Source organism: Protomyctophum bolini (assembly GCF_963924005.1).
Source record: "Protomyctophum bolini genome assembly, chromosome: 4".
NCBI classification, from domain to species: Eukaryota; Metazoa; Chordata; class Actinopteri; order Myctophiformes; family Myctophidae; genus Protomyctophum; species Protomyctophum bolini.
The window spans coordinates 31,061,220-31,133,308 of record NC_137865.1 but is presented as its reverse complement, the minus strand read 5'-3'; the positions used below and the strand labels follow the sequence as shown (position 1 = coordinate 31,133,308).

The 72,089-nt window shown below is 44.7% G+C and overlaps 1 protein-coding gene across 1 annotated transcript; it reads left to right on the top strand.

The window, feature by feature from the left end:
• Positions 1-31,985: 31,985 nt before the first annotated feature.
• Positions 31,986-64,302, top strand: grm3 (glutamate receptor, metabotropic 3; the record flags this gene model as incomplete). Its single annotated transcript, XM_080761248.1, has 12 exons — positions 31,986-32,165; positions 33,058-33,201; positions 36,149-36,418; positions 39,678-39,991; positions 40,231-40,541; positions 55,859-56,101; positions 57,377-57,569; positions 58,307-58,616; positions 60,120-60,313; positions 61,224-61,356; positions 63,692-63,869; positions 64,226-64,302. The coding sequence occupies exons 1-12, from the start codon at positions 32,001-32,003 to the stop codon at positions 64,300-64,302; spliced, it is 2,532 nt and encodes an 843-aa protein (XP_080617374.1). The 5' UTR covers positions 31,986-32,000.
• Positions 64,303-72,089: the final 7,787 nt, after the last annotated feature.

Sequence of the window (72,089 nt, the reverse complement as noted above, 5' to 3'; positions counted from 1 at the left end):
ATGATCTCTGATCACACACAAAAACACACAGCACACAAAAAACACAACACACAAAAAACACACACCCTTTAAACCTCCCACTAAAACCTACACTTTTGGCTATTGGGATGTTGGAATAATATAATGGGCATGGTTGAATCCCCAACACATCTTACACCCAGTGCAAAATGGCACAAAGCGTTCCCATATGTCATTAATTCTTAATGCAATTGTAATTGTCAGCCCTACAGCACCCGTGTTGTTTATGTACCAAATGTGTAGTACTTAAGTCTATCTGTCTGCCCATGGGTGTGTTTCAGTCTTAAAGCTGAGATGTGGGGAGTCAGAAAAGTCAAGCACGCACTGCTTGCAATCATAATCCATCAGAATTTACAGGCAATCATGTTCAATATGATAGATGACTGAGAGCATTGAGGTTCAATATGATAGATGACTGAGAGCATTGAGGTTCAATATGATAGATGACTGAGAGCATTGAGGTTCAATATGATAGATGACTGAGAGCATTGAGGTTCAATATGATAGATGACTGAGAGCATTGAGGTTCAATATGATAGATGACTGAGAGCATTGAGGTTCAATATGATAGATGACTGAGAGCATTGAGGTTCAATATGATAGATGACTGAGAGCATTGAGGTTCAAAAGATAATTCATGATCTGGGCCAGATGATCCATAAACTGCATCGTAGCGTCACCATGCTTGGAGGAACCAAAAACGTGAGTCGTTTTGTCAGGAATCGAAAGCTGTAAACATTTTAAAGCACTTGATTTAGCTTTAAAATGATTTAGGCATACAGTCCGACGTACCAACAGTCCGACACTTAAGACTCATCTGTGGCTCCGACATGCGTGCCGGTTAAGACACACGCGTGCCGGTTAAGACACATGCGTGCCGGTTAAGACACATGCGTGGCCAGTTAAGACTCCGTGTGAAGTTAGGGTTAGGTTAGGGTTTGGGGTAGCCTCGGTACCCAGGCTTTTATTTTCCTTCACATTCGGCTCAAAAGTGAAAGCCTGGGGAAACGAGACACATTTCCTGGTTCATGAGTCGGAGTGAACTGCAGCGCAGAGCGGCGTCGCTCCAAATATAGTCACGTCAGTTTTCTCTGCTGTTTTCTACCAGGGAGGGGCGGAGGGTTGCAGGGCCGGGCGCTCAGATCAGTGAACCACTATTATACAGCGCTTGTTCAATGCACCACCTGCCCCTCTATACCAGAAAGCACGCTGGCTGGGCCAGGTTAGGGTTTGGCGTGTAGGGTGTCAGAGTATTGCGTGTCGGATTGTTAGTACGTCGGACCAAAGATATGTACCCCTGAGCACGACCTAGAGAGAGTATAGGCTTGTCAGCACAGGATTTCTCTGCGCTGTTCTAACCCATAATGTTGTATCTCCGATATGGCCGAAACTATACCGTCAGAGCCATCTGTTGCCCTAAAAATAGTGAGACTGTATTTAAAAGACGCTGAAATTCTCGCTTTGATCCATGGAAATCATTCCACTTCCGTCATCACACTCTCTGGAAGGTGACTGACAATCTAACCTTGCAGGGAAATGCACCCATGGTGCGTGCGTGTGTGTGTGTGTGTGTGTGTGTGTGTGTGTGTGTGTGTGTGTGTGTGTGTGTGCGCGTGCGTGCACGCGTGTGTTGGACTATTAAGCAGACGAACATGGCACAGGCCAGTACCTGTCCTGTGAAGTGTGTTTGTCCAGCAATCTGTCGGCCATGCCTCTGTAACCAGGATAATTGGAAATTAACCCGCTGTTAGCAGCAATAAACAGTCCATTACCAACCATATTATGGTACACACACAGTCACACACGCATGCATGCACGCACAGACACACACACACACACACACACACACACACACACACACACACACACACACACACATGCACGCACACACGCACACACACGAGTAAAAATCCTATACCTTCATCACAACTTGTGACGGTTCTTGTGCACATGCATGAATACAAGATATCTTGAATCTTGAACTTCTTTCTAATGGATCACTCGCCGCAAAATCAATTGGACTATTTTCAATCAAATCAAAATTACATTATGGAGACATAACAAAAAAATCATACAATTTGAAATTATGTCATTACACAGTGTTCTAGCAAAGTGACATGTGTCAAAGTCCTTTTTGCTGCCCGTCTGTCTTTCCGCATTGTGATTTCCCGGGGTGACCCAAACCAAAAGGATGCTGCGCGGCCAGTAACTAGCCCTGTTGTTGGGGCCAACACTGGGCACACTTCTAAGCACACTCACTCCCCTGTGTGAAGCTCCATCCATCACCACGTCGAGACAGGACAGAAGACCGTGGGGAAATGAAGCTTGGCTAATTCTATTAGCGCCAGGACACAAGCAATCTGTTGGGAATCAAAGAGAATTAAGGCCTTCGGTTTTGGGGGAGGAAACATAATCCCAGAAGGACCCCGCTTCCTGCCCCATGAACGGAGCAGCCAGCGCACTACAGGAGGGGGAAATGTTAGGCTACTGCAGTGTGCTATAGCTCTCCAAAAAGACAACAACCACAACACACAGAGGATTATAAACCCCATGGACAGGCTGATATTAAGGGGTGTGACTGGTCCTTATATAACATCCAACACCTCAGTCCCAGCAGTATAGCCATGGGTATATAGCCAACCCCCTCGCACCTTTTTATGCATCCTCTCCAAGCCCCCCCCCCCCCCCCCTCTCTCTCTCAATGCCTCTTCCTTTTTAGCCTTTTCCGCTGTGCTGTGGCTTGGTCTTTTGGGAAAGGCAAGGCCACAAAGCTCTCTCGCTGAGGGACCCTTATGGGACAAAGCTGGCTTTCTGGGCTGTCTGCATACAGGCATGCATGCCACGGGGACAATGAGGCCTTTATTAAGGAGGCCAGCATCTCCGAGCTGGAACGGCATGAGGGATGAAAGATGAGGGAGATGAGAGCGGCCGTGACTGACACTCACTGGGCGCTGCTGTGTTGTATAGGGGTGGGACGAGTAAATCACACTATGGTGCATGGCCCTCGATAACGATGATGTCACGATACATTAGTTCTGCGATAATCAATATATCGCAAGAGATTTCATCTAAGACACATTGCGATATCTCTAGCTGAAGAAGAAAATCACACCCGTGTGAAGTGAGTGGGGCAACTCCGTGTGAGGGTCCCCGGGGGGTCCCCGGAGCATCCAGACCCCCAAGACCGTGCCCAGGGGGCCGGTTTCTGGCAAGCCGGCCCGTTTGACCATGTCCGAAATAGTTAAGAAATGACAGAGTTACCGTGTGGGGGTCCCCAGGGGGTCCCTCTACTGTACTGTACTGTACTGTACTGTCACACCCGGAAATCCGAAATCATCATATATACAGTTAATGTGCGTGCCTGCCTGCCTGACTGCGTGCCTGAGTGTGTGCACATAGCTGTCCATGGAGTGCTATACATTTTTGTATAGGACTATATGTGTGCTTGTGATAGTGTGTTCAGCCCCATACATGTGCATGGCTGCAAGCCACTGCATGCTTGTATAAAGTACATGTGTGTGATCTGCTTTTTGAAGTCATTTAAAATGTGTTCTCAACTGCAATTTACAGATACATACCCCACCACCATATGGTAGCCGTGTGGGAAAGACAATATCAGGCAGTCAGCCTGCAATCACACATCTGCATATCAAACATGCAGCATGCAGATTGCAGAATGGTGCTGCAGCAACTGCTGCAACCGGGAAAACAGCTCTGAGGCTGAGCGATATACTTGGGTTTATACTTGGGTTGCACACCGGTGTTGCACGCAAGCAGATCTATAGACTCATAACTCGACCCTCAGGCTGTGCCTGGTGAGCTTTTAGATCTGTCATATTCAGTATGTTATTAAGAATAAATCACCTTCCAGTCATTGCGTCACTACTATACTGTGCACTCGACTAACTTTGCCTCGGCTTCATGAAAGCTCTTCTCCGTGCGTGTGTGTGTGTGTGTGTGTGTGTGTGTGTGTGTGTGTGTGTGTGTGTGTGTGTGTGTGTGTGTGTGTGTGTGTGTGTGTGTGTGTGTGTGCGTGTGTGTGTGTGTGTGTGTGTGTGTGTGTGTGTGTGAATAGGGACAGGACCCTCTGTGGCTCAGTCATGCGTGAAGAGGATTTTCTGTTCAATAGCGCACTTGCATACTTGCATTCTAATGAGCCCATGTATAATCATATGCTCACACACACACACACACACACACACACACACACACACACACACGCACACACACACACACACACACACACACACACACACATTTCCTCACAGTTAAGTGTTGTTTCCTCTCGTGGATGGAGAAAACACATGAGATCATAATGTTTGGAGAGGGGGGAAAACTACCCTGGCATTGTCCCCCATTTATTAACAAACATTTCATTTTTTTGTCTCCACCAGGCCGAAGGCATGTGGAGAGAGAGTATGTTTAGCACTCCGTCCGTCCATGTGTGTGTGTGTGTGTGTGTGTGTGTGTGTGTGTGTGTGTGTGCGTGCGTGCGTGCGTGTCCATCGGTCAGTTTGTAGACAGCTAATCTCTGGCACCGTTGTCTTGATCGCACCTACACTCTGCACAGTGCACACACTGAACCTCTCCCTCAAAATTTCACATTGGCCTGTTATAGCGCCACCAGGAGGCTGCTTTTTGCAAAACACATTTTTTGACAGTACAATATACAGATTTTGTCCAAACTTCACGCAAATTGGTACACATGCAGTCTCTCTATAGCCATTACACAAAATGGGTCTTTCAGATTAATGAGACTCCATCCTGATTGGCTAAGATTGGCTTCCAAAGTTCGCAGGACTGCTCCATTTCCAACAAAATTCCGCAAATCATGAACACATTGTGTGTTGCACGCACATTCCCACTAGGCCAAGGAAGAAATGCCAATTGAAAATGTTCAACTCAGCCTCATGGTGGCACTATAACTGGCCCATTTCTGTTTTTACCTATGCACCGATCTGTGTAAAACCTTGTATGCACACTCCCTAGAGACAAAGGAAAAACCTTTGCTTGGAATTTTTCATATCTACTCTTTATAGCGCCAACATATGAAAAACACATTTTTAATATTACTCCTTCAGCTTTTATCCAACTTTCACGCAAATCGGTACACATGATCTCTATATAGTCATGTGATCACGACGGGTTTGTTTCATTTCTCATATTCCATCCTGATTGGCTAAGATTGGCTTCCAAAGTTTTCAGGAGTGGCCCGTTTTGAACAAAATGCCGCAAATCATCAACGCAATGTCCGATTGCGGCATGCATATTCCCACTAGGCTGAGGAAGAAATGCCGCTTGACATTTTTCAAATCAGCCTGATGGTGGCTATAATTGCACCGATCTGCGTAAAACTTTGTTTGTACACTCCCTACAGGCCAAGGAAAAACGTCTGGCCTGCATTTTTAAATTTTGCCTTTTCGAGCACCACCAGGAGGCCCATTTATGTGCAACACTTTTTTATGTTAGTTCAACAATGCGTTGCCAGCTTGTATACATCTGCTATTTTTTCTATTCATTGCACATCATACTTGTCCAATAGAGGGTATGCGCATGCTTAAAGTGAATGGCACATCGAGTGGCAAAGCAACATGCAAAGTGAGTTTAACATTGTTTAACGTTGTTTAATACAATCAGATAGGACTTTTCTGTTTGGATATATGGGCTATCAAGGCCAGAAAGTAGTTTTTTGCCACTCGGTACCTGCATAACTTCCGGGTTTGATGATGATGTCACACGCATACTCTCTATACGTAACCATTTGTACTTGTTTGGTTAGATTTAAATAATAAATTGGATATTTGTGTATACTGTATAATGTATACTTGGCTAATTTGGATATTTGTGCATTTGTATTTGTACTTACTTGTCCAGCTGCTGATATTTGGGAAACTTTACTTTGGTCCCTAACCCAATGTAAAGTTCATCAATGGGTTACCCAAATAGTAGCTGAGCTAATTAATTATCCATGTTAAATGGTTATATGTGCTGATGGGGTCAGAAAGTAGGCTACAGTATATTATATCACACATACAGTAGTATTAGTAGCCTCATGCAATATAGTAGCCTATTAATTAACATAATGTATCCGTGGCAGCTGCAGATTTATAGACATACCGGTATGTAACTGTAGCAGAGTGACTCTTTGGTCTATAGTCGTTAAGATGTTGGACTTCCACGCGGGAGACCCGAGTTTGAATGGTTTCCCATGGGAGAGGAGGTCAAAAGGGGGTGAGTGTGGCAGAGTGGCTCAGAGCCTCAGCCTGATGGCCTAAAAAGTATATTGCTCATTTTTATGCATAAGTAGAGCAATTAAACGGGTCCATTTGGTTTCATTTTATGCTCGCAGGAGTTAAATTATTGTTAAACGTCTGCATTACTTATTTTACAAGAAGTCTACAGAATTTGAGAATGTAGAAGAATTGTTATTTTTGCTCGTGGTTATCTCTCCTAATGGTACTGTTGTGAATTATCTGCATGCTGTCAGAATGGCAGCCTCTGGTGGACATTCCCCATTCCCTGCACCCATAATGAGACACCTGTTTGCCATCACCCCACTCAACTCACTAGCCAATCACAGTTTAGGTGTGCCATATATAAGCAGCAACTCACCCCACACTCCACACTCAGTCTCCAGCCTACACACATGTAGGCAACATGCCTCACTGAGTGCCCTACAACACCTCACTTCTATGCAGCCGTGAGTTCTTGACCAATAACAGGTGATGTATATGGAACTGCAATTCACATTAAATATAGCTTAAATAACTGTTCTAAGTTGTCTCTCAGTTGAGCAAACATGTCAGGACACCTTTATAGCAATATAGGATTCTTAGAATAGCCAGTGGCCACTAACTAGTGACCCACAAACAAATGGTTGGGGGTTGTTTGTTTGCTGATAGCAGCTGCACCTATACTGTGTTCCTGTTGACCACCATATAAGGGGACAATCTTGGGACAGTGGGGGGTTTGGGAACCTGAGAGACCACCTTTCCTTTGATGGGAAAGTTGTATTTAGTCTACTGAAATGTCTATCTGTGAGTTAGGCCCAGACAAGCCGTGAGGCTGGCTGGGAACATGCATGGAGCTCCTGCTCCATGGCTGTGAATGCTGTATATTCTACACTCTCTACAATAAAATGGACTTCGAAACTTTCATCTGCTTGCACCGTCGTCAGTCTCTCTTAAGTTGTTAGATAGGAAATATTCATCACAGGGAATTGTGGAAAAAAAACAAAAAAATATGTTGTTTTGGGTCTGAGAGACTAAACCTCATCAAATGGTGGTCCGTGGCTCAAAAGCAGAATGAATAATGGGTCCTGGTATCAAAATGGTTGGAAAACTACTGGTCTAGTGGTTACAGTAAGATGTTGGACTTTCACACGGGAGACCCGAGTTTGAATCCCGGGCGTTACATAACTGTTTAAACAACAGAAATATACACTTCGATATGTGTGTCCATTTCTACTTGCCTCATGGTTGACCGTGACCTACTGTATAGATTTCCATTTACACTTCTGAGCTGTCTTCACTGAACACAGATAGTGTACGCCAACACACACTGACTGCTTTAACTGTACTTCATTGCATGACTGTGCCGCTCACCAAAAATGAATATAGCCTATTTTCAAGTGGAAACTGGAAACACATTCCATCTTGAAAATCTGTTATTTTTTGGCAAGTGACATGGTCTTCCCACAAAGTAGGCCTATATAGGCTGTGTGTTTGCAAGTTCTGAATACTGATATTTACCTGCAGCTATTGTGTATCAACAGGATGAAGCGTGGACAGAATATTTTGAGTGCACAATTTTGTTTTTCTTCTGTGCCATATAGAAGATAACACATTTAAGCATATCTTAAACAGAAAGTCAACAGTGGAGGTTGGAATGTGTTGCTGTTCCCAGTTCCCACTGTACCTGCATCATGTTGAATCGGGTTGTGAATTAATTATCTTGTTGATTTTTAACCAAACTAGATGCACACAGACATCATGGGTGCATGGCTGTCTTTCACACTCCTCAAGCCCTTTCTTGCATTGCCTCCTCACCCCCTCCATCTATCTCACTCCCTCCCTGCATGTTCTCTCTCTCTCTCTCTCTCTCTCTCTCTCTCTCTCTCTCTCTCTCTCTCTCTCTCTCTCTCTGTCCTTTATTTGTGTGGCCACTGAGTAAAGTCTAGTTGTTGCTCTGGTAAACAACGACAATGTACCAAGGGGTGAATGGCTAAGTTTTCTTTTTATCCAATAAAAATGTCTCCTTTCCACATCGATTGTTGTTGCTAGGATACTGAAGCATCCTTTGGTAAGGGCTCCACGTCTGTTTTGCCCCATCTCTCTCTCTCTCTCTCTCTCTCTCTCTCTCTCTCTCTCTCTCTCTCTCTCTCTCTCTCTCTCTCTCTCTCTCTCAGCAGTGGCGCCCATCCTCCCAGTGCGACTCCTCGGAGGGATCCGGAGTAGAAGACAAACTCAAACTCGTCGCAAGTCTGTTCCAACAACCAAAAGATTTGTGCGCCACCGCTTTCTGTCAAGACGCCAAGGTAGGTTATTATTACATACTACTGATAAGGGGGGATGTTGAAAGCTGATAACGGATAGACAACAGGCTGCCGCGAAATCTGACAGTTCGATCGGGACCGTTCGGACGCACGTTTCCCCGTGGTGGTGGCAAATAAATCCCCTTTGAACTTTGGAAAGGGAACCTTTTGTTCGGTGCGGTAAAAAACAAAAAAACAAACCAAAACATCTGCGGGTGAGGACGCGCCTTGTGATATGGAAACCGTGATAGCCCCTATCATCTCATGTTGGCAGGTGTATCACATAGGCATACGTATACAAGGTGAAACAAAGAGCATCTGCAGTTGCGTTTTTACGCAGCCTGGAGAGAGAAGTTATGCAGGCTCGCGTGTCCCACTGAAGCCTCTTGGAGGTGATGATTATGATGATGATGGGCGTGTGTGCATGGCTCGTCTCTGGTAATGGCATACAGGTGGATCTGATCGCCGTTAATGCTTTATCTGTAAAATGTAGCCCACTACGAATGTTCCCTTTGCGATATAGGCTAATTTATATTCCACACTTTATGCTAATGGAGCTATAAGGCAATAAAGAAAATGAGAGATCCACCTATTATCGTACAGCAGATGCTGTGGGGTATAGTGTGATAGGCTACATTAAGCGGTGACTGTATTCATCTCGAGGTGGTGCATGTACACGTAGGCCTACCTGTCAGTCTGGTAATGTTCTTTCAGCGGTCTAAACTTGGAACTCTTTCAGTATAGGCCTATAGGCAATTTAGGCAAATAGGCTATAATCATACACGTACTCTTTTTGCCACTTGTGTAGCCTATAGCCATAGGGCGGCTATCTCCATAAAAACTGCTGTTCATTAATTGCTTCTGAAAATAGAATATGCCACCGTGACCACACAAAGGAAATATTGTTGAAGGTATTGACAATATTAATGATAATATAGGCTATATGCCAAACAATATATAATAATACATATTTTATTATTATTATTTATATTATTACCATTATTATTATTATTATTACCCTTATTATTATTATTATTATGTTGTAAATATATAATCTAAATAGCTATATATATAAGCTCAGTTGTTGAGCGAGGACTTTTTTTAACATGGTGGATATAATGAAGAAACATGTTTAGGCCTATACTAAAGAAAAACTTTGAGTGAAACATTGATTAGAGGAATATAGTTGTGTGACCGGAAGGTTGCCCGTTCTATTACCCTGGCCCATGCAGGACAACACATCTGGGTGGGGAAGTGAGTGACTCACCAGTCGCTCAATACCCACTGTCGAGGTTGAGCAAGGCACTCATCGACCAGCTGTGAACTGTGTGTGTGTGTGTGTGTGTGTGTGTGTGTGTGTGTGTGTGTGTGTGTGTGTGTGTGTGTGTGTGTGTGTGTGTTATACACAATATATTGGGGAGAGAGACTGAGAAAGCACATTGAAGCCATTAATTAATGTGTGAGAGCATTTGTCCTCAATACTAGAACAACTTAAAAAGTGTAAGCAAAAAGCGCAAACTGCGTTCACATTAATTGTAGTGCAGGTATGACTGTGAAAGTTTTTTTCATATCGGGCCAGGTGTACAATGTGTTTTCTGATGGAATTACTTACTGTTTTCCCCCATTGCCTGCATTAGTCATTTGTTGTTTGCGTGAGTGTGTGTGCGTGTGTGTATGTGTGTGATACTATATAATTAATTCCCACTGTCTTGGAACAGTATTCTAATTTGGGTATGATATGTTTTGTTGCCGCTTGCCTCTGGCAGCTATCTGAGATTTGGTTTGATTGACACATGTAACTACTGTGACTGTGCGTGTCTGTTTGCACATAATGTATGCATGTGTGATTTGTGTTTGTGTGTGCAAACTGTGCATGCACCTGCTGTCATGCGTGCAGGTGAATACAATTGCACGTGCATACGCATGTGTACGAGACGAGAGAGAGGGCTGTAATGTGTGTGGGTGGCCTTGTTACCGGGAAGACATTGCTGACATTGTGTGTGTGTGTGTGTGTGTGTGTGTGTGTGTGTGTGTGTGTGTGTGTGTGTGTGTGTGTGTGTGTGCATGCGTGTAGGACGGATATGGCCTTGTAATAAATGTATGTCTATGCATAAAGGAATCCATCCATATATGGGTGAGTGTGTGACCATGGCTCTGTGTGTCCATGGCTGTGTGCGGCCGTGCGCGCGTGCGTGCGAATGGCCTTGTATTATCCATGCAGCACTCCTCTCTGTGGACTGCATGCGGTACAGACTCATTACCAGTATAGTTCCCGTGTACACTGCATACAGGGATGAGATTCTATAACATTTGACTGTGAGCCATGCATGCAGCGGAGGAGTGAGGGAATGGGTGAGTGTGTGTGTGCGTGCGTGTGTGTGTGGGTGTATATAGTTAGTATACAGTACAGGTGCTATTTTGTTGTGTGTAGATCATTGCGAGTGCACAGAAATGTTATGCTTTAAGGACCCTGAGCCTGATTCGTCTGAAGATTTCTGTCTCTGCCTCTACGTTGCTATACTGTTAGTCTGTTGGTCCGCTTGTTTGTCTTCCTGGATAACTCTCTCTGCCTTTGCCTCGCCCCAAAACATTCCTGTGAATCTGAAGTATACCCACATTTCTTACAATATATATATATACATATATGACCATTCCTTGAAATATTTTTTGAGGGGCGCTAGCCCCTCCTATGCCCAGCTTTGTGTGTGTTTGTGTGTACCCCATATATATAGCGATGATTTGATTGACCGAGCACCCCATAGCGATGATTTGATAGGCTGAACAATGTACGTATATTGCGTATACGTACATATATTGAATTTTCTGTCCTCACTTTTCTGAGGACAGAAAAGTAAGTACGCTAATTGTGATTGGCCGGAATATGATGATAAGAACGCCCCTCACTTCACACAGGTGTGATGTCTTTACGGTATTATGGTAAGTCAGTCAATGTGCAAGATAATGCAGAATGCAGTAATGCCACACAGCTTGTGCCTTTGCCTCATGTGGCAAGCCTGTGTACAGTTGTAGTTCACACGTCTATATTTTGGCTTTAGCGAAGGGAGAGTAAGACAAAGCTTCTAATTTGATAGGGCATCTGTCATTAACATCCTGGTGTTCAAACCAGATTTATTTTATTTAAAATATATATATAATCATTGTTTTTTGGTCTGTATAAAATTGAATATATGGTTTCAAATGTATGAATATTGACACCATGGGAACAACAACACACCCTAAGCCTTCCTCTCCTTTAAGAACGAAGTTCTAGCCATGTTGAAGCTTATAAAGTTATAATCCCCCCTCCTACGTCCACCACCACACTGGACACACCGTGGCTCTGCACTGCAAGGGTTCCTAGCACTGTTCTGCTCTGTCAAAGATACAGGCAAGACTCTGGAATTCCCTGCTGCTATCCTACGGCGCTGCATGCACGCTGTTTGACTGCAACAACATGGACACATCACATCCCACACACCCTGTACAGCAAAATCCACAATGCTCACCATTTATCTCTCGGGGAGTAAAAGCCCTCTGAGGCCTCATACACACGTACTAAACTCCATCAAACAAATGTTTGGTCGTTTTTTTTCTCCACATTTTTGTTTGATGGGGCGGAGGGGCAGAACACCTTCAAACAGAAGCGTGTACATACAATCTTAGGCCTCATACACACGTATAAAACACCTTCAAACAGAAGCGTGTACATACAATCTTAGGCCTCATACACACGTATAAAACACCATCAAACAAATGTTTGGTCGTTTTTTTTAATGGCCGCCACAATGTTTTTTTCCAATGGGAGTCACATGGTTTGACCAAACATTTTTGTTTAATGGGGGAAAGGGGCAGAACACCATCAAACACAAATGTTTGGTCAAACCATGTTACTCCCATTGGAAAAACATTATGGCGAACAAAAATTAGTTTGATGGTGTTTGATACGTGTGTATGATGCCTTCAGGGTGTAAAAATACTGTGTAAGCTAGAAAGGCGCACTCAGTGGAGCATGTCTCAGCCATGCAGGCCAGATCACCAGCTACCCATGTCTGTGTAACTGTAAGCAGTGGCATAGGTGCTGCAGGGGGGGTCATTTAGGTCTGAATGTCCCCACACTATCGGGGGATGCCTGGTGTATTTATTTATTTACTTTTAATGTTTAACGAAGTACTTCTACATTACAGTATTGGTACTTTTACTTAAGTAAGAAATCTGAGTACGTTTTCCACCACTGTGTGTAAGCCGTGATCAGGAGCTGAGGAACGTGTAAATACTCAGGCCTCATACACACACGTATCAAACGAATGTTCTGTAGTGTGTTGAATATTCTGTGCTCTGTCTGTGATTAATGGCTGCCACATTCGTTTGATACGTGTGTATGAGGCCTCACATGCATTTGGGCAGAAGTGAAATCTCTTTTGGATGTGAAAAAGCTCTTTTGGAGGTGACCTCCACGGAGCCTCCGCGTGCGATTCCAATCTGGGGTTGACTGGATGTTGTAATGTGTTCATGATATACAGTGTTGTAAACTCTAAGTACTGGACCCTCGTCTGGTTCTGACAGACTGGTAGTGTGTGCAGGCTGGGTGGTGTGTGATAATCCGGTTGAAGTATTCCTTTGGTACGGCGACTGCAGCGGCGGGCCCGGGAGAACAATAACGTGACACGAGACAGTATCACGCTAAAGGTTCACCAAGTTTATTACACAAACAAGAACATATATAGTGCTGGATCGTAATGACGTGACAACAAGATATGAGACATAGTAACGTGCCTACTGCAGCAAGGCTGACCTTGCTGTCGCTGAGATGTCTCTCGTAGCCTATCTATAAAGTATGCTACAGTTCAGGCAGTACACAATACATATCAAGTACACTGTCTCAAGTTCAAGTACACAGACATGGGCAACTCATAATTATAATATACAGTATGACAAAATTTGGTTAAAATAAATAATTAAAGGGATGATTTTAACCGAATTTGGTGTAGACTATAGATTAGATTAGATGGGATGCATATATTAAAGCCTTATCCTGTTGCCTCAGGGGTGCTATCGCTGCTTTCACGAACACGAACGGGACATCCCGAATGGGAGAACCATGTACTCGAATACCTTTCCATCGAATCCAAACTGCAGAAACTTTCTGTGGGGGGTGATATAGATAGGAATGTGAAAATAGACGTTTTTTAGATCTATACTGACGTACGAGGGTCGCAGCTGTCAGCATTTTGAAACAAAACTTTTTGAGGTATTTGTTGAGAGCTCTCAATAGGACGTAGCCCCCCCCCCCCCCCCCCCCCCCCCTCTCCATCTTTCACCAGGAAATGCCTGCTGTAAAAACCTGTGAGACACTGGACAATCTCGGTCCGGAGTATTTCCGCCGCCCATGGCCACTCGCCTGAGAGTGGTTGTGCAAACTGTAGTTTGTAGCCTCTCACGATAGTTCGTAGCACCACATCGCCTCCATTGATGAAAACATTTGAAAACATTTTGCTCCTTCCATAATTGCCTTATTGGCCCTGCACCCACTGTCGAGGTGCGTGTAAATAAGTCTGCCCTGTCAAGAAGCATAGCACGGATCAGAACTGTGGTGGGGTGATGGCGGCTGTCATAGCCCGGCCTGTTGCTTCTGTAATGGACCTAGATAGCTAAATCACCTCATCGTTGAGGTGCCTCGCCTCCGCCATCTGGTCTGTAGCATGTCACTGGACTTCAACAGCTCTGCTAGAGAGCCTTGAAGTAGGGCCTCCGCATTCTTATTAGCCATGAGTGAGGCCTTTTTATCCTTGTCGTCGAGGAAGGTGGGGACCTTTCCCATGGGGAAATACTGTGGGCGGAAGGGATTCACCAAGTAGCCCGCCATGTCACGGTCATAACTGGGATGCCGGTGAGGCCTACCGTGGCAGGCATTTCAGTTTCCCCTGTGTCTTGTTGTCTCTGAGGCGTTGGGCACGTCCCAGGTGTGAACCCCTCTGAAGCCTAGGGCGAAGGGCAGTGTGTCTGTCAGGGCCCGGGGGGGTGCCTGTTGCATGCCCTGCCATCCCAGGTCGTTATTCTGACCTGTAAAGGGGGGGGGGGGGCACGCACCGGTCCGAAGCCGTCTTGTATATGGACAGTATACCTCCGCGTCACTTTTAGCAAGCGCTGCCGCGGGGGCGGTGGTTGCTGGAGCCTCCACGTTCTAGAGCAAGCTGGGGATCGGCGGGCGGCTCCGTTGGATCCTCTCCTATCCCCTGGCCACCTAAACAGGGCCAACACACACACACTGACAGCCCCAATATTACACTATAAAGTCCATATAGTTTAGAATAGAGAATCTATCCCCTTAAATGTATAACTTGCCTGGTATTCCTTGCATGCCAGCAACTAGTCCAGTGCGTCGCTAGCCAGCAACTACAACCTTTGTAGCCGATGAAATAGTTTGCATTGATGAGAGACGTCTCTGATCAAATGCAGCTGCAATCAATTTATGAAACGAGTCCACCAATGTATGCTCCGATGTGCATCATGTGCAGTGTTGCGTCCAGAATATATAGCCTATGTATTTAATGCCATATATAAATTCAAGCCTGGATTATCTTTCGTCGTACGATGGTGCCATGCAGATATTGCCAGATAACAGAATACGATGTAGCCTACAAGACCAGATGAGACACACACGCGTTGTCAGCCTCGAGCTCTGACACAATGTACCGGGCGGCGGGCGGTAAGACGCACAATCTCTCTCTCTCTCTCTCTCAAATAACAAGCGGCCTTGATACCATATAATCAGTGTGTTGCGTCGTGCCCTGGCCATGCTGGCTATTTTCACACCTGACTTTTCAAAACGAGATGATCACCTTCTCAGCGGCAAAGGGGACCCAGCACTGCTCAAAGGGTGAAAGACCATAATGTGGTCGATTATTTTTTCCCCTTGTTCCGACATTCGCTCCTATATTCGTCCCGAAAAACGTGCTCTGTGTGCAAACTCCTTAAGTGTCACCTTTTTCTGAATAGCGTAGGCCTAGGCCTACGTATATACATTATTTTCTGAATAGCGTAGGCCTAGGCCTATATACATTATTAATGTTTTAATTTCATAATTTGTTTATATATGTTCATTTTTTTTATATAAATATTTTTTATGCCATGATTTTGTAACCCATTTTTCACCCCTGTGTCAATTATCTAATGTGATATTGGGCTCTACACACCTAAGCCAACCTAGTCCCCATATATGGGGGACATTGGGAGAGCAACGGACTTGAACTCATGCTTCCTTCATGCCTGAGTGTCCAAGTTGCTCCTTTACACCTGACAGGGGGGAGTTTCCCTGGTTGGATGTAGCGCGTGGAAGGAACACGTTATTCCAACCAGTTCCTTTCCCCTCCATCAGGCGCCCGGCTGGCCAAGGGGAGGCAGTTTAGAGATCAGGATTACTGCATGTTTTTGTGAGGGTACCTACCCTAGGGGACACGGGGAGAACATGCAAACTCCACATAGAAAGGCCCTTTCGCCAACCTCGCCTCGGGTATGGGCACTGATGGCGCGGAGGAGGAAACACGCCACCAGCACCCACAGTGTCCCAAGGGAATCTAACCCAGGACCAGCTGTGAGGCGAGAGCACTACTACTAACTGTGCCACCGTGCCCCAATATATGTTCATATTTCATTAAAATAAAACGTTTTAAACAATGAAATATCACTATTCTATTGAAAATATGAAGTATCTACATATAAATTCATTTTAGTGGGCACTTTCTTTTCTTTTATTATTATTATTTTTTTCGACGGGAATTGCCGGGAGGACTTAGCCTGACACTGAATTTTCATTTAGTTTCACTCCATTATTCAGTCTGAAAGCCCTCCCTACTACAACCGTTTCTGGGATGGGCGTTGCCAAAGAGGCAGTCTTCGGTGATTGGTTCATACCAACCAATCAGAATAGTAGGAAAGCAGATGACGTTGTTGTCAATCATGTGGCTATGGCTAACCCGTTTGCTAACCAAACAAACAAAGCCAACGAGCGCTACTAGCATGTAAACAAAAGCGGTAAAATATGTCGGATGATGATGTTTATAAAACCTCTCGTGTCTTCAAAGGAACTATTTATCATACGTCGATTTAAATACGGTCGTGGGTTACCGCAGTGGGGGCAGCCATGTTTGTTTGTTTCTGGACGGCACTGTTGTTTGACGTCATCGAGTTGAAACGACGCTGATTCGTCGGTTGGATTTCCAACCGAGTCTGAGACCTCCTTCGGGAGCGTCACCAGACCCTAAATCGCCTGAACATAATTTTTGAATGTGGCTAGCGATTCAGGGGCTGGAGCCAGGCTAGGGAGGACTGGGAAAAGATCGGCAAATTCCCGAGAATTAAACTGAGCCAAATCTGGGAAAAATATTAAACTCTACTACTTACGTTCTCTTGTGAGCACAATCATCATCATCATCATACTAAAATTCAGCGAATGTCTGAATGTCTGTCTGTCTGAATGTCCCTGACAGCGCTTTATCTCAACTATCTCAACATTGGCTGGCCCAATCACTCCCACTTTTCACACAGGCATGGACCATAATTATATGGAGGGCGTAACGGAGCCCTTTCTCCGATTTGACACATTAATGATTTATAATGAATTTATTAGTGCATTAAAAAATGCAAAAATGGGTATTGTACTGTCAATATGACATGAATATGAATGCAAAGTAGCGGTCCATGTGTGGACAGGCTACCTGTCGCCGTTGTGCATGGTGAGATGTGTGCAAACCGTGTAGTTTATCAGGAGAAGAATACCAAAGGATGCAACATTTATCCGTGAATTAAAAACACACCGGGCGCAGTACCCCCCCACGGCCACAAGAGGGGGGCAAATATCTCACAACGGGTAAGGGCTAGTATCAGTAACTCACTGAACCTCGCGGTACCGAACAGTGTAACTATCCGTCCTTATGAGGATTAAAATATTTTATTTCAGGAATTACTTTTGTGATATAGCTTGACTTGTTGTCGCGCAGAAGAGAAAACGGAATAATCTCTTATAAATTAAATCGAACGTGAGTATATTAAATTATTAATAAAGTACTTCTGTTCCGCACCCAAGATTGGACACTCCCAAAGCGAACTGCAGAGCGTTAGATCTTCAGGTAACACAAACAAAAAGTGAGGACACAACTTGTGATTGGCCGGAATGAGATAATGTGTGATGATGATAAGAACGCCCCTCACTTCACACGGGTGTGATTTTTTTTATTGCATGATCTATGTAGGATAGTATGGCGCCACCATGAGGCTAACTTGAATCATTTGGGGTGGAATACTGGCAGAATGCATGAGGAATTTGGTGCTGATCGGTCTTATAGTTTTCGAGATTAGCTGGGGATATACTGTACAGTCACAGACACACTCACATACACAATCACACACACAAACACACACGCACGCACGTGCGCGCGCGCACACACACACACACACACACACACACACACACACACACACACGGCCAAAACTGTCCAATAATTAACACTCATCAAGTGTACAGACTCACGCTGTGCCAAACACACAAACTGGTACACATATACACGTCAGCACTGTACTCTCTATGAACCCTATCACCACCGCCACCTACACACACGCGCGCTTGTGCGCCACACACACACACACACACACACACACACACACACACACACACACACACACACACACTTTTGATAGACAGTATCCACTCAGACATCTCCACATACACTCAGGGGATGAGGCAGTGAAAGGGCAGTGGGATGTACAGCTGTGATGGTGTGTCTCAGAGAGAGATCACACTCGTTAATAAATGATGAGCCTGAGTGAGAGAAGTGTGTGTGCGCACGCGCGTACGTACGTGCGTGCGTGAAATGTACATGCATGCATGCGTGTGCATGCATGCATGTACATTGTCGGAGCATACATTGGTGGACTCGTTTCATAAATTGATTGCAGCTGCATTTGATCAGAGACGTCTCTCATCAATGCAAACTATTTCATCGGCTACAAAGGTTGTAGTTGCTGGCTAGCGACGCACTGGACTAGTTGCTGGCATGCAAGGAATACCAGGCAAGTTATACATTTAAGGGGATAGATTCTCTATTCTAATGTGTGTGCATGGAGGTTGGTGTTTGAGATGCATATAGGACATATATGCATCTCAAACCCCCACCTCCATGCGAGCTTCCGGCTGGTCGTGCAGGTGGGCTAATGTCAGTATACCCAGGACCATCCTGCTATACTTGCTATAAGCATGTGGTATAGAGATGATGTGCCAATGTGACGTTGTAATGCTTGTTAGAGAGATAGAACTTCACAGTCATATGTTTATATGTAATAAGTACATTGTAAAATCCTCAGGGCCCTATCTTACGCTCAGCGCAATCCAGTGCTGGTGGGAGTGCATGTGTTAAGCATGCACACGAAAGAGAGAGAAGCATTTATTTCCGTATGTAGCCGGCCTGCATTTAATTTATTCATGTGTTTATTCAACAGCCTATACCTTGTCTCGTCATGTATAAAAATGTTCTGAATCCATCCTCCAGGCATCCCTTATCTGTCTCTACAAGGTCATCATCAATGTAAAACAAAAAAAGAGCTTCCGAATGTTCCCACTGTCTCATACATTCATATATCAGATGAGTCCAGTCCTTTCGTTAGCAGGTCTTGCTTTCTGCCCAAACAAACGTGGTCACCTGTAATTGAGACTGATTACAGAGGTTGTCAGAGGTACAGAGTAGGGGTGTCAAAATCGATTCATAATTTCCAAAAGTCGTTTTCTTTATTTATTTTAGTTTGTTTCAGTTACAGGAGTTTTCACTACATGGTGTTTGTGATATGAAATGTAAGCTTACCCTAATCACATTAAACATCATGTCTTCAGTCATTTTGAAGTTACTGTAGTCACTTCAGTTCAGCACATAGCCGAGGTGTGTCTGTCAACGAGGAGCCAGCTGACCCTCATTGACAGGCAACAGGCATCAAGGCAACTCGTTAGTGTGAGTGTGTCTATAGTCTCTGTGCCTAACACAAGTTATTGATACTGTGCAATACATTATGGGTTTCTGCATAGTGCATACTTTGCATGTGTCCATTTTCACTACCAGCTAGCCTACCAATTATTATTTTATTTTTTTACAGCCGTTTTTACTTGAATGTATTGTTCTGGTAAACTGAGTGAGAAAAAGTGTCAGACTCAGTCAGAAGTTAAAACGTTTTACATGTTGTCTTGTCTTGTATTTATCTTTGTGTGTTCACATCATCATTGATAAAGCATTTACAATAAGTTTTTTAAGAAATGTACTCTGCTTTCATGCCACAAGACTGGAGTAGATCATGATGAAATCCTACTGTATGTATTGAATCGAGAATCATTTTGAATAGAGAATCATTTTGAATCTGGAAAAAATCGATTCTGAATCGAATCGTGACCCCAAGAATCGAAATCGAATCGTGGGATACCCAAAGATTCACAGCCCTAGTTCAGAGTGTTGCAAAAGTTGTCAACGGCATGTTTTTCTTGTCTACTTCCTTTTTCCTGTATGTAAATTGTGGTGACTGATACACAACTCAGGAGCGGAGAGTCAGATTTGCCCATTCACTAGGGCATTTATTGAACATAAATTCAGATCAGAAATTAACTGAGTTTGGATTACTTTCACAGAGGATTTGGGTAAGTACTCCTGCAAGGGATTCCAGAGGTGAGTATATGAGGTAAGTACAGGGTTAGCTTAGTCCTAGCGTAGCTCTTAGCTTAGGTTTTCCTTCCCTCAGGATGGATATCAACGGGTCAACTCAAACAGGTGGATAAAGGTCAATAAATGCCCTCAGAACAGGGTTTCAGAACGATAAGTATTTCTACTCAGCCTGTACTCAAGTATTTGTACTCCTCCGTTGAAGGCTGTGTACTAGGGCCGTATTTCTACTCCTTTTCCATATCCGTGTACTCTGGTTGCTTTACTTCCATTTCCATAAGCCGGTCACTTCATAATAGCCGGTCTAATGCTCGTGCCTGTCGGCCAAGGAGCGCGTGCCCGGTATATGTTGCCCTCAGCCTCGCCTTGTCTCTGGAGAGTGGATCTGTTAGTGAGGCACAGAGTTCTCCCTTTTATACTGCTGTGCTCAGGTACACTGATGAGCGCAGGTGCGCCGAGCTGTCTGAGCTGATGATGAGGTACGTATCTGCTGTCAATCACCTGGCCCAAAGGTCGGCGTCCTATTGTTGTTCTCTGCCTCCCTCTCTCTCCAGAGCGGCGCTTGCATGTTGGGCGGTAATTAACACCACAATATATATATATATATATATATGCTAGGCAAAACATGGCTAGCATAAAACAAAATACATCGCATGGATGCACCTGGGACGTATCCTCAGAGATGTATCCTAAGGTCATCAGGGTTTCGGGTCTTCCAACATCACCCCTCACTTGGGTGACCCATGTGTGTGTGTGTGTGTGTGTGTGTGTGTAGGAGTGGCCTTGTACTGCATATAGCAATAGCATATTAATTTTAGTGTATCAATCCGCCTATAGACCCTTGTCAACGGTCCCTGGGCATAATTACTCATCAATTACGCACCCCATTAATGTAAGCCTTGAATTAATTTTTTGTCACATTCCTGATAATATATTTAAACTCTAGATAAAAAACGATTCGTATTATAAACACAAGTAAATTATTCTGCATGAAATACAACTACACCTATAATCTAAGATACCTGCATCAAACCTTTTTACACATCTGGTATTGTAAAAAAAAAAGTTATATGTTGGAAATAACTAGGTTACACTTGGTTGTCCAGATGAAAACAATAAGCCATAAAAGCAATGAAGCAATAAAGAAAAAAGCTATACGCAATATGCACAATGAGACATAAGCCCTAAATATTAATAATGTTTAAAATATTAAAGAATGCCTCAAAAACAAAAACAATCTCCTCAAATTCAAGGCTTCATGGCATGAGTCAAGTATTCCTTTAAGCCTGATTTATACTCGGCGCAAGACAACGCGCCATTCATACATTATTAATAATGATAGTAATAATTAATTATGAAGGCTCATATTTGTGAGTTTACAGTGTACATTACAGGCTGGGATATTCATTCACACAACAATCCACAGCCATTATCCTCAGCTCAGCCCCGCTGCTCTTGCCCACTGCTGTGTGGGCATCTGGCAGTCACCTGGGAGCTTCTCCTCTGCTGTGAATGTCACTATAATGTAATCAATAAAACATGTATCACCATATATATATATATATATATGGCTGTCCCCGGACATTCGGGTATAGTAAACGCAACCTATGGTCGCAATTAGTAGCTGTTTAAAATAAATCAGTGATGTTGGGTAGTTTTTCTCTTTGAAAGTAAATAAACAAACCACAGAATACGGACAATATTGGAAAGGTGATTATTAGGAAAGCCAGACAATAATGTCACACAATATTGGTGGCTGCTAGGAGTGTCACAGAAAAGTGAAATCAAGAGTAAGAATGTAATGGCCATCAAATTATCGGAATCCGATCGGGAGCAAAAAAACCTGATCGGGACATCCCTAATTATTATCAACACTGCCGTCGTCATTATTTACTTATTATTATCATCACTGCTGCATTGTCTGAAGGAATACGTACAATTCCTGTACAAAGATGCAACCTTGAAGTTTCACTACATTATTAACATAATTTATAATCCCCCACTGCCAGGCTCTTACCGTATTTGTGGCGTGGGTTCACCGTCCACGGCCACCTGTCTTATATAAGATCATGTCCAAAAAACTGGGTTGACCGTTCGCGTACGGGAGGATCTCTTGTAACTAACGCTGGGGCGAAAAACTAAAAGTGACCATGATAATCCACTGACTGACTCCATTGATTCTTTTCTCTCCTTCTCCTGTCATGAATGTAAACATCTGGCTATCTCACGATACGGAAATATCCGGATTTAGACTGATCTGGCCGATTATATTGTAACTCAGTCTATATGATCTGTCCTAGCGGGAACTGGATATGGGACAAGAGCGAGGACTCGATTAAACAGCGATAAAACAATAGCTTGTTACTCGGCAGTCAGGGGGGACACTTTGTGATTTGGAGGGAGACCTGACCCCTGTCTCCCCCGTATTTACGCCACGGTGTGGCCATTGGCAGGTGCAAGAGGTTGGCCTCTAGAGCATGTTTGGGGTGGAGTCTGTCTCAGCAGAGTCTTTCTTCCTGTACCTCCCGACCGTGCAACTGTTATTATCTGGTCTAACAGAAAGATAAAAATACAAAAGTGTATCGGATTTTCAGAAAAATTCTGAAAATGTCTTCCATACAGTATATTAGCAAAAACAGCCAATCTATAAGCTCACAACACAACCCGTCCTTTTGTGTGACACTGTAGTTTGACAAAGTAGAGCATCCATTTACCAAAAAAAATACATAAAAAGTTGAAATAATTAGATAAAAGGTTTCTGCCCGAAAGCGATTATATTACCAAAAACAAACTTCTACAGAACAATCATTGTGGAGTCATTATAATTCTAATGATATTACTTTTGCATTGCACCCAATTACAATTAGACATCCTCTAATGCATGGGTGTCAAACTCAAGGCCCGCGGGCCAAATGTGGCCCGCCATGTCATTTAATGTGGCCCGCCTGCCTCAAGCAAAAATAAAATAAAATAATAAGTTTAAAAAAAATATATATATATATATATAGGCTTATAAGTAAGGCTGCATGATATATCGAACATGTACCTTCATCAGAGTGGAGAATATAAGTATAAATCAAGTTGAGCAAAGCCACTCTTCTCTGCCCCTCTCTCTAACAGACACAGTTAACGATTGCTTGTTAAGTGCCTGCCAGACAGACAATCAGATGAAATGAAGGCAGGTGTAGAGTAGAGTGTAGACTAGTGAACTGAACATGTTCTCTTTATATCAAGTACTTCATACCAGCCCCTTATGAAACTACTTCTCCCCAAATCCAAATGGATTTCATTTTCCATCCTGAATGGCAGTAACTAGCATACAATGAGAACTGAGAAGATCTCCACAAAGGTTTACTCATCAAAACTGATTATATAACTGTAACCATCAAAGCATGCACTCAACATAATGGTTATGTGACCATGGCATGTGCATAATATAAAATCTTATACGTTTTATCTGATATTGATTAATATGGGGGGTGGGTTCAATTAATCGATTATTAATCGGCAGAGCTGTCGACTATTCAATTTGGCTGATGTTCACTTTGTGGCATCCCTACAAGTTACAACAAGTGAGTAAGTGACTATCTCTCTTCCATACTGGTGTGTGGCGTCTCTTGCGTGATATGATGAAGTAGAACGGTGCCGTGCACATTATAGGGACAAAGTCGTGTGTGTGTGTGTGTGTGTGTGTGTGTGTGTGTGTGTGTGTGTGTGTGTGTGTGTGAATGTGTGAAGACCCATCTTCTCTTTCTGTCATAGTGACATTGTCCTGCATCAGATCATGTCCAAATCAGGTTCTCCAATCTCCAGTAGCCTCTTCAGTTTTTTGAAGATTTTTTGAGTGGTGCAACCACTCCCTTACGGAGGTGTGTGTGGCTGGCTGGGTCTGAGCACTATGTGTGTGGCTGTCTGGCTCTGAGCACTATGTATGTGGCTTGCTGGCTGGCTGGGTCTGAGCACTGTGTGTGGCTGGCTGGCTGGCTGGCTGGGTCTGAGCACTATGTGTGTGGCTTGCTGGCTGGCTGGGTCTGACCACTATGTGTGTGGCTTGCTGGCTGGCTGGCTGGGTCTGAGCATAGATAGATAGATAGATAGATAGATAGATAGATAGATATTATAGCAGTGACTGACTGAAGGGCCTCCCACACCGTCTGCGAACGCCGCGCGTCAAAACAGCCGCCTCCATCATTTTCAATGAACCTATCGCACACCGGCGGCGTCCGACGTGCGCTGACGCGCCGCGTCGGACGGAGCCGGTGTGTGTTGGGCTTGAGACATCGAGCGTGCGTCCGCAACTGGTTGTGGCCCCCATCAAGTGACCTTTTGACCAATGCGGCCCTCGCCCCAAATGAGTTTGACACCCCTGCTCTAATGACTTGAAATATGACTATGAGCCTTTTTTCCACACATCTTGCAATGGAAACTGTTCATATTAATCACAGTTGAACTTGCAGCCTTGCACATAACCTGTCTATAAACAACATTATACTATAATATGCTTTAATATAATTAGTCATATTGGTTCATTTCCAAAACTTGTAGCTACAGACATTTATTTACTGACTGAGGTGTAGAACTTTACAGCCTTATAGGCTAGGCAATTTTCTTTACACATATTTATCTGTGGGAGCAGAACACATTTCTACATCACGGAAATCCTAAAATTGTCTCATGGTCGGGGGGGTAGGACCAAGGATTTGGGATTTGTTTATAAACATTTTGGTATTTGTTTATAAACATTTGGGATTTGTTTATAAACATTTGTGATTTGTTTATAAACATTTGGGATTTGTTTATAAACATTTGTGATTTGTTTATAAACATTTTGGGATTTGTTTATAAACATTTGGGATTTGTAAGTCTCATGGGGGGGGGGGTAGGACCACTATCAGTTGACCTGTAGTAAGTCTCATGGTCGGGGGGGTAGGACCAAGTCTCATGGGATTTGGGATTTGTTTATAAACATTTTGGTATTTGTTTATAAACATTTGGGATTTGTTTATAAACATTTGTGATTTGTTTATAAACATTTGGGATTTGTTTATAAACATTTTGGGAGGTGGCCCCCACCTAGCTTCTTAATTTTGATCTCAAAGTGCACCAGATTGAAGCATTTTCATGGCAAATTTACAATTTTTATCCGGCGTGGCAAAGCAGGAGGGGGGGGGCCTCTGTATAATATGTTGCCTAGGGCCTCAAAAGGCCTAGAACCGGCACTGATTACAGAGAAGCCATCGCCGTGAATCGCATCGAAGCAAAAACCGCTTAGATTATCTCTCCCCGGAGGGGATAAAAATATACTGCAAAACTTAATCTCAACAGTGCCATCTTAGACACCGTTCCGGTAATAAGCAAAAGCTGTCATTAAGTCCAGAGGTTTCATTGCTCTTTCTTCCCCTCCACCTGTCCTGTTGCGTGGCTCTGCTCCCCTCCGTGCATCGACCACCACGTGACGACACCACAGCCAGGCTGTGAACATGAATTAAGCAGAATGCCTTGGCATCCGGGGGCCGCAGAGAGGATGACTGATATTCCATGATGACTGGTGGGGTCATTACCTGACAGTTAGACTGATGGATGTCCTCCACAGAAGGGAAATTCTATCCTTTGACAAGCCCACCCTCACAACAACCCCCCCCCCCCCCCCCCCCCCCCCCCCCGTGCCACAGCAGTGATGAAATACTGAGCTGATAAATGATTTCACGCACTCTGAACCGCCGGCCCTGTTGTAAAGTGTAGAGAATCCATTTCTAATCATGCTGCTACAGCTGTTGAGAGTTGTCGGACTTGGCCCGGAACCCCAGGAAAACTAAAATGTCCTCTGAGGACTGACAAAAGGTGACGAAGGTGCTAGTGCAGGTAATGACTTGATTAAGCATTAAGGAAGTTACCTGGGGACATGTAGATGAGTATATTTAGAGGCCGCCTTGGAAACCTTGGTTTGTTGTCCCAACCCTGGTCTTATAAAGGCCTATTTATATACTCCAGTTTTAGGTGATAAGGTGACCACCGAAACAATGGTTAGTGAAACACTCGTCTGTATACCTGTAACCAACACTACAGCAGATAACTGCTGGGCCTGCAGTGTTTCATAACAGTTAAACGCTTTCAATCTATATCCCATTCTTAAGTTCAGGAAATCCATTTCCCTATATTTCCAAGTTGCCACGACTTGACCCGCCTAACCTTTGAACCAGCCCGTCCGATCAATACGAGAGCGGGCTGCTTTCTATTCGTGTGCCTGCAATGGGAAGATCAATGGTCACCTGAGATCAGAGTGCATGATTGATTATTGATTCTGATTGCTGAATGGTGACAGATTATCTTTAAGCCTAGTTAGCAGCCAATCAACTCTCCACCCCTGCCCGGCTGCCCCGGGCCCCAACACCAGTGGTGGAAAGTAACTAAGTACATTTAGTATACTCAAGCACTGTACTTATAAGTACAGTTCTAAGTTATTTGTACTTTACTTGAGTATTTCCAATTTCCAATTGTGAGTATAGCCTTTTTCCCCCACTGCATATAGCGCAAACACATAAACACAGACACTCGTACATCCAAGCTCACACTGCTTTGAGATCACAATACCTTTGCTTTAGCAACGCAAAATTCAGCTCCAAAGAAAACAGATTGTTCAGCCAGTGATACCGCTTGTCTTTGAGTTGTGCGTGCTGCACTTGGAATGGGTTTGCTCTAAACAAAAAAGTACTTTAAAAAAAAAAAGTGTACTTTATTTACGTGAGTATTTGTGTATTTGAATAATGAGATTCACCCCACGACATTTAAGACTACTTTAAACCCATTACGACAATTCTACAAATGCCTTCTAAATCAATAGTTCTTACACTTTCAAGATTTGTTTTACAGGTACAAGCTGCCTATCTGCTATTTTTGAATAGCCAATACAAATATCTACAATGACACAAATGCTTTCCCGGTTTAATGGGTTATCCTAAAAACATATACCGGTATGTATTAAATGGTCTCAGCCCATCGCAATCCTGACAGAAGCCTGGGACACAGTGTATGTCTATGCACGTGTATAGTGCGTACACGCAGGCAGACAAACACACGCATACTTACGCAGTACACACACACACACGCACACACGCACGTGCATTGCATGTACTGTATGCACTCTAACATGTTGGCGCAGATGTGCACGGACGATTCTAGACACTTCAAAGACATACAGGCCAGGTGCACATGTAGTCTAGTTGCGAACATACAGACATTCTCCTGTGATTCACAGTGAGCGGTCCATTTTAATGACGCTCTGCCTTATCTATCTGTATGACAGAATGTGTGCCGGTGCATGGGCACTATAGCTGTGTCTGTATGGCAGAATGTGGGCACTAGCTGTGCATGTTTGGATTTTATAATGAGAGAAAGACACCTTTTCTTTCTTAAAGGTTTCATGGCATTCATTTAAATTTATTTTTATTTTGTATTTTTATTTTAGGTTTTATGACCTCAATTACACCCACACAACCTGAACTTTGAACATTCAGTGGATTTTCCGTGGGCTGGGGTTTTCTCTGTGTGTTCTGAAGCCTTTTGAGCTGCAAAGAAAACAGGCTAAATCGCTCAACAGTGACATCTGCTGGCAAATCATTATGTCATATATGGGATTTGTGGACTGTTACATCACAGTCCGCACAGGCAAATCAGAGCACTTGTTTGATCCAGAAAACCCCAGACCACAGAACATGTCAGGGTTTTTTGGGTGCAATTGAGCTCAGAAAACCTACAAACGTGCGTGCGTGCGTGTGTGCAAGAGAGTAAAAACAGGGCGCAGAGCAAAACAATTGGCCTGACAAGAACTCACAAAAGTATCTATAGATCCTCCTTCCCGCAAGATTTGATTGATTGATTTTGATTTGTGTGCCACAGGTGATGCTGCCATGTTCCAGCACCAATCAACTGCTTTCCTTCTGTAGTCAGGTAGGAGTCTGACGTGATACATACATACAAAGATACACAGTAAATCCTCTGAGTGTGCGTGCGTGCGTGCGTGCGTGCGTGCGTGCGTGCGTCCGTCCGTCCGTCCGTCCGTCCGTCCGTCCGTCTGTCAATCTATTGTCTGCATTCTTTGTGGGTTTGTAATCGAGTTGGCTCTGGACTGTTTCCAAAAGGTTACTGTATAATGAAGAAAATATTTCTACGGCTAACGCAAGCAAGAATGCTGTGAGATGTTCTTTGGCACTACTCTCCAAGAATTGATTTCATGAGCTGTCAATTAGATTAAAGCGTGCTGTTAAAGCAAAGGCCTTGAGTGAGATGCATGGTCTGCACTGTAGTTATTATTTTTATTTTTTTACACACCTTTACAGTAGGCCTACACGCACACGCACATGCACATGCGTGTGCACAGACGCACGCATGCACGCACGCAAGTGGAGATTTACAGGAAAGAGGGAGAGAGCTGCGTACACAATGCGGGACGACAAACATGCTTAAAAACAGACTGTCTCATGGTACATTACTGTACAGACATTGCATGACGACGAGGCGTTCACGAAAGGTTAGTTCCTTACATTTCCATGCATATACATCATACTTTAACTGTATACTAGTACATAATTATCATCACCAAACCAATGAATGACGAATGCCAGGCTAAAAAATATATATAATTGTATAATCACATATAGGGATGACTGCATCTGATGTGCCTGCCCCTGTTTGGATAATCCTGCGCAAAGACAAATGACAGGTGAATTTGAAGTCGGCGGGGCGAACGGTTCTCCAGTTACGTGGATTTCAGACGTACACACACAGAGAGATTTGGTGCATTTATAGATGCTATAGAGGTGCCCGTGGGGCCTACTTGGAATGATGCAAGTTGGAAATTAAGGCCCCACCCAGATATTATGTCTGTGTCCCTTTTATGCCCAACGTCATTATTATGTCAGATTTCTGTTCTGTGTCCCTTTATTCCTATATGTATGGAGTTCTGTGTCAGCCATGCCCAAATATGGAGTGTTAGGATGTCAGAACAGGCCAGCTTATGGAGTTCTGTGTCAGCCATGCCCAAATATGGAGTGTTGGGATGTCAGAACAGGTCAGCTTATGGAGTTCTGTGTCAGGCATGCCCAAATATGGAGTGTTGTGAGGTCAGAACAGGCCAGCTCCTGTGTGTGTGTGTGTGTGTGTGTGTGTGTGTGTGTGTGTGTGTGTGTGTGTGTGTGTGTGTGTGTGTGTGTGCATGCAACTGTGTGTTGGAACTTGTTACACAGAACTGTAGCAGCCTAAAGCTGTCTGCTTCTGTGAGATGCTTTCATCCTCCTACCTGCATTGCGCACGCTCACGCACGGCCGCACGCACGCACGCACGCACGTAAACTGAGTTTTTGACTACAAGTCCCCTACTTAGTCTGAGTGATTTTTATAGTCAGGATGTCAACTCCAGCTTCTGTCTCATCCCTCCTGAGAACTGCAGTTACATGAGAGACCTGAGAAAGCTAAGAGAAAATGTGAAAACAGGGCTTTTTGTGACATAGTATCAAGTAAATAGCTGGTATAGGTGAGGGTGAGGCGTGAGGGAGACAGAACAATATAACAGAAATGGTGAGAGATGTTAGTCTTATTGCGGTTGAATCTCGTTTAACAGCACCTCAAACATTCACTAAACAGGCATAATGCAGCAAGAATTCTATATATTCTGAATGTTTCAAAATGGATTTACACACACAATGTATAAAAATAATACAATGTATTATTTCCACATCAAATTAGATGACATAGTCACTAGACTGCATAAGTAACAAAGGTCCTTGATGAGTTCTGGGAGCTCAGAGCGTATATGGAAGAATTCCAGGTCCTATCAAGTCGGGGGAGCTGAAAGTTTCCCTCCAAGTGGACCCAGATGAGTTTGAGGACAAGTGGTACTGGAGAGATATGCCCCAGAAGACTGATTACACTACATTGTCTTCCCCTGCCTGCCTAGTATAGGTAATTGGAGCAAGAAAGCTCTGTCACTGGGATAGAGCGTCGCAGTCCCGCCCCCTGCGACGGCACCAGTAGAGAATTTCCCATTAATTTAGATGTTTCGAAACGTATTCATTTAAAGTCCTGTAAGCCTCGGAAAAAGCCAACAGCCGAGTTGACAAATCATGACAATAAACAATTTGTTGGGGGTCGAACAAATAATTAGAAGGAAGAAATAAAGGCCAGGGTGCAACACTTTTTTGAGTTTTTCTTCTTTACAAGTGTTCGCCCCCCAAAAAAATGTTTATTTTCATGATTTGTCAACTCGGCTGTTGGCTTTGTCCGAGGCTTACAGGTCTTTAAATAAATACGTTTCAAAACATCTATGGGAAAAATGAATGGGAAATTCTCTTCTGGTGCCCTTGTCGTTCTGAAAGGGGGCGGTACGGTGCGGTACGGTACGGTACAGCCTGCTACAGTACAGCCTGTTTGTATGGTACAGTACAGCCTGATACAGTTCAGTATGGTACAGTACGGTACAGTACAGTATGGCACTAGCCACCTGGATGGTGTGGCGTGGCGCTAGAGTGAGACTCGAATTCTAAATATAAATATATATATATACACGCACGCACGCACGCACACACACACACACACAGACAGACAGACAGACAGACGTGTATGTGTTAGGATGGGAATGCATGGGCGAATGGGGAATTGATGGTACGGAGATGAGATTAGGGGAGCTTTTCCAATCTGTTGCGTGAAAACATTGGGTTTACGGTACGTATCTACCAGCCATCTGAGCTGGCTTATCCTGATATAGCCAAGGGCACGCACGCGCATGCATGCAAGACACATGCACGCACGTAGCCGTGCACTCACATACAATGGTGCACAAGTCGAAGTAAAAGATAAAGTTTGCTAAGTGATGGCAAGAGAGAGCAAACGAGAGAGAGAGACAGAGTGGCATAGTGGCATACAATCTCCAAACTGGTCAAGTTAGTCATGGCCCAATCTGGGAACCCATTTTGATTAAAAAAGAAAAAATAATAAAATAAACAACCTCCGTTTCCTTTTAAACAGGAAACATCTTGCTCTTTTGTTTAATCCTATTAACAACATGCAACATTACATGTTTAAGTCAGTAGCGCCACAGCAGAAAGTCTTGGGAGACTTGAGATCTGCTCTTCTCCTCTGTTTTGTCGCCTAAAACTATGACAACTATGGAAAAAAAACAACGAAAGCACACAAACAATAATAATAAGCTGCAGCCTGTCAAGTGTCACCGGGGGACTAAACACTCTCCTCTCCTCTCCTCTCCTCTCCTCTCCTCTCCTCTCCCCTCCCCTCCCCTCCCCTCCCCTCCCCTCCTCTCCTCTCCTCTCCTTTCCTCTCTGAACAGGGCTGATGTCCAGATGGTCTCTTTCTCCATGTGCGTTCCAGTCCAGCTCTCGCTGACCGGTTCATGGACCACGGACAGGCCCAGCATCCACGGTCACCACTCCTCGTCCACACCCCCACCCCACTGCACACCACATCCATAACCCCTTCCTCCCCATAACCCCCTTCCCTCAGCCCCCACCCCCCCCCTTTCCTCTCATCCCTCACCACATTCTCTCTCTCACTCTCTGCCAAACCCATCCCCATTCCGTTTTACCCATGCCACAGCCGACCATGATCGCACGCCTTCCCGTCCTAATCCTGGTCATCACAATGTGCCGGAGTGTCGCGCAGGTGGACCCCCCGCAGGCCCGTCGGGAGATCCGCATCGAGGGGGACCTGGTGCTCGGCGGCCTCTTCCCAGTGCACGAGAAGGGGGCCGGCATGGAGGAGTGCGGCCGCGTGAACGAGGACCGGGGGATCCAGAGGCTGGAGGCCATGCTGTTCGCCATCGACCAAATCAACGGCAACCCCGACCTGCTGCCCGGCGTCTCGCTGGGCGTTCACATCCTGGACACCTGCTCACGAGATACCTACGCACTGGAACAGGTGTCTCACGTGATCTATCAAAGCTGTATATTGAATTGGTCGCCTGATAACTTGTTCTAGACTAACTAAAAAAAGGATATTTTTAAAATAAATCTATATATTAGTGATCCTCCTGAAATCTAGCTTGTTCAATGTGTTGTTTATTTGATCAAGTATTCACAGCTGCCTCTATAATGATGTCCTGATATCCCCGCTGCAACTTAATTTGAATGTTCCATGCAATGTTGTTGTCCTACAACAGCTCTATCTCGCGCCAGGAGCCCTATTTACTCAATTTGGGGAATTAGTATTGTGTAAGAGGCATCCCCCCATAAAAAATGCTATCTTGTGCCACCACCTAAATCCTTAAAACACCTCCGCTAACCATTATGCATAGGTGTGGCAGAAATGCGCAAATGTTGTTGGAAAAGCATTTGAATGAGGAGAAGCACAGTGCCATGCAAGCAATGTAGTTTAATACATTCTGAAAGCAAAATCACGTAAGAAAACTTCCCGCAAAGAATTTGTAATGGAAGTGTAATGAGCGAAATGAACCGAATAATCAAATATGCCAGTATTCTCCTTTAGGGATTGTCTTTATCTTAATTTAAAAACAGAATGAGGATTTCGTTGTGGAGCTATTAGAGAAATGAAGCATCGAGCGTGACATGTTTAAGACGCTATTGTCTTGATGAGAATTAAGTCTGATTTTTAACCACTTCAATATTGTCATCCCTATTTATTTAGGCATGACATTATAGATACAAAGAAAATCTAAATGAATTGCAGGCTAATCTGTGATATGTCGTCATATGACATTGACTATACAGGCAAATTATGCTTTCCCAGTTTTAATGGGTGTAAAATAAACACTCTTTTATACATTACGTGTCCCCATGGTTGCGTTCGGCAGGCTCTGGAGTTTGTGCGAGCATCCCTGACCAAGGTGGACGACACAGAGTTCATCTGCCCGGACGGCTCGTACGCCCTGCAGGACGACAGCCCCCTGGCCATCGCTGCGGTCATCGGAGGGTCCTACAGCAGCGTCTCCATACAGGTAACAACACAGATTAGAGCAGGGGTTCGCACCATAGACATACAGTGAATGCTCTCAAGGAGGGCAAGCTTCCGCGTTGGTGCTTCTTCACAGAAGCGTCCGCGTGCGTCACAGAGCGGATGTTTGGGTCTGACAAGTCCCGGAAAAGACGCGCCGTGATTGGCCAGTACAGTCACTTGAGTGGCAGCGTGGCTTAGTGTGCCTTCCGCACTTCCGGCGCACTTCCACCCCAGAGTTTGGGGGGGAGGGGAGGGAAGGGGGGGTGGCCACTAGTTATGATGATCAGAATAAAGATTCTGCACAATTTTACAATTCTTTATGTTTTGTTTAAAAATAAATATGAAAACACCCCACCTTTAGCTCTGAGGGTGTACACATGGACATGTAACATTGTACACTCTTGACAGTGTATATATGTATGTATCTGTGCAGTGTAGAATTTACAAGTGGATAGAACATTTATCTTGACTGTGCACTTTGTGCAGGCAGGCACAAGCAGACACACAGGTTTGGCAGATTACAGACACACAGGTTGGGTAGATTACAGTAATTTACAGACAAACAGGTTGGGCAGATTACAAACACATGTACAGGTTGGGCAGATTACAGTAATTTACAGACAAACAGGTTGGGCAGATTACAGACAAACAGGTTGGGCAGATTACAGTAATTGACAGACAAACAGGTTGGGCAGATTACAGACACACAGGTTGGGCAGATTACAGACACTGACAGACATTCCATCGCTATCACTATCATCCACTAAAGGTGGCCTTACACTAGCCCATTTTTTTCAATCTGAAATCTGATAGCACCACACACTACAGGATAATCGGAGCGGGGAAGAGCACGCCGATCACGCTTTGAGCGGCCCCGAGCAGATCGATTGAGTCGGGCACCCCCCGAGCGTCAAAAATGCCCGATTATCGGCTAGTGTAAGGCCACCTTTACTGTATGTACACCATGAAATCTGAGAGTGTAAAAATGAATGCACAACGGGTCCATTTTTACACACTCACACAAGATAAATTTACTGCATGAGTAGCCTCCTCTCTCTCGCTCTCTCTCTCTTTTGTTCCGTGCCACGTTCGCATGGCCGAATCATCATCAGCTCAGCTGCGTATGTGTGCCTATATTGATATGAATCATGTTCCGTCGGTGTCGTATTGTGTGCTTCCCCGGCTCTCGCAGCAGAGTGCAGTCATTTGCATAGTTTAGCATAAGACCTCCCTCTCTCCTACTCGTCCGTGACTGCACAAAAAACCCTCAAATGCCTCTCACACTCTCTCTCTCTCTCTCTCTCTCTCTCTCTCACTCATGCACTCTCCCACCAACATTTATGTCCCTCAGATCAATCCCTCTTTCTTTCTTTCTTTCTTTCTTTCTTTCTTTCTTTCTTTCTTTCTTTCTTTCTTTCTCTCTCTCGGTGTCTCCCCGTAGTCGACCTCCTCCATGCTGTTCGTTCAGCCCTCCTGTTCCATCATCACACACAATAGTAATGCTGTAGGCCTCTATTTCAACTGCTGCTTGTTTTTGGTGGAGTTTGTGTTGTTGCTGCTGCTGTGGGTGATTTAACCAGAGCAGACTTACTGCTCTACTACTCCAACTAATACGTGCTTTTACTTCCCTGATTCTCGCACCAGGGAAGTCTCTCTCTCTCTCTCTCTCTCTCTCTCTGTATGTATGTATGTGCGTGTGTGCCGTGCGTGCGTGCGAATGCCTGGGAGTGTGACTCGCATTAGAAACAGGAATGGAAACACAGCACCGCTCTACTGCACCAGTTTCTTCAAGTTCAGTTTTGCTATACTATACAATACATCCTCCTTCCCTCCCCTCCCCTCCCCTGCTCTATACTATACAATACATCCTCCTTCCCTTCCCTCCCCTCCCCTGCTCTACTCTCTCCCTGTGGCTCCCAGCCAGTAGTAGAGTCAAACTCATTCACTGGTCCCATGGGTGCTCACCACACTGGGCAAGACCTACGTTGTAGGGGGTATCTTTTTGGGGGGCGGAAGTTGCAGGATTTTGGCGGAAGTACTGCTCAAGAAAATAATGTTGACGCTTTACAAATCAGTTTACATTCTCTGTGAATGAAACAAGTCTTGTGATTGGTCAAAAAAATATCGTATCCGGGGGAAATACATCTGATGGATGTTCCAGCCCGACACTTCCGCTGATACACTCTGCCTTGGTTGTGACCAGGCTTTTCTCTTTGCAGAGGAGTAAGGCTGGGACCGAGGCTAGGTGCTCACTGGTCTGTTAGCTTAGTGCTAGTTTATGATACAGTGGTGCAGTGGTGTTTTAGACCAGTGGTTTTCAACCAGTGGTCCAGGGACCACCAGTGGTCCTTGAGGAGGTTCCATGGTCCAGGAGGTGATGGAGAGTTGGTAACCAAATGGACCCTTATTTGATCTTACAATCTTGAGAGTGTAAAATGAAACCAAATTGACCTGTACATGTCCATTTGGTTTCGTTTTTCGCTCTCAAGAGTTAATTTAAAGTTAAATATCTGCATTACTTAATTTCCAAGAAGTTTACACAATAGAGAATGTAGAATATTTTTTTATTTTTATCAAGGTTTGCCTGTTATGTCTCCTATGGTACCAACATCAATACAGTATGGAATTGTGGCCAAAATCGTATCCAAAGATTTGTGGGTCTGCAAGGCAAAAATCTCATCAAATGGTGGTCCGTGGCTCAAATGCTGAATAAATAATGGGCCTTGATATGAAAAAGGTTTAGTACACTAACCATACTAACCATCTATCCTTAATATCATTGACATATAAACACAATAGCATGGATAGCCTTCAGTGACCACAAAGTCAGTCAGAAGGTTTGCGAGACATGGCCAAAGCATTTCCGGGTTGTCCCCAGCCCCCAAAACGTTGAGAAGCACTGTTTTACACCACTGATTGTCCTCCTCCTGCACTCTGTGTGTCTCCAGGTGGCCAACCTCCTCCGACTCTTCCAGATCCCTCAGATCAGCTACGCCTCCACCAGCGCCAAGCTCAGCGACAAGAGCCGCTACGACTACTTTGCCCGCACCGTGCCGCCCGACTTCTACCAGGCCAAGGCCATGGCCGAGATCCTGAGGCTCTTCAACTGGACGTACGTGTCCACCGTGGCGTCGGAGGGCGACTACGGCGAGACGGGCATCGAGGCCTTCGAGCAGGAGGCGCGCATGAGGAACATCTGCATCGCCACCTCCGAGAAGGTAAGTGTACACACTGTGGAGCGCTGTTTCCCAAACAGTGGGTGTCGGGACCCATTTTTTGTGGGTCACAGACACTTAGTTTTGGTTTCCTATATATTTGGTTTTTAATTATTATTATTATTTGAAAACATTTTCCAAAAACGTTCCCAAAAAAGCTAAAACTTTTCATGAATTAAAGGGATTGTGACATAAAAGTTTTTTTTTATTTTTATTTTTTTTAGCTCAATTCCACCCAAAAAATCTGAACTTTTAACATTCAGTAGATTTTCTGTGGTCTGGGGTATTCTGGCTCAAACAAGTGCTCTGCTTTTCCTGCTGTTTGTAATGTCACAGCCTGCCAGCAGATGTCACTGTTTTGCCTTTTTCATTGCAGCTCAAAAGGCCTCCAAACCCCAGAGAAAAACACAGAAAAACCACGGAAAATTCATCTTTTAGGTCATGAAACCTAAAACAAAAACAAAAAAACAAACTGGGCGTCCTTCAAAGTCAAATGATGAGAATCACTGCTGGAGCTCTGCCATCATATTCAAGGGCTTTTGGCAGAGTGTACAAATGGAACCAAATGGACCATAACAGGTCCATTTGGTTCCATTTGTACTCTCTCAGAGTTAAGTTGACATTGAAAATGAGAAAATACGAATTTGAGAAAAATAAGAAAAGATTAAAACTATTACTATAGGTAGGCCTACTCTATTGTGGAGTCATACGTGATCACAAGACTGGTTGTTTTTTAACAACTGTTTCAATTGTCCTTTCATTCTGGGAGTGCGTACAAACTGAACCAAACCCTTTTGGGTTCCATTTGTACAGCACCAGAGTTACAAATGGCTAAAGTAATGACAAAGTAATGGCTAAAGCAGTGGTTCTCCAGCTTTTTTTAAATACATATTTCCAAATGAATGTGAATGTGACCACAGAACCCCATCTGAAAATATGTTGTTCCGGGGACCCCCATACAAGTTTTATGTTGTCAAAATAGCGCACAAACTGTATGACGGAAGCATTTGGAAAATTGCGTGAGCCAACAGTCTCGAGGCTCGAGAGACTACGTGTCAGGCTATACTTCTATAGCTATGCCTGATTGTTAATTCCTTGAGTCCAATTCGGTTATCAAGGTTACGATTTTAAATAGGCTATCAGTCTTGCTTTTCACTGCCTAAGAGAGAGAGAGAGAGAGAGAGAGAGAGAGAGAGAGAGAGAGAATAATGCATCGTTATTGCCTGTCTTATTAAAAAGATAAAGCTCCAATTGAATGGAACAACATGAGCCAAGTCATTTAAAAGTTTAAAAGTTTTACGTCCCTGTCCAGGGTGCAAAAGGCCTAGGTTTTTCTTTCTCTGCCGCAGGGGTGCGCAGTGGTGGGCCTGGTGAGGAGTGGGGGGCCTGGTGAGGAGTGGGGGGCCTGGTGAGGAGTGGGGGGCCTGGTGAGGAGTGGGGGGCTTTGTGAGGAGTGGGGGGCCTGGTGAGGAGTGGGGGGCTTTGTGAGGAGTGGGGGGCTTTGTGAGGAGTGGGGGGCCTGGTGAGGAGTGGGGGGCTTTGTGAGGAGTGGGGGGCTTTGTGAGGAGTGGGGGGCCTGGTGAGGAGTGGGGGGCTTTGTGAGGAGTGGGGGGCTTTGTGAGGAGTGGGGGGCTTTGTGAGGAGTGGGGGGCTTTGTGAGGGGTGGGGGGCCTGGTGAGGAGTGGGGGGCCTGGTGAGGAGTGGGGGGCTTTGTGAGGAGTGGGGGGCTTTGTGAGGAGTGGGGGGCCTGGTGAGGAGTGGGGGGCTTTGTGAGGAGTGGGGGGCTTTGTGAGGGGTGGGGGGCCTGGTGAGGAGTGGGGGGCCTGGTGAGGAGTGGGGGGCTTTGTGAGAAGTGGGGGGCTTTGTGAGGAGTAGGGGGCCTGGTGAGGAGTGGGGGGCTTTGTGAGAAGTGGGGGGCTTTGTGAGGAGTGGGGGGCTTTGTGAGGAGTGGGGGGCCTGGTGTTCTGCACCCCCCGGGCAAAACCACTTCCTGTAGCTATGTTCTCGGACTTCACATTTCCAGGGTCACATTTTTCACCACCCAGGTAAGAGGTAACCTGACGCTGCCAGATGAGGGCGGTATTGGGGAAACATATTCCCCAACACAACACTCATCTGGGATCTCTGACGGAGTGGAGCTGAGTCAGATCTGCTTCGTACCGAACCAATCAGCGTGAGCTAAAGGCGGGATATGTGCAAAAGCGGATGTGACGGTATATAGACACGTCAATATGATTGGTTGTGTTTGCACGCCCACACGGTGATAGACAGACGCTCCCATCCAATCATCTACCAAGTATCTTGAAAAAAAGGAACAGCCCCGTCATCGAATTTGCTTCCGCGATCCCAGATCCCAATAAGCTGTGAAACAAATTTGTGTAGCAAGCTTTTTGGATCTGGCAGCGTCAGGTTAGGTAAGAGGGTCTATGAACAGCAACTCTCCCCTGAGTTTACCTGGAGCCTCAAATCTGTTATGTACCAATACACGGCCTATAGAGCGGACCATTCCGCTAAACACGAGGAGAGGGATGTTGACTTTGTGCACTCGTAAAAAAAAGTTTGTCTGAACGCGTCTTATCTTCTCTATAACACCCAAATGAGGTTTATATTAGAGCAGTGATATCAGTGCTGAAGCAGAAAATGGGGCCTTATCTCAAGCAACTCATCCTGGGTACTTTCACAGTTGTCACATTTTTCATTGCATTCGCCACGGAGGCGCGGTATCACAGATTAGGGAGCGGAACAAGTTCTTTTCTTTTCTTTCCATCTGCGGGAGAGCAGTAGAAATGAATATCCAGCCGCCCTCGGGGAACAAGCAGGAATGACATATTTTCACACTATATGATTGTAATTCAGTACAGTTTTTCCCTTTAGGTTGTTCGTGAAGGACACATGTATTAATGTGTATTAACACATCTAGATCTGTGTTGCGTTATAGCTTTTAACCACTGTAACCATTACTTTAAACTTTATCTGTTGAAAAATCGTAAAAATGCGTGCAAATCTTTGAATATACATTTTATTTTCTTTCACAGCAAACCTTTTTAACTCATATATTTGCTTCTTGGGGTCCCTGGAACAACATATTTTCAGATGATGGTCCGTGGCCAAAGACAATTCTGGGGGGTCCTTGACATGAAAAGGGTTGAGAACCAATGATAAAGAAACATATGGTTTTTCAGAAAACTGTTAGAAGACATTTTGTAGAATCAGATCCTCTTCAGGTCTTAATGGTTTAACTATACTCGGTCCTCCTAACCAGGTGGGGCGCTCTAACGCCAAGAAGGCCTACGAGGCTGTGATCCGCCAGCTCCTCCAGAAGCCCAACGCGCGCGTGGCCGTTCTCTTCCTGCGCAGTGACGACGCCCGGGAGCTGCTGTCGGCCGCCGCCCGCCTCAACGCCTCCTCTTTCGTCTGGGTGGCCAGCGACGGCTGGGGCGCCCAGGAGAGCATCGTCAAGGGCAATGAGGTCACGGCCGAGGGCGCCATCACCCTGGAGCTGGCCGCCAACCCCTTGCCCGAGTTCAACCGCTACTTCCTGGGCCTGGACCCGGTCAGGAACCAACGCAACCCCTGGTACATACTGTCACGATCTGCGTTTTTCACACGTTCCTGTCTCACCTGTGATTTTTTGTTTGCTCCACCTGTGTCCTGTAAGTCTTGTAGCCTATATCCCTGTGTTGATTGTCTGTTTTAGTTTCACCTGTTTAATAACCCGGATGAGACGCCTGCTCTAGGCGCTTTCTTGCCGCCTCTTGACGCGTATGTTTGGGTGTACCCATTTTGGTCCTACCCTCTTGACTCCACCGTGACAGGTACAGGGAATTCTGGGAGCAGAGACACCAGTGCTCCCTGGGGTTCGGAGGAGGAGGAGGCGCGGTATCCGGAGAGAGAGGAGGGACTTTCGCCCTCCCACTGTGCCGCGACGGCCTGTCGGTGGATAAGGAGACCTTCGAGCCGGAGTCCAAGATCATGTTCGTGGTGAATGCCGTATACGCCATGGCTCACGCCCTCCACGGCATGCAGCGGAGCCTGTGCGCCAACACCACCAAGCTGTGTGACGCCATGAAGGCCTTGGATGGACGCCGCCTCTACAGGGATTATCTCCTCAATGTCAGCTTTGCAGGTAAGAGCATGGGAAAAAAGGGGGGAGAAAACACAGAGATGTCATTAGAGGACTTCAGAGGAAAAGGTCCCTTGCGACGCATGTCCCCTGGAGACCTGTAAAAAAGCACAGCCCTCCTTTTACATAACATTGAGCTTGAGAAATGTTGGCAAAAAAGTTTAGCTTGAGAAAAGTTGCTTGAGAAAAGGTAGATTGGTAAATTAACTAACCGTTGATACCTCTACAATCTCGCCTCTCCATGAAAACATTTTGCATCTGTGTGTTGTTTAAAAAATATTGAACCAATGGAAAGTAGAAAAAGAATCACACCCGTGTGAACTGAGTGGTGCAATTCCCCCCCCACCTCTCTCTCTCTCTCTCATTAGCAGGCAGCCCCCTACTGGTACTAATAAGTCACATACTCGTGCTCATGACAGCCACTGATACATAGATACATAGATACGCACGGATACGCACGAACATTGCTGGTTGTAGGAGTGGTTGCACCACTCAAAAACCCGCTTTGGACAATTTCATACATTTATCGTAAAGTGCACGCTTTGCCTGTAGGGCCTCGGCCTCCGCTACAGGTGTTATGAGTACTTTCAGTTTCAGGCACAACAACAAGAGCTCTTCTTCTCTGCTCATGTTGCACATTTAGCTGGCACTCGGCACCTACCGCTCACCTCTGGTAAGGTGTGCATGTGTAAGATTATAGGGAAGAGAATGTGTTGTAAGATTATCCTTTAATGTATGATGCAACCCGCTTTCAGAGGGTGGGATGAATGAGGGGGGAAATAATTTAGCAAAAATTATGAGAGAAACAACACAAGAGGTGCACGCGCCTCATTAGCAATCCCCTCACGAAACAACGAGGGAGAAAATGTCCTTCCCAGCCAAAGTACAGCCGTGAAAAACCTTAAAGCGCTGAGACGAATCCCCTTAATTGCCATGTGTTGTCGGTGCCGCCTCACCATTGACACCTATTACCCGAGTGTAATTGACACGACAACTACAAAGTTGTTCTGACAAATGAGCGTGTCACCTAATCCACTGGCCATACTCTTCCCTCTCACCCTAATGAGATTGTTGTGTTTTAAGAACTTTTAATTTAATACTTCCTGCCCGTCTGCCTGTCGGTCTCTGTAGACTGTGGAGAGGCAAGAGGGAGAGCACGGCGGATTGACTTGACTGACAGGTGGGTGACAAAAGGAAAGCGTGGGTATAAAACTATAAATACTCGCAGTGTTTCTGGGACTGGTAGAGGTTTAGAGGTGCTTTCATTCTCCCTGCGCGCTAACCGTGACCGCAGAGCACGCATTAAAAACAACCACAACAAACAAAGATGCTATAAACATCTGCTGCCATGCCAAGGAGGGCTGGGGGGGCTGAGAGAGAAACTGGGGGACAGAGTAGAAAAGAGAGAATGGAAAGTAGGACAGCAGGGCCACTTTAAACCTGGCATCCTGATTTTGGACATGTGTGTGTGGTGAGGGGTGAAGTCACATAGAGAGTGCATGTGAATGTGAAAGGGAGAGAGGGAGTGCATGCTGCTGAGGCAGTGAGACAGCAGAAGAAGAGGATTCTCTTTGAAATTCTTCTTCTGAAAGTCTTCATTTCTGCTACAAATCAAAGCGTTGCTTTCTCATATAGGGAGGGAGAGGGGGGGGCAGCAGGTTGAGGTCTAGTGGTGCAGCATCTAGTTCTGTGTAGATGCCCTTATACTGTATAGAGGGTATGCACATGCATAAAGTGAATGGCAAATCGAGTGGCAAAGTAAGTGGCAATGTGAGTGGCAAAGTGAGTTTAACATTGTATAACGTCGTTTGTATGGACTGTCAAAGCCAGAAAGTAGTTTTTTCAGTAGACGTTCCCACATAACTTCCGGGATTGATGAGGATGTCACGCGAATACCCTCTATAGAGCGTCGCAATCCCGCCCCCTTTTCTTGACGACGCCAGGCCCAGGAAATGATTCCCAATGCATTTTTCCCATAGACATTTCAAAAAGTATTTATTTAAAGACGGTTACGCCGCGGACAAGGTCAACTCGAGTCGTGACAACTCATGACAACAAACACAATATTTTGGACCAAACAAATAATTACAAAGAAGAAAAACAACAAAAAATGTGTAACCTGCCGTTTTTTTCTTCGTTTATTTGTTGTCATGAGTTGTCATGACTCGAGTTGGCTTTGTCCGCGGCGTAAACGTATAATACTTTTTGTAATGTCTATGAGGAAAATTAACGGAGAATCATTTCCTGGGCCCTGGTAGGGGGCGGGACTGCGACGCTTTATAGGCAACCTTATTGGCACAGGTGCCAACATTGGCACAGTGGAGGGTGATTACTGGCATCGTGACACATTGTGAGCTTGTAGATCGGTTATTTTCAATTGTATACAGGGCTGAAGTGGTTAATGTATGTCTTGTAATAGTAATCAAAAGTAACTAGTAACTACAGTTTTCAAAATAATATAGTGAAGTAAAAGTACAATATTTGCCTCTGAGATGTAGCCTAGTGGAGTAGAAGTAAAAGTACTGGAAATTGGAAAGACAGAACAGAACTTACAGAACTTAAGTAAATGTACTTACCGGTATAGTTACTTTCCATTTTTTTGTAATCACAAACATTGTTTTGCTACCGTTTCCTATGACTACTTTTGAGTGTTGATGACAAAAGTGAGGACGCAAATTGTGATTGGCCGGAATGAGATGATGTATGACGATGTATCCAATCCAATCCAATGTCACGAACTGTGTACTCTTATTGTGTAGTTGTGTTCCTAGTGTTTCCTGTCTGCTCCATTTGTTGATACCTGCCTTGTCTCACCAGTCTGCTTTGTAATTGTATTTCACCTGTGTCCTGTTTAGTGTCAGCCAATCATGTGTTGTTTGTAGTTTTGTTGCACCAGCTGTGTCTAGTTAGTCTTTGTGTCTATTTAAGCCTCTGTGTATTCAGTGTTCACTTGTCAGTTTATAGTTTATGTTATGGTGTGTCCAGCCCGTGTATGTCCTGTTAGTCAATAAATCTCAATTGAACTTCATCTGCCTGCCTTCCTGTGTGGTTCTGCACTTTGGTCCAACACTTGTCTCATGCCATGACATCCAATCCACTTAATTTATATAGCACATTTTACAGCGCAAGGTTACAAAGGAAAATAATAACTAAATCCATTAGCTAAAACACAGAAAAGCAACAGCAAGAAGAACACCAGGTAAAAAACACATAGACACATCACTGAAAAATCCAAGACGCAGCAGCGTCAGCACACAGTGAAACAAAACGTGGACCATAGAGACACTCAACTGGAGTGAAAAGCCAAGGTGAAGAGACATGTTTTTCATGTGTGATGATAAGAGCGAGCAGCCCTCGAATCACACAGGTGTGATTTTGATATGCTGAACGGGCGTCGGCTCGTATCGGAGTCACAGGGTTTGCTGATAATTTGTACACATCCATTTTTCCAATCCATGTGATGGTTTTGCGAGGTGAGGCGAGGTTGAATGGAGGATATAAATATACTGCAGCGTCTCTCTCCATCTGCAGTGCTGACAGACTGAACACAGAAGCAGCACACGGAAAAACCTACAGCACTCACTCATAGCCTGTAGTCTCTCTTTGTTTACCTCACACAGGCACGCACCCACACACACACACACACCCACCCACGCGCGCGCGTGCATTCACAGAATCACAATACTATAGTCTACATCAAAGTTTGATGTTAGCTAGAAACAGTAATTGCCAGCATAACATAAATATCTCCCATCTCTCTCTCTCTCTCTCTCTCTCTCTCTCTCTCTCTCTCTCTCTCTATCGCTCTCTCTCTCTCTCTCTCTCTCTCTCTCTCTATCGCTCTCTCTCGATCTCTCTCTGTCTCTGTCTCTGTCTCTCTCTCTCTCTCTCTCTCTCATCTCCCTGTGTTTTCCTCTAACCAACTTTACAGTGAGCAAAACACTCCCATGTTACAGAAAGCACTGTTTCCTCTTTTACCTTGTGTGTAGTTTGACCGCGTGTGCGCGTGTGTGTGTGTGTGTGTGTGTGTGTGTGTGTGTGTGTGTGTGTGTGTGTGTGTGTGTGTGTGTGTGTGTGTGTGTGTGTGTGCGTGCGTGTTGTAACCATGCGGGCAGGGAGAGCACACAGCAGGTTTTCACAATGCTTCATTCCGACCCATCTCATTCCACCTAGCTCCATGCTGTTGCCATGGAAATGAAGATGACACCACTGCCAATGGCAGACTGATCCTGTAGAGCAGTGGTTTTCAACCATGTCCCCAGCTAAATGATGGAGAGTATAGGTAACCAAATGGACCGATATTAGATCTTTAACTCTTGAGAGCATGAAATGAAACACAGGGTCCATTTGGTTTAATTTTCCACAAGTAAACACACACAGGCAGAGTGGTGGGAAATCATTTTAACTTTAAGTAAAAGTATCAATACTGCAATGTAGAAATATATACTCTGTTGAGTATGGAATTCAGAATTTTCTCAAAATAATAGTAGTGGAGTAAAAGTACAATATTTGTCTCTGAGATGTAGTGGAGTAAAAGGAAAAGTAGGCCTACTGAAAATTGGAAAAATTATGTAAGAATACCTCAAAATTGCACACAGGTGCGCAATCTTGTGCGTGTGTATAAAACCTCCCGGTTTTCGAAAATATTGAACCAATGGAAAGTGGTAAAAAGTGCTTTGGAGAAAACCTCTTAACTCCATTGGACCCTCAAACTGTCTGCTAAATCAGCTAACTCCAACCCCTCTCTCCCTTGTAATTGACAATAAATAAAGTCACAACCAACTTTGAGGAGGCAGTATTGCTTTGTTTAAAAAAATATACGGTTTTCTTAATTTCCGAAGAATGAACATTTTAGGTGGTTTCCTCCCGACAGCAGATGTATATACAGTATATATATAGTATGCACACATGCATGCACATACTGTATAACTGTATATGCACAAAGACAGCTTGAAAGTTGAAACGTTAGATTTTTATTCATTTTTTTCTTACCAGTGTGAAGTCGCAGACACCCCCAACCCACTCACATACACTGTTCAAAGCCATCATTCAACTAACAACCACCCACCTCCCTCTTCTGCAGCAGGAGACACAAACAAACACAAAAGAGCAGAGATAGGCGAATATCACATCTATCACCACTATTTGAACTGTGCGTGCGTGCGTGCGTGCGTGCGTGCGTGCGTGCGTGAGTGCGTGCGTGCGTGCGTGCGTGCGTGCGTGCGTGCGTGTGTGTGCGTGTTATGTCTGTGTTAGCAGAGGCGGTGTGCCTTCAGGGCCATATGGAGCTGAGAGCTTTACTGCAATGTTTAGATGGTAGAGAGCAACCTTCACTCATTCACTCTGTACTCTCTCTCTCTCTCTCTCTCTCTCTCTCTCTCTCTCTCTCTCTCTCTCTCGTCGCACGTTCTATCCCGCTCTCATTTGCACAATTTCTACATCAGTGGCTACGTTTACATGGACAGTTAAATCCCCTTTTCATTCAGAATAAAAGTTAAATCCTATTAAAAGTTGTCATGTAAACACCTACAAAAACTTAAATCGGAATGAAAATAGCCAATCTGATTTAAACTTAGATCTGATGTAACTGACCGGTTTATTCCATTTTTAAATCCTATTGAAACAATTGTGGACTCATGTAAACACTCATTCGGATTTAAGTTCATTCTGGTCTTTCTGTGCATGCTTGTTTCCATGTAATTGGTATGCTCTTGTTTTGCGATTAATTATAAGAAAAGAAACTAGACATGTTTAATTTCACATCTCTGAGAGAAACCTCTCATAGGCTACAGGATACATCAAATATAAAGTAATATGGCATAAAAGTGTTTTATTATTATTATTATTATTATTTTGTTTTACCTGAAATGTAGTGGAGTAGAAGTAAAAGTATTGGAAATTGGAAATACTCAAGTAAAGTAGAAATACCTAAAAAAATTACTTTAGTAGAGTACTAAAGTAAATGTACTTTCCACCACTCTCTCTCTCTCTCTCTCTCTCTCTCTCTCTCTCTCTTCAAAACATTACATTTCTCTTCCCAGGCTATATAACCTCTCTCACACTCACTTGCATGTCTCTTCCCATAATATTCCTTCAGTTTCCTCGTCTCTTCCTCATCCTTTACTCTCTTCTCCTTTCTCCTCCTCTCCAGTCACCTTCTCTGTCTCATCTTCTCCTCCCTAGTAATGATTCCCATCTCTGGGTTTCTTTTTCAAACGGTGTATCTCCACTAGCTGTCACTCGACCCTGCTCCTCGCTTTCCTTTTCCATCTCTCCCTCTTCCTTCTAGTCGTTAACCAATCCCCCTTTTCTTCCATCATGTCACTTTCCTCCTTTCTCTCGCACCTTATCTTGTCGTCGTCGTCCCCCCCGTCCCCCCACCTCTCCGGCCACTCCACATCGCCCCTTATAGCCCCCCCTCCCCTCCCACAAGCAGACCTGTTGTTTGCTCCCTTTCTTTCTTTGTCTCTTGTACTATCTCTTCTCTGCTGCCTTGGCTATCTTGGCTATATACCATCACCTCGGCCTCTTCATGTTATGCTCACCTCGCTCCGTCCCATTGTTTCCACTCGTCTTCTCTCCTCGTCCTCTTCTGTCCCCCTGTGACCGTCGTCTCTTCTGTCCGTCTCTCTCCGATGGGGCCCACGCAGCTCCGCGACCCAGACAGCGCCTCAGTCTCAGTCTCGGGCGGGAGGGGGGGGGGGGGGGCAGTGGGCAGTGGCCGGGCCCCGCAGGAAGAACGAATATACTGTAGCAAATTCAGTGTGTGTGTGTGTGTGTGACTGTGTGTGTGTGTGTGTGTGTGTGTGTGTGTGTGTGTGTGTGCGCGCGCGCGCGCGTGTGCGTGTGTGCGTCTGTGTGTGTGCGTGTGCGTGAGAGCAACGATTTCTGTCCAAATGAAACATACAAATATCAATACTGTTCAATATAGTGTCCGAAGTCTTTATATTATTTATTCTCTCTGTTGGTCTATGTTGGCTGGATTAAAAAGGAATATAGACTCATGATGTTGAGTAAACCGCTTCCTTCATCCCCCCCCCCCCCCCACCACTCAATTTATTACCGCCAGTCTCCCTTGTGGCATTGCTTTTGCCCGAAATGGCCTAGAACATTAATTAATCTCTCAGATTCTCAATGAATGTTTTCACCCTACTTTTAATTAATCTTGAGTAATGAAGATTTTCTTGAGTTAGTGGCGTGCGTGCGTGCGTGCGTGCCATGATTGCCGCACATGCGTGCCGTGCTTGCGCCATGCTTGCCATAAACAATGCTTTTTCAAAAGCTAAACTTTATTCTATTTGTTTTAGCGGTCTTAACATCTTGTTTTCTTCATAATAATATTGGTCTTTTACATTTTTACATTTGGAAACGGCCTTAAATGGTGCAGAGAAAGCAGGTAGGGATGTAGCTCTGGTCCATGAGTAAGGCTATGGACCAGAGCTACATCCCTACCTGGGTCAGTGGCCGAAATGAGTTTTCTTCTACGGGTGTGTGGAAAAAAGCTAGCTTAGGTGGTTCAGGCATCTGATTAGGATGCCTCTCGAGCGTCTCCCTAGGGAGGTCCTCGAGGCACGTCCCACTGGGAGGAGACCAGACCAAAGCGCAGATGGAGGGATCACATCGACTCACTGGCCTTGGAACACCAGGAGGAAGTCAGTAATGTTGCTCTGGAGAGGGAAGTCTGGAGCTCTCTGGTGGAACTGTTGCCCCCACGACCCGACTATGGATAAGCAGTTGAAAATGGATGAATGGATGGATGGATGGATAACTTTATTATTTGCCTTGTTAGTGTTTTCCTGTCTCCCACTGTCAAGCCTTTGTTTGAGTGTTAAAATTACTTTCAACTTTTGGTTGTATTTAAGGCCACCTCCAGCCTCCAGGCCACGGAAAGTCACTCAGTCATAGTCATGAGATGTGCAGACGTGCTTGAGGGCAGTGGATGTGGGCCTCAGCTGGACTACAGTGGGCTATGGGAGTTATTCTGTGGGTAGGGTCACATAGAACTAATGTTGTTTCAGGGCGTACACACACACACACACACACACACACACACACACACACACACACACACACACACACACACACACACACACACACACACACGTGCGCTCGTGTGTGCCTGCGTGTGTTCAAAGCAGTGTCAGTAGAAAATATCTGTTGGTGTCAAATCACCAAATATGATTCTACAGATGATGTAACCACCTGTTTTACAATCCGTTCAGGGAAGCACAGACAGATACAGAAAGCTTGAGAAAGGCAGAGGGTGACAGAGATAGATGATAGAAGAGAGAGTGGAATACAGCTACAGCTATAAACACAGACCCTGTCCAAACATTTTCTGTATCTCTGTCATTTACTTCATAGCCTAAAAGTCTACTGTGCGTGAGCCTGTATGTCGCTCACTTTGTTCCCTTATAGCACAGTGGTTTTTAACCCTTTACACATCAATGTCCATTATTTATTGGGCATTTGAATTTTAGCATCTCAGACCCAAAACTAAAGAACATTTTGTTGTCGTTGGATAAGATTTTGTCCACAATTGTCCATTTTTCTAGCATTCCGTGGGTTTTCAGTCATGTATACTTAAGGCAAAGGAAGCCCTAAGAGTTCCAGAATAGCGTAGTTGATATTCAAGCTTGGATATACGTTTAAGTACTACACAGTGAATTTTTGACTTCTACACTGGTCCAGATGCATTAGTTCTTGGTTGAATCTGAATGATTACTCTTGCGCAGTGACTTTTATTAACTCTGCTTTAAAGGTTCGCCCTATAGGCAGGTCTATAACAGCTATTGCTGTGGATACTGGAAATCAGCCCTGGGAGTGGCTTAGTTAAACCCTTAGTCATTGGCTGTGAGAAGTCAGTTGGCCAGGAAGTAAATCTGTCTTCACTGACATGAGGTAGACACAAGCGGAATGTAGGTTCCAATATCTCACCATGGCAGCATCAGCCATTCTCCATTACTATGACATGGCCTGTTTGGTTCTTTACAGGCAGTGAAGTAAGTAACAGTCATTATTTGTTCCCCCGAAAGCATGGTGTCCCATTTCACACCCTTATCTGCTCTCCAGCGGTGTGAGCAGGAACTATTTGGGGAAGTTTTCTGGCCTGCAACTGGTGGCAGGTTTCACTCCACTCTTTACATTAGTGTACTACTCTGGCAAATTATACAGTGTGCATTACCTATTAATATGAACCAAATATCAGGCTGTGCCACAACAATTCCATGCTGTGTTGATGTTGGTACCATTAGGAGAGATAACAGGCAAACAGTGATCAAACTAACAATTCTTCTACATTCTCTAATTTTGTGTAGACTTCTTGTAAATGATGTAATGTATAACAATTATTATATAATATATAATCACAATAATATAATACTGTGAGGGCTGTGATCCCAGCTCCACAGTGAGATAAGACTCTAACCCACAACCACATTTGCATTCTACTCTAACCTCTAGTATTGACATTTGCAATGATTATATTATATTATAATGCATAAAACACAATCAGTATTTGAAAATGGCTTGGTGACAATATGCACTGTTGTACTAATGTTCTGTTCTTTATTTAGTCCCTGAAATGGCAACATATGGGGCAGGGGGTGGAGTCAGATGTGATGCAGCATACTTTATTGAGAAGGGGGGAATTGGGAATAGTTTAGGGATTCCAGTTGGCTCTAATTGCTGTCCACCCCCTTGTGTATTTATTGGTTTGGTCCACCACTATATAAGTCTCCCTCATGTGTCATTTGAACAGGTCTGTTGGTTGAGTTAATTTCCTGTTTGGTTCCACATTATTTTCATTTAAGTTATTTTCATTTAAGTTATGTTATGTTGACCTCAAGGGCCCTACCACTTCAGTTGCTGAAACTTTTGTTCATTATTTGCTACTTTTGACATTAAACCAAACTTTGAGTTTAAAAACCTGTGTCATCTTTAAGCTTTGACTGCTCGGTCCCTCACAAATACAAACATTTTTAACAATAATTTAACTCTCAAATCGCTCCCAAGAATCTTACCATTTGGTTACCAACTCTACTAAGACCAAACCACAGCAGAACAGTACGTTTTAACAGCGGGAGACCTTAGAGACCAACGGCGAGCGTCGCTTGAATTCTATTGGCTATCGCCGGGCGATGTAGCCCAAAAGATGAATTATTTTTATATTTTCGGCTGACGTTCCTCCGCCCACTTTTCGACCATCGCCTGTTCGCCTGCTATCGCCTCTATCGCCAGTAGTTAACAGGTCCCATTGACAAATAATGCACTTCCGGAAAATTCGTCTGGCTGTCGCCCGCTGTTAAAACGTACTGTTCTGCTGTGGTTTGGTCTTAGTAGAGTTGGTAACCAAATGGTAAGACTCTTGGGAGCGATTTGAGAGTAAAATTATTGTTAAAAATGGTTGTATTTGTGAGGGACCGAGCAGTCAAAGCTTACCAGCCTACCAGTGAAGCACAAAGCTCCATTCATGGAACACGCCCGTACAGCCTAAAAACTTTCACACCTATTTGGCGACTGTATGAATGATGCATGCATCGCTCAATGCCATCATTTTGAAGTGAGTGATCAAGGACCGTCATCAAGGACCCTCGGTCTCCACAGCCGCCAGAAGGGCTTCGGTTGGCCTTCGTCAGCTCCAACTTCCAACCCTATAGCATGCACTTTTCTTCATACAGCATGTCGACTTGCAAGGTCTCATGTGCAACACTGTTAGCTCGCAGGGAGGGACGGGGAATCTCAATCTCCCGAGTGTGTTGCTCTGCAGATAGGTCTATTAGAGGGAATGAAGGACAGCATGCATGCACGGCACCCTCAAAGGCCCCTGCTGCCGACTAATACCAATCTCACTGCTCCGCATTACACATCATTACCACATATATAGCTAATTAGCCTTCACCACACAGCTAATGTACTAATAAGGCGCAGTTATGGTAATTAGCCAAAGCGTGCATGCATTTTAGAGAGAGACTGCGCGTGCGTGCGTGCGTGCGTGCGTGCATGCGTTTATGAGGGGAGCAGAGCCCAACTTGCTATGATATTGCTCCGTTTTATTAGCGGACTTTATTGTCTTCCAACTTTGCAGGGTAATGAATTCTTATCTCTTCCACCCGGTCTGAAGATCATTATCAGCTCCTCCTTATTGAAATCATATCCATTTGGCTGTCACTTAAAAACGTTTAGCAGCTAAATCGTCAGGAAAACTTGACACTGAGACGTGGGGGTGTATAGAGGAAGGGAAAGAAAAGGGAGAGAGAGGGAGGGTAAAGATAGAGGAGGGCTGTGCTGTCTGGTGTGATTTATGGATTTCATAAACCCTAACCCCCTCTGCTGCAGTCTGACACGCCATTCTATCTCTCAACTCATTGAGCCTTCACAACAATGGAACAGCTTTAGCCCTTGTCAGTGCTGCAGTGCACGCACACACACACACACACACACACACATACATACACACACACACACACACACACACACACACACAAACACACACACACACACAGAGACACGCAAACAAACAAACACAGACAGACAGACTTGCACAGCGGGGTCAGTCAGAGCTTTGGTCCTGTCAGCACGGTCTCCCACAGCGCTCGCATGGAGCTCAATACCTGCACCAGTCACACACTGCAGACCAAAACCCAAAAGATAGAGGTCTCAGTGGGTCTCACCCGTGTACCAAAAGAAAAGCGCACATAGATACATAAGTACACAGAGACACACTGATGATTTTTCTCATCCCGTGTTCACAGCCTTTGCTGTATTATGGTGACTCCCGTGGGTTCATCCCAAGCCGTGTGTGTCTGTCTACTGATTACGAGGACGGACTTAGCTATGTGTGATTTGTTTAGAAGCCTGCACCGGCACACGGGCACATAAGGTAGACACGCAGCGTATTATCAATGCTATTGTGCATTGATAATACGACCGAAGGCCCTTGTATTGTTAGTCTCTGACAAGTGATGCTTTGTGAAAGCAGTGAGCTCCGTGCCATACTTTACACTGAGACCCCCCCCCCCCCCCCCCTTTAGTACATTTTGAGGTATTTGTACTTTACTTGAGTAATTCCAATTATCTACTCCACAACTAGCAATTTGAAGCTTGTAGATCAAATTGCTGAAATGTATGTAAGGCAGACGTGGTTAATGTATGTTTTCTAATAAAAATCTAAATCTACAAAGTAACTATAATAACTAAAGTGTTCAAATAAATGTAGTGGAGTAAAAGTACAATATTTAGATCTGATATGTAGTGGAGTAGATAATTGTAGAGCTTGTAGATCTGTATACATTTGAAAACGTGAAACGGGACATTCTGCAGTACTTTAAGTAATTTTTGTAATCCTTTTATTACTCGTAAAGTCGCAACGGACTATTTTTACATTGCAGCATTGATACTTTTAGACCTAAGTAAATGTAAGTACTTATTCTTCCACCGCAGCCTCACATGCGCGCGCGCACCGCGCTGCACACATGCCCTGTCATCGCATCGTCATTTTGACGGGGGCTGCCTGTGAGGGCATGTATTGTAACAGCCGTGCTGTACAGCGCGTGTCAGTGGCTAGAGCTGATTGCTCTATACTACGAGGACATGCAGGCTCCGCAGTGGCAGTGGAACATGCACTTTGTCAGCAGCGCGTCAGAAACAGCCAGCAGTCAGCAGCAGCGTTGTCAGATGTTCCAAGAGAGCACCGCTTCAAGAAGCACGTTTATTTTTACCTTCTTTCAGTGCAGGGGCCAACATTGATATTATTTCACAAATTGGTACCACCTAAGGTGAACGTAACATTTTTGTATTTTTGATTTCCTACATGTCTCTAGTTATATATTTTGGTATACATCTTCCAATTCAGTAGCTTAATGCCAGTTATCATGACCATTATGTGACCATATAACAATTATGATTTAAGTAGCATGTGTCATCATTGTCATGTCAAACTAGGGGGTTTTCATGATTCTGAATCCATTCCAAGCATTTTCGTTTTGCACAAAAACACTCCTTCAATTCAAATTCAGCCATGGCCACTTGCCCAAATGTGCCCAAAATAATCACATTTGTGAGAGGACGGCTATTGGCCGGTTTTATCCAAAGGAGTGTTTTCCGTGCAAAACTAATGCTTGGAATGGATTCCGAATCATGAAAACTATAGTAGCCTACATAATGAAATGTATGTTTGTTGTTATTTATATAGGTTGTTAATGGTATATGGTCACATAATGGTCATGATAACTGGCATTAGGCTACTGAATTGGAAGATGTATCATACCAAAATATAAACTAGAAACATGTAGGAATAGAAAAATACAAGAATGTTGCGGTCACCTCCTAGGCTCCTACATGCATGCTTGCCTCTGGTTTTTGTTATAGCGTCAGGCGGCGCTTGCCGCCAATTTCACAGTCTCTTCTCCTGTTGTTGTCTAATGTCTATATACGACGTCCTCAGGGCAGATTGTAATCTCTTGAATAACAACGTGTACACAAACCAGTTTGGCATTTTCAGCAGTGTGTGTACAGTACCTCCCCTCACATAAGGACAGCCACTGGCTCATTCCATCAGTGTGTGGCTGGCTGGCTACAGTGGCTGTATAGCAGCACTGCTCAGGGATTGAGCTCCTCCGCTTGCACGCTTCTGTGACTTTAATGTGGCATTTTGATAATAAAGTCGTCGGTTAGTAGCGGTGTGTTTTGTCCCTGTTTGACCATGCAGGGGTGTTGGGTTTTGTTTTGTTTTTTTTGGGGGGGGGGGCGTGCAGTGCCGTCGCTACCTATACGCGCAGTGCACGCTGTGAGAAGGGCAACACGCCGAGGGGGGCAACAAAATGTGCCAGAAAGTGCCAAGCCGACCCTCAAAATAACAAGTTTCTCTGCGGCTCCGCCGCGTAATGACGAGCGGCTGTGTGTGTGTGTGTGTGTGTGTGTCTGCGTCCTCACAAACAGTGAAAATAGCCTCATCTGCATGAGGAATAGCAGTGCTCTCGTCGGGAGGGGGGACAACACAAATATAGGGCAACCAAATGGTCAGCTACGGCCCTGGGGGCTGGGGGGGGGGTGTTGTAGAGAACGAGGCCGCTTAGACCACTGGTTCGCATGTCGGGACCAATTTGTGGGTCACGGACACATTTTCATGGGTCCCTTTATTTTTTGTTTATTACATTTTGTTTTTAATTATTATTATTAAAAACATTTTCAAATGTTTTTATTTTATGAAGAAATAAAAGGGAAAAAAATCGAAAACAAATGCTTTAGAAGTATATGGGTAGTGGAAAATAGCCACAATATCGGCTATATTTTCACTAGTTTTTTTTCACCAAACGTCTAATTTCTTGAGGTAGGAACCTCTGGCTAGCAGATATCACTGCATAGCAGGCATTTACACGACTGCAGCCCATGAGCAGATATCACTGCATAGCAGGCATTTACACGACTACAGCCCATGAGCAGATATCACTGCATAGCAGGCATTTACACGACTACAGCCCATGAGCAGATATCACTGCATAGCAGGCATTTACACGACTACAGCCCATGAGCAGATATCACTGCATAGCAGGCATTTACACGACTACAGCCCATGAGCAGATATCACTGCATAGCAGGCATTTACACGACTACAGCCCATGAGCAGATATCACTGCATAGCAGGCATTTACACGACTACAGCCCATGAGCAAATACAGAGCGGCTGGTCATCATTGTTAATGGAAACATTGATGGTGATTATTATGTCCCCATTCAATGTCTCCTGTGGACCACAAAGGCTCAACAGACCAGAGCACAGATTATTGTCTCTCCTCGATGCTGCATGCGCTGCTTTAGTGTAAAATAAATCAAATAGACATGGGCTGGTTTTGTGTGGTTTGGTTTGTTATTGTGTTGTTATTTTTCATTCTCATCTTATAGGGCCACTTCACTCCTTTTGCAACCAGATCTTATTTTAATGATGTTTAGGACACAAGAAACACTTCCCTGGGGGTTTTATGTGTGTGATATGTGCTTTCAGTCATGACGCCATGTTCATGACCATTTGTCATGAAAATGACACTTCCTTCCCGGACTACAAGTCACATCGCCATGCAGCCTCCCCCCTCAGGGGCAGTGTGCACCAAAGCATTATGGACGGTCATTGTATGAATTCAGCTATCCTGTCAAACCATACTCAAACACACATGACTTAATTATTTATTTATCTGGCCATAGGGTGCACATTTCAAATTGTGCTACTGTTATCTACTACAAACTATTAACATTGAGTGACTGCAGTTTCTTCCAGTGGTAAAATGTCCCACCCCTCACCCCTCACCCCTCACCCCCATCCTCAGCCCCCTTCTCTCCCCCAGGCATTGACACGGTGGTGAAGTTTGACACCCAGGGGGACGGCTTGGGCCGCTACAACATCTTCAGCTACCAGCGCTCCGGCGACCGCTACGGCTACGTGCCCATAGGGGAGTGGGCGGAGACTCTGAGCCTGAGCACCGACATGATCCACTGGCCCCGCGAGACCGTGCCCACGTCGCAGTGCAGCGACCCCTGCGCACGCAACGAGATGAAGAAGATGCAGGCAGGTGAGAGGCACCACACACCCTGCAGGCACGTGTCGTGACATGAAAGGCATCGAAAGGGGGCTTCAGCCCCTGCCCTTTTGAGGTACTTTCAGACGGCATCGATTAACGCAGACGTTGCCGTCTGGATCAACCAGACTGCTCCAGGTCTGCTCATGAGGGGCACGACAACGCAAACGTAACAAAAAAGTTCTGGTCACGAAACGAACATGCACGCGCGACAATTTGTGTGTGTGTGTGTGTGTGTGTGTGTGTGTGTGTGTGTGTGTGTGTGTGTGTGTGTGTGTGTGTGTGTGTGTGTGTGTGTGTGTGTGTGTGTGTGTGTGTGTGTGTGTGTGTGTGTGTGTGTGTGTGTGTGAATGGGTGAATGTAATGCACAATCTATGTAAAGGTGTGTGAATGGGTGAATGTAAAGGTGTGTGAATGGGTGAATGTAAAGGTGTGTGAATGGGTGAATGTAAAGGTGTGTGAATGGGTGAATGTAAAGGTGTGTGAATGGGTGAATGTAAAGGTGTGTGAATGGGTGAATGTAAAGGTGTGTGAATGGGTGAATGTAAAGCGCTTTGGATCAAAAGTGCTATATAAATGCACCATTTACCATGCAGCATTTACTATGGTGAAAGGAATGCAAATGCCCCCCCCTTTCTTTTCCATGCCATACCATACCAACATTCAGCATAAATGTGCTTGTGATAGAAGGCCAATCCAGTCCACCTATGGATCATGAATTGTCTGAAGCAGATTGAATAAATGAAATTGATTAACGAATCCCAGTTCAATGATGCATAGAGCGTCGCAGTCCCGCCCCCTTTCATGACGACGTGAGACCCAGAAGTGAATTCCCCGTTCATTTTCTCCATATTATGCTTTTCAAAAAGTATTTATTTAAAGACCTTTGCGCCGTGGACAAAGCCAACTCGAGTTGTGACAAATCATGACAATAAACACAACATTTTGGGCCGAACAAATAATTACAAAGAAGAAAAACAACAAAAAAAAGTGTTGTAACCTTTTCTTTTCTTTTTCTTTCTTCTTCTTTCTAATTATTTGTTGGACCCGAAAAAATGTTGTTGTCAAGATTTCTCACAACTCCAGTTGGCTTTGTATGAGGCTTAAAAGGTCTTTAAATAAATACTTTTTGAAATGTCAACGAACGGGGAATCATTTCCTGGGCCCTGGTAGGGGGCGGGACTGCGGCGCTCTATACAGCGCCACTTTAGCAAAGCAGAGTCTGCCATGTTGTTTGTATACTAGTGTATATGCATGGCCACATTCCAGGTGAGTATTGCTGCTGGATCTGCACTGCCTGCGAGCCTCACGAGTACCTGGCTGACGAGTTCACGTGCGCGCCCTGTGCCCCCGGTCAGTGGCCCCTCGAGGAGGACCCCACGTCCTGTTACGACCTCCCAGAGGACTACATCATGTGGGAGGACGCCTGGGCCATTGGACCCATCACCATCGCCTGTCTGGGGTGAGTACGATAAGGACGGTTCTAGGTTCAGGTCCAGGGTTACTTGAAGAGAGGAGCGCAAGCACTCAGTTGAGTAGTTCAAAGAAAGAACGTATTGGTGCACGGTTCTGGCAGAAACAGTCTATAGAAAATTACACCAGCACTCACTTTATATCCAATAGGATTCTTGTTTTGTTTCCAGTTTTTCCCCAGCAGCAACAAACATGGGACATTTCGGCCCTGAGGCCTTCCTCAGCGTTAATGAACAATAAAGAAACTGTTGTCACTTATAAAGCGGACCTCGGTGCCACACACAAAGCGGTCAGAGTGTTCCAAATATCTCTTAATTCATAAATGCAATCAATTCAATAAAACAATTAAAACATTAATTCCATATATTTTTAGAAGCCATATTTTTAGAAAACACCTGGCCAGGTTCAGGATTAGCGTAGCCAGCGCACAGTAGTATTATGTCCATTTTAACCAAATGGAGTAATGGACATATAGTATTGTGTAGTTACCATATAATGTACATTTTCATGTACAGAGTATATGCACGTGACATCATAAAAAACTATGGCCTTGCCCTTGACAGCCCATACATCCAAGCAGAAAAGTCATATCTGATTAAATGACGTTTCACAACGTTAAACTCACTTTGCCACTCGATGTGCCACCCAATGTACATATGCGCATACCCTCTATTTCCTGTGTTTTGGATATAGACTTATTTTATCTCCCCTCTACACCTATCCCAGGTTCCTGTGCACAGGCCTAGTGTTGTGGGTGTTTGTGCGTCACAACAGCACGCCTCTCGTCAAGGCCTCGGGCAGGGAGCTGTGCTACTTCCTGCTGCTGGGGGTCTTCCTGTCCTACGCCATGACCTTCCTCTTCCTGGCCAAGCCCTCGCCCGCCGTCTGCGCCCTGCGGCGCCTCGGTCTGGGCACCTCGTTCGCCGTCTGCTACTCCGCCCTGCTCACCAAGACCAATCGCATCGCCCGGATCTTCAGCGGCGTGAAGGACGGAGGTGGAGTCACACGCCCACGCTTCATCAGCCCCTCCTCTCAGGTGTGCACGCCGGTCTTAAAGTCCTATTCATACTCCAGTTTGAGGTGATATAGCTTATCACCGCTGTGTAGTTTTCTAAAGGTTAGAAAACTACAACATTGCATCACTCGACCCGACACATTTCTCTTTTCCGACAAGTCCTTTCACTCTGGGGCTATCACCTCGTTCACTGATTGGTCTAGCCGTTTGGTGGGCGGTCTTGGTTTTGCAGGCACTGGGGTTTCGCATCTGAACCAGAGGGAGGGCGGGGTCAATGCTTAAGGACATCAACATGAGTATAGTCTTTCAAGACAGACTGTTGCCTCGCGTCAACTAACGTCGTTTTCCTGAATATTTGACGATGGGATTCTCAGATTGATCTGTCTCAGCCTCATATCGGTGCAGCTGGTAATGATGTCTCTCTCTATGTCTCCAGGTGTTTATCTGTCTCAGCCTCATCTCAGTGCAGCTGGTAACGGTGTGTCTCTCTCTCTCTCTGTAAGGTGTTTATCTGTCTCAGCCTCATCTCAGTGCAGCTGGTAACGGTGTCTCTCTCTCTCTATGTCTCCAGATGTTTATCTGTCTCAGCCTCATATCGGTGCAGCTGGTAACGGTGTCTCTCTCTCTGTAAGGTGTTTATCTGTCTCAGCCTCATCTCGGTGCAGCTGGTAACGGTCTCTCTCTCTCTCTCTCTGTAAGGTGTTTATCTGTCTCAGCCTCATCTCGGTGCAGCTGGTAACGGTGTCTCTCTCTCTGTAAGGTGTTTATCTGTCTCAGCCTCATCTCGGTGCAGCTGGTAACGGTGTCTCTCTCTCTGTAAGGTGTTTATCTGTCTCAGCTTCATCTCGGTGCAGCTGGTAACGGTGTCTCTCTCTCTCTCTCTGTAAGGTGTTTATCTGTCTCAGCCTCATCTCGGTGCAGCTGGTAACGGTGTCTCTCTCTCTGTAAGGTGTTTATCTGTCTCAGCCTCATCTCGGTGCAGCTGGTAACGGTGTCTCTCTCTCTCTCTCTGTAAGGTGTTTATCTGTCTCAGCCTCATCTCGGTGCAGCTGGTAACGGTGTCTCTCTCTCTCTCTCTGTAAGGTGTTTATCTGTCTCAGCCTCATCTCGGTGCAGCTGGTAACGGTCTCTCTCTCTCTCTCTGTAAGGTGTTTATCTGTCTCAGCCTCATCTCGGTGCAGCTGGTAACGGTCTCTCTCTCTCTGTAGGGTGTTTATCTGTCTCAGCCTCATCTCGGTGCAGCTGGTAACGGTCTCTCTCTCTCTCTCTCTGTAAGGTGTTTATCTGTCTCAGCCTCATCTCGGTGCAGCTGGTAACGGTCTCTCTCTCTCTCTCTGTAAGGTGTTTATCTGTCTCAGCCTCATATCGGTGCAGCTGGTAACGGTGTCTCTCTCTCTGTAAGGTGTTTATCTGTCTCAGCCTCATCTCGGTGCAGCTGGTAACGGTCTCTCTCTCTCTGTAAGGTGTTTATCTGTCTCAGCCTCATCTCGGTGCAGCTGGTAACGGTCTCTCTCTCTCTGTAAGGTGTTTATCTGTCTCAGCCTCATCTCGGTGCAGCTGGTAACGGTGTCCGTGTGGCTGCTGCTGGAGGTTCCTGGGACGCGGCGCTTCACGCTGCCAGAGAGACGGCAGACGGTTATCCTCAAGTGTAACGTGCGGGACTCCAGCATGCTGCTGTCACTCAGCTACGACGTGCTCCTGGTCATCCTGTGTACCGTGTAAGGCTCACACGTTTTCATTCATTCATACGTTTATTTGGACAGGAAAGCACAGATTAATGGACACTGCACATTTGCAATGTAAATATGCCGGATTAAGCAAGGATGCTATAATTTCCATCCGTAGTCCCCAGACACAAAACGGGTATTAAACAAAACAAATATACACATATAAACATTACTAAGGGGGTACAAACAAGAGAGAAAAAACAACAGTAAAAAGGCCAAGTAATGACCTAAAATCAGGGGTCATTGGCCTGCTGGCTTGTGGTGGACATTTTCGTCTAGCACTGAATAACCATAACAAGGTCTGTAACTCTGAGAGTGTACAAATGGAACCAAATGGTCCCGTAAGAGTCCATTTGGTTCCATTTGTACACTCAAGAGTTATGGGGCAAGCGGGTCCTTGCAAATTAAACTTTAGAGAACCACTAGGCTACTATAGTTGTATTCAATCAGAACAAAATAAAATAAAAAAATCAAGTAATCCATAAAGACGTCAACTAAAACGGCAATGCATTGCTCAAAAAGGGAAAAAGGTATTATATTCCTCACCGAACCTTCAAGTCAGTAGGCCACAAGAGGTTCCTCTTTGTCCAAAAGCTCTGAATTGATTCAGAGCTAAACCCTCAGAAATGTTTCTTGACCAAACTTTCCTTCTTCAGATCTCAAAGTTTTCTGGCCCCACCACTACTAACTACTTAACAAATATATTCCCTTGTTATCACCCAGTATGTTATATTTCATTGTCTTTCGATACTCATACCAGGACAGGAAATACATTTCTCCATAGGTCTAAATCTGATCTATAATGCAATACGCCTACCAAAGAATTGGGAAAGCAGATCATATAGTTCACTTGGCAACATCTTTCGTTTGTCTACAAGCTTTGATTATCCGCGATGTTTAGGTATGCGTTCAAGACCAGGAAGTGCCCAGAGAACTTCAACGAGGCCAAGTTCATTGGATTCACCATGTACACCACCTGTATCATCTGGCTGGCCTTTCTCCCCATCTTCTATGTTACGTCTAGTGACTACAGAGTAAGGTCTCACACACACACACACACACACACACACACACACACACACAGGGGCGGCAGTGGCTCAGGGGTAGAGTGACCGGATGGTTCCCAGTTCGATCCCGGGCTCCCCCAGAGTTAGTGTTGAAGTGTCCTTGAGCAAGGCTCTGAACCCCTAATTGCTCCCGATGTGCAGGTTGGTGCCTTGCATGGTTTCCTCCCGCATCGGTGTATGAATGGGTGAATGAAATGCACAATCTCGGGGCACGGTGGCACAGTTGGTATAGTCGCCTCACAGCTAGCAGGTCCTGGGTTCGATTCCCGCGCGGGACGCTGTGCGTGCTGGTGGCGTGTTTCCTCCTCTGCGTCATCAGTGCCCATTTATCACACGCACGCACACACACAGAGAGAGAGATATGCTTGCGCTGTATAGTCAAAGTGTAATCCTGCTAGCAGGAGTCGTATACTGCAGTGCAGTGATGACATACAGACAGGATCTGTCATGTTGTATTGCTCACACGTCTATAGCTTTAACAGCAAGAGGGGCACCCACCAAAATCTTATACTTAGGCCTACTTATAGAAAACTTTTAAATACACACACACACACACACACAGAGATATGCATACCTGGCACACATGACTACATATCATTGGGTGTGCTTTATTATCCACAAGGGAGAATCGTTTTGCTCAGGTCAATCCATATTATGTATATGTTCAACAAGACCATACATAAATATACCCCACAGTCATGTTATGTAGGTATTTGTGCACATACAATATATTCATCCATTCAAGTGCACATACAGATGCTTGCACAGTGTACACTACAGACACGCACGCACGCACACACACACACACACACGCACGCACGCACGCACGCACACACGCACACACGCACACACACACACACACACACACACACACACACACACACACACACACACACACACACACACACACACACACACACACACACACACACACACACACACACACACTCACCCACACTCACACCCCTACAGTGAGGACTTAACTACTACAGTCCTATTTTATACTTTCAGTCAATCTACAAGCTCACAATGCATCGGTCCAAGACGCAATCCCACAATTATTGGAAAATTGTGTAATTCTTTTTCACTTTCCTATAATGATTTGCCCATGTTGAAAGTGGTTAATATCCCTGTCACATCCCCTGCTTTATTTCCACAGTGATCTAGATTTAGAAAAAAAGCCCATAGTAAGCCATATACAGTAAAGCAGGTGCATGCATACACCTGTCTACACTGGCAGTCAGTAACCAAGAAGGAAACATCTCATTTAGCTTATACTCGCCTTTTTGTGTTTCTCCAGCAAATGGTTTAATAGCACCATAAATCACTGAAACTCAAGTTAAAGCTTCCTTTGAGACATAACAAAGTTTGGCTTTTGTGGTCCCTGCTGATTTTATTGATCCACTTTCCACACATATATTGATCATCTCTGGTTTATAAACGGCTATTCTCTCACTCAACAGTCCCAGGAGAAAATTGGTGGATTCCGGATGTATTTGTTATCTACTATATTTCTCATTCGGTTACATTCATCGTGCATTATGGATAAAGCATTCTGTAACTCCAAAGGGGGCTATGGGAATATTACATATTACATAGTGTACTGTTATCAATATCACCCTTGGCAACAAGAACATTGATAGTTCACATCGATCGAAGTTTGCATTGTAAGGCATCTGTGGGTTTAACCTGCCTAGAGCGGGAACCGGCCTACAAGGGAATGATGCAAGTCACGAATTATGCAAATTGGGAATACATGCCCCACCCAGTTATACAATACCCATTGTACCCGTGTCAGAGTAACCATTGTACCTGTCTGTCCTTTTTATGCCCACATATGCAGTTCTGTGTCAGGCACAGCCAAATATGAAGTCTATAGGCCAATTTATGACATCATATTCATGATCAGCGCATACCATATGGGGATTTTCTGTTTTATCCAATGTGGCATCCAATGTGTTGGATAAATCACCAATGTGTTGGATAAATCACCAATGTGTTGGATAAATCACCAATGTGTTGGATAAATCACCAATGTGTTGGAGTTCCGCTGATCCGACTTACTTCCCACTAGACGCGGCGCATTTTGCCCTCAGGTCCTCAGCTCCTCACTCAATCCACATGCCGCGTTTGACATCGGTCAATAGGCATAGTGGTCGGATTAGATCAGTGTCTCTGTATCAAACTTTTATTACTTTACAAATGAATGTTCATCTTTTATTAAAGAGTTCCTTGTGACTGGCTTGAAGTTTGAAGTGTCGTGACTTGACCTCCCAAACGTTTGGTCCCTCTCCTCCTCCAGGTTCAGACCACCACCATGTGCATCTCGGTGAGTCTCAGTGGCTTCGTGGTGCTGGGCTGCATGTTCGCTCCCAAGGTCCACATCATCATGTTCCAGCCTCAGAAGAACGTGACCAGCCTCAGGCTAAACGCCAACCGCTTCAGTGTCAGCGGAGCCAACACCACATATGCATCCCATGGTAGGTCACATATCGCTGCTCACTCACACACAGCAGTGGTTCTCAGAGTGGGGACAAGGGCACATGACTCCAATGTTATCAACCCATAATAACCAGTACGTTACTTATCAAGATGATCTTAGGGACCTACTGCATGTATACTGGGAGCCTACTGGCTGCGATCAGGAAACACTTACGTGGCCGGTTAAGACTGATATGAGGTTAGGGGACTTACTCAGACCGTAACAATCTTCTTTTTATGGGGGTCCCCGGCACAAAATATTTTCAAATGTTTGAAATGGCTTAAGTAGCTAAACAATAATGAGATTTCTGTCTGGGCATGATTATCTTCCACCTTCTTTCTCTATGTCTATCAGCTTCTGTGAGCGCCCACTACGTTCCGACGGTGTGCAACGGCAGAGAAATCGTGGACTCAACCACCTCGTCCTTGTGATCACACCCTAGCCCCGCCCCCCAAACCTGAACCGTCTAAGACTGTTAGTCCGTCCAAGAACGATGTCCACATTCCACCATCGTTCCCAATCCTACGCATGCACACACACACACACACACACACACACACACACACACACACACACACACACACGCACAGAAACAAATACCATCCTCGTGGACTAGAACTGTATCGTTTCATGGTATGTAGAAAGTGTGTAACTATGATTAAATTATTTTCTATGGATGTACATAATACAGGGAAAATATTGTAAGTAGAGAAACAAAAGAACAAAAAAAAACGTTTCTAGGAGGAATTTTTTGGAGCCTTTTGTTTTTTGATAGCTTTGTTATGATGCTGTGTATATAGAGACACACCTTCGGTCATGGTTATTGACGGGGTATTGGGGTGTGGGAGGGTTTCGCACCCACCTCACCTGCAATATCACCACAATGTTTTTATTCGATTTCTCACCTTACTTTTTTTTGTAGGTCTCATTGTTATAACTGATTGCGTGTATGCATTTATACGGTGCATCTGTACATTTGTAAAAAATATATATATATGATAATCCTGATGGTTTAAACAGCACAACATTGACAGTATTATAATAACCCTAGAATGAGTGTGGGTTGGATAGCTTAGAATGGCTAGAATGCCCAAGTGTACAAAACAAAAAGTGTACAAAAAGAAATCATTGACTCAATACTGTGGCAGAACATGGTGGTTGTATTTCTCTCTCTGTGGAGGAGAACTGATCTGTCATCGTGGTAGATGTGCTTTGCATCCTGTCATAGATCCGTCTCTAAAGACACCCATTGTGGCTGTTTCTGGGTGATTATGTCTTGCTTTTTGATACAGATGTTTGGTTTGGTTTTATACTTCAACATCCTGGAATCCCTTTATTGAAAATGGCCATAGATCCAGACATGTGTTCATCAAAGGGGGCTCAGTGTGTTCACTATACTCCCACCCTCAAACTACCATTGTGTTGTGATGACAAGAAAGAAGAATAGGCCGGCAATTAATCACATCAAAATTGCACTTGTTTCGCATCAAAGCGACATTACAGTACCAATCAGTCAGTCTCTATAAGCTTCGTTCAATAGAGACTGAGGACGATGTCCAAGCTTTTGTTACTAAAACTGGTTGGAAACAATGAAAGAGTTCTGTATTCCGGAACAAATCCAAAGTGCTTAGGGTGATCCTTCATATTGTGACACTGATATGATTGGTTTCCAAAGCAGTTTGTTATAGCGGCCATTCTCAACACTGTGCTAGCAACTACCAGACGTATCGGTATGAGTTCTCTGATGGCAAGACTAGTACCGTGATTGTTCGTTAAACAAAGGAAAATGGTGTATTATTTAGCAAATTATGGATTCACTCAAATTATTTGAGCAAAGTAAAAGAAAAAAACAACAAACCTTTCTAGCCGTCTATTTTGATGAATACACACTGCATTTTCTTTTAAACCAGCAGCAGGAGTGTGGTTTGTCCGTGTATATTGTGTCCCATAGATAGATAGATAGATACAGTATGTTTTGAGTATGGCTATGTGCCTTAATGTGCGTTTGGTAGCGCTCCTAATAGAGGTTCCCCTTAGACGTGAGCCAGTTGAGATCTGCAGTGTATACATCACTAAACATAAATGTAAAAGTGGCCTCAAATGACATGTGTAGCCTACAAAGGCGACATCGCCCAAGTTAGTAGTACAACATTATGTTGATTGTTTACGTGAGAGAATGTGGACAGAGCTACAGTGAATCCTGAAAGTGTGTGATGATTCTCCACCCAACTTATTTCTTTTAACACGAATTATGCTAATGACGTATACACGTCTTTTCTAGTTCAGGTCCTTTCTAATGATATCAAACGAGATTGCTGTATTTCTTCTTTTTTTTTACCTTTCAGCGATCCGATCCTAGACCTGTTTCGCGCGTGCGCACTGCCGTTCACTTCCTTGTTTACGGCCTGACTAAAGTGTTTCTTTATTCCAAAGCCAAAAAACTAATCTTATAAAAATAAAGTATATCAAAATTAACCAGAAGTGGAGGGAGATTTCTCGCAGACATTATTAGTCCAGATGTTGTGCATTGCATTTAACAGCTAAGTTATACATGCAGTATGGAGGTGTATTTAACAGCTAAGTTATACATGCAGTATGGAGGAATATCAAGTCTGGAGATATTAGGCGATGTGACCACCAACTATAAACCAAGTAAAAATAATAATGTAAATGTCGTTTTTTTAGGTGAAAATTAGCTGATTCATACTTAGTTGCGTGCCGGTGTCGAACTAAGTATAAAACTACAAGCTCAACATATTGAAAACTTGTGTTGAAAACGTTCTGCTATGTTCTGTGCTCGCCACAGGCAAGTACATCACCCTTATAATAACAGAGGGATGGAGGACGAGAATCTCACACAGCATGGCTAGTTCAGATCTTTGGACCTATAGCTGTATAGGTAGGAAATACTTGCCATTAATATAGTCATTCCAAACGTATTAATTGATTCTCTGAGTCCTGTGGTTGGAGGTTTTGGTGAACATTCAGTAGTTCTGGTAATTTTGGTGGGCGTCATTAAAAATAAATGAATCCACAAAACTACAGTCTACTCTACAGTATACATTTTTGACCTATTTTATAGTGCACATTTAGTTCAACTTTGACCCCTCTGTCACATGTACTATGTACTATGCCAGCAGCATCACACAACCACAGTTCCATGTGACAGAGGGGTCAAAGTTGAACGAACGTTTTGTGGATTCATGTATTTTTAATGAGTGGCCCCCAGACCCCCATGCACCAAATGACCGGAACTACTTAATATTCACCAAAACCAGACCAGAACTCCAACCACAGCATTCAGAGAATCAATTAATACCTTTTGTACAACTATATTAATGGCAAGTATTTCCTACAGCTTTCCAAGTCCAAAAATCTGAATTAAGCCTTTAAGACAAAGTCACTGTCTCTGCCACTCGAGGTGTACAGTTTACGCACGCATGTGCGTGCATGTGCTAAATCTGTTGATATTGGGAGGCACAGAGTAACAGCTGGCAAATGGGCCATTCCTGAGAGGCTTGTGCGAGTGAGCCATGCATACACAAAGAATACGCAAAGAGTACACAACCATCAGCTGCTGCATTTAGCGTGGCCAAGATGCCTCACATCTTATCAAACCCGCTAAAGCGCAATCCGTCTCTCCTTCTGTATGCGATCAGAAAGAAAAGCCTCTTACAGGATAAAATAATGCAATATGGCTGTGGAAGAATGGAGCGATGGTAGGAAAAACGCACAAAATTACAAACAAAACGATCAAGTGATGTCACAAAGACGCTGAGAGAGAGTGGCAATGGAATGGAGCTGCTTGTGGCAGCCACAGCACAAGCAGAGAGGAGGTGCGTACAAGTTTAGTGTGCCATGATTTACATCATGAGCCTGACTCCCTCTGCCAGTTTTCTTTGATCTGTACTCTAACAAGTTTTGGTTAAAACCTACATATATTCAGCTGAAATTGTTCAGAAGAACAGAGGTATGACCGCTGTTACTTGATTATATCAGAATGTTTCATCAGACGTGAAGATTGCATTGCTTCTGAAGCGTGGCCGGTATAGCCACAGCACTCTGAAGCACCCCAGTCCTGTTCTGGTTTTGGTCTGTGCCCTGCTGTGGCCAGGGCTTTTCACCAACCTGCACCTTCTTGGTACAGGTCCCTGTCCCAAGAGCACTGATTGACACACCAAACGAACGACAGAGCGAGAAATGAATTGGAAAATGAAAGAGGAGAAGGAGAGTTGCATGGAGAGATGCATGGAGTTGGGGGAAGAGTGTGTGTGTGTGTGTGTGTGTGTGTGTGTGTGTGTGTGTGTGTGTGTGTGTGTGTGTGTGTGTGTGTGTGTGTGTGTGCGCGCGCGCAGAAGGAGGGGAGAGAGAGGAAGAATGCTGCAGCATGAGCAGAGTGTTGGATTATGTAAAGAACTCCCACGGCCCAGAAGTCACAGCCGCTTCTCCTGGAAGCTTAAAGCATCCCAGAGATTCGCTGGCTTTGTTAGCAGGAGGCTTAGCTCTTCATTGGCCGACCCTGCTCCCACAAGATACTCCCCGCATGGCAGGTTGCTACAGACAACCGCTCCCACATCTGTTGCCCGAATGTCTTTTTTCGTCCGCATCGGACAAGAAGGGAACTCACTGCCCCTGAGGAGTCATTCACAGACAATTTGTTTAAAATATCTATTCTTTTGGATGAACAAAATGAAATAAATCACTTCCTGAATATGTAGGTTGATAAAAAAAAAATTGATTAGCTGAACAAATACTAGCAATTAATAGCTAGTGGCTAATCCTTGGCCTGCTAGCAGCGTGCACAAGATGAACATTGTCTCTGTTGCCCGCCTCTGCTAGGGGTCAGAGGGCGGGTAACCAGAGTCTGTAGAATGTATAAGAAAAGACAACAGGCTCTGTTTACATGTCGCTCTTTTCACTGCTGGATTTATTATGACATTTCAAATATCAAAATGATAGGACAAACAATCACTTCATATATTCAATTTCTTGATGGCTTGGCCATTTGAACACATTTAAACACAGAAATTCCTTCCCAGTATTTCCACTAAACACAGTGCAGTATTATCCAACAACAATACACATCACCAAAAATATATGCTTTCTCTCCATAAAGGCACTTAGTTGTACTGTATTCACGTGAATACTCACAGCATTACAGAGATACAAATAAGAACAGTATTTGTCTTTTATGCAATAAGCCTCATCTGTCATTTTCCTTGTGCTTATATAACCAATCATCTCCATGTTATCTCACAATAACCACCTTGCTAAACACATACATTACTGACTGTATTCATATTCATAATGTTTCACCATCTATACTTTAGTGTAGATGGGACAACATGCTAACAGTAACAACAGTATTAGTATGGGACACGTTAGCATTAGTATGCTACACAGCAGCTAGGCAGCACAAACCAGTGTTGTACAATACTCCTCAAAACGTATTTTCTTGAGACTATACATGAACTTAGTTCAACCCTTTACAACACATACATGTTTAACATTCATATCATTCATAACCTGATCATTATATTCGTTTTACTAACCTGTAGAATGTATAAGAAAAGACAACAGGCTCTGTTTACATGTCGCTCTTTTCACTGCTGGATTTATTATGAGAAATCTCCGCAGGCACGTAGCATATAATGATCCCAAAACCGCAGGCGCCCTCTAGCGGCCTGGGTGTGAAACAGCAACCACACTGAAACTATATCACCAATGCAAAGGCAATGTAAATATCTGTTATCTTCTGTGCAATTAGACTAAACTCAATGAAACTTAAACAAATAGGGGTACCTGTTTTTCGTTAATCTATTTCCAACCCTCTACACTCTCCCCCACTTAAAAGAATGTCTCCTGACGTTTGCTATTTTACCGTGTTCGCATCTAATGTACAAGAGTGTAACAATTGTAACAGTAAGACTGGGGCTGAATTGGGTAGGGGAATGGTGCAAAGTGTGGCGCTACTGCTGGGAGTTGGATTGGAAACAGGGTGTTCACATCTGCACCCCAATGTCGGTACGATGGTTGACCAAGAGTGTCATATGTGAGTCTTTCTGTCGGTCTCCCTCTGCGTTCGGACCTTCTCACGTCCTCTCCTTCTCCGTCAACGTCGTCCATCTCCTCCACTTGATCAGGCTCTCCCTCAATTAGCTCGGGCCTCTCTGGAGCCTCCTCCCTGTCCGGTGCTCTCTCAGCTACTTGTCTGACTGGTGAGAATTCTCTGGCTGTGGCACGGAGCCCAGGCTGCTCCTGACGATTTTGCTGTGGCATGACAGGTGCTTGTTGTTGAGGTTGTACAAGTCTAAAGCATGGGATGCTGCTCCGGAGGTCATGACGGTAAGTGTACTCTTCTTCCTCATCAGAGCTATCTGGTACCGATCTGTCTATCTCTTTTTCCGGTGGTCTCGTTTTTTTTTGTCTTGTCTTTCCTTCCACAGGGAACTCTTCGTCAAGAGGTAGGTCATTTACCGGGAGCAGCAGGTTTCTGTGAAGCACACGCAGGGCCTTGTCACCTCGCTCTGTTTGTACTTTATAGACTGGCCCATCTCCCACTCTTTCCACCACGTGATGTACGACTTTTTCCCAATAGGCACGTAGTTTACCTGGGCCTCCTCTCTCCGAGAGATTTCTCACCAGTACTCTGTCACCTGGTTGAAGAGTCACACCTCTCACACCTCGATCATACAATTTCTTGCCTTTCGCTGAAGATTTCTGACTGTTGTCAGAAGCGATTTGGTAGGCTGCTCGCATCCTTTCTGCCCACTGGTGTGCAAAGGTCTGAGGGTTTCGTACCTCAGTCTCTTCCTTGGAGTTAAAGATCAAGTCAATTGGTAACCGTGGAGTCCTGCCATACAAGAGGAAGAACGGGGAGTATCCTGTCGCGTCATGCCTCGTGCAGTTATAAGCGTGCACGATGTGAGGCAGATGCTCTTTCCAATCACTCTTCTTTTCCTCCTGTAGAGTGCGTAGCATTTGGAGAAGTGTGCGATTTAGTCTTTCCACTGGGTTGCACTGTGGATGATAAGGAGTAGTCCGTGAATGGGCAATTCCTGCCAGCTGCTGCAGTCTCTGGAACAGGTTATTCTCAAACTCACGACCTTGATCATGATGGAGCTTCTCCGGGTACCCAAAACGAGGGATAAAGTCCTGAAATATCTTTTCAGCTGCTGTTTTACCCGATTTGTTCCTCGTTGGGTACGCCTGAGCAAAGCGCGTGAAATGATCGACAATGACGAGGATGTACTCAAATCCTCCCTTGCTGGCTTCCAGATGTAAATAGTCAATAGAGACTAGCTCAAACGGGGCACTAGTTGTGATGGATCCCATCGGGGCTCTCTGTGGAACATTGGGCCGTTTTTGTTTGATGCAAGCACATTTCTTTGTCACATAGTCCTCAATGTCTTGCTGCATATAGGGCCAATAAAACCTTTCACGGGCAAGATGTATCACCTTCTCAGCACCCACATGCCCCATGTCATTGTGCAAGCTCTTCAACACGACAGGTTTTAGCTTTTCAGGGAGGACCAGTTGTCTGTGTTGGTTGGTTTTCCGGTAGAGTAGCCCCTCATTCACCTCTAGCTTGTTCCACTCACATAGCAGTCGTCTCGTCTGTTTCCCCATGTTTCTTTTCTCTTTTTCATTGGGGGTCCAAGCTCTGAGTTTCAAGGACACAACTTCTTTGATTGCTGGGTCTGCTTGTTGTGCAGCTCTGATGTCTTTTGGAGTTACACTAGAGATACTATCCGTTGACACAGCATTCTCCTCTTCACAATTAAGTTGCAGTGCAGCCACCCAGGGGATATCATTGTCTTGGACAGCATTACTTCCTTGCCACACTGCCGACACCACCTCCGGTGACACTGTCTCTGTATGCTCCTCCATTTGATAGTGCAGGCTCACGGGGTACCTAGACAACATGTCGGCATCCGCATTCATTTTCCCCGGCCTATACTTGATGTCAAAGTGAAAGTCAGCTAACTCTCCAACCCACCTGTGTCCCACAGCATTTAACCTGGCAGTACTTAGGACGTAGGTCAAAGGGTTATTATCTGTATAAACCGTGAAGGTTGGGGCGTAATACAAATAATCACGGAATTTGTCGCAGATGGCCCATTTGAGTGCAAGGAATTCTAGTTTACCGGAATGCAGGTGATAATTTTTCTCTGCAGGTGATAATGTCCTGGACCCGTACCCGATGACACGTAGTTTG